This window comes from Falco biarmicus, chromosome 1 (assembly GCF_023638135.1).
Source record: "Falco biarmicus isolate bFalBia1 chromosome 1, bFalBia1.pri, whole genome shotgun sequence".
NCBI classification, from domain to species: Eukaryota; Metazoa; Chordata; class Aves; order Falconiformes; family Falconidae; genus Falco; species Falco biarmicus.
Window position 1 is genome coordinate 121,117,730 of NC_079288.1, and position 72,089 is coordinate 121,189,818.

A 72,089-nucleotide genomic window follows, 5' to 3' on the forward strand; every position below is an offset into this window, starting at 1 on the left:
CTATGAAGGTTTCCTAACTTCTCCCCTCTCAGTTTTCTAACTCTAAAGACCTTTGGTACATTAATAGCCTTGGTACAGTGCTTTTACACAGACATCCTTGTAGCACACCTGCTTGTCATTTAATGACCATAAAAAACACCTTCCCAGGTATTCCTGTGTTTGCCTTCTCTTTAACTCATCAAAATGCTTGTCTAGACCCCTAAGAGCACTCACAGCCTTTCTAGTCCCATGTTTCTTAAAGATGTCTTTGTTCCCGATGCTGCTGCACTTTGCCATACTACAACGCATATCTCCAGCATTTTCCACAGATGAACACATTGACCAGCATCGACTTAACAAAGGAGTATTGATGTTTACTCAGTGCTAGTCCATAAATGTTTCTCAAATTTGCAACCTGCTGTGGGTATGTTAAGGGGCACTCATTCTGAAGCAAAGATTTGCTGGTTAATCTTTTTTCTTTACCAAGTGCTTTGTAAAGTTTTCCAATTTGTATTGTAAATAGACCATGAAAGAACAAACTCGGTATCAAGTGAAGTTTTAAAGGACTCTAAATTTCAATGAAGATTCATAGTATTTTATGTATGAATATATTTATTGAGTACGAATCTGAATAGTTGCATATACCTAATACCAAAAAAAAAAAAATATTCAGCTCTAAGGATCAAATTTTTAATAGGTGTCTAAGTGACCCATGGTATCTTCACTATGGGTATCCTTTCAGAAATAACCTGGGTTCTCACAGGCAGACAGACACCTTTGTGTGGTAGATAAGCATGCACTCAATGCCTGCCTGCAGACAGCTTCCCCTGGCACAAATACACGTATATACTCACAATGCTAGATGTTACTCCACAGGCAAATATGCACAGAGTTATTTAGGGTACACAGCCAGATTCAAACCTTATGTGTGAACCTCATTGTTCAGCTTTAAAGACACTGGTAGTCTAATAGGACTGTGAGATGACCCATTCATGCAGTTAGACATGTGAGCAAGGATTAAAGCAGAAAGGCTACTGAAATGTGGCTCTATCTAAAATACAGAAGTGAAGTTTGAAAGTTATCTGAAGGTTACTTCAGGCTATCGCTGCCATCCTTCAAAATTAACTCCACAAAGAGGTCTTAAAAATGCCAATTTTAATGTGAAACCTTCATAAAAAATGGTGCTTACGGTATCTCTTTATACGTTTTCAGGCCACCACACTGAGCACAATTAGTGTAGCTTAATCCATTTTTTTATCCACTTTTATTTTTGTCTTCTGTACTTCAGTATGGGAGAAATACTGGGAGCTACATCATCCCCTCTGTGTCAGCTTCTACTCTAAATATACAATCTGTTTAATGCAGCAAAAAGGAAAAAAAAATGGATGTAAATACTGACAATTCTGAAACGCATTGGAAATGCTTCTTCCTTTCAAAGTATCCTGTAATTTCGAAAAACTAACTATAAAAAGTTATATTGTGTGGTTGACAATTTCAATTTTTCTCCCTCAACTTGCTAAAAGTTGGCTTCTCTATTTGCAATGAGCATAGCTCAATCTGAAAAAGATCTGATTAAAACAAAAGTCTTATTTCACTAATTTAAATGAAATATTTGAAGTACCAACTGCTTAAACAGAAGAAAGTAGATTTAAATTAGCATAGATGTTATAAATAATATAATATAATTGTGTAACTCATAATGAGAATCATGCTGACTTATTAACTCAGCAGGATTTAGTCCGATGCTGACAATATTGTTTGATGTGTATGTTCAATATATTGGCAACTTCAAGGTGTGATCATAACATTTACAAAAGAAAAGATGTATATAATGCTTTTTTTTTTTTTTAAGACTGACATGAAAGAACCTCCAGTGACTATGGCAGAATTTCTATATTCACGATGACTGTTTCTCAAAAATAATGGCTATTTGGTTTGGGTTTTTTTTCCCCTGGCTAAATAATGCAAAAGTACCTGGCAACTGTGAAGATATGACTGAGATCTCCGCTTCCCTGGGACTTTGCTTCTGTAGCTGCTGTAATTAATAATTATGCAGTTATTAGGATTAAATGAAAATGTCACATTGATGTTATTCTTAATGAAATATATTTTCATAAAGGTGACAATGTGCCTTGCTTACAAACCAGTGTGATGACAGCTTTTTTTAATTTTTTTTTATTTTTTTTTGTGGGGGCTGGTGTGGTCCAAATTTTTTTATGCTCCTAGGAACGGCAGCAACATGTGTCTGAGTCATCTGGCTATATAATGAGAACATGAATATAATTATATATCATATTGCCCTGACACCATACCTATGAGGGCTGCTGCTGCTGCTGCACTCTCCCCATGGCACCTCGGGCCACCTCCCCACTCCGGCTGCGTGCCGCTTCCAGGGCAGGCACTGCTTTTATACTGGGGTCTTGCCCTGTTGTGGAGCTGGAAAAAGTTCCAGTTCAGGCATAAGCTAAGGAAAATCTGTGTCTAAGTTCCTAAAATGTGTGTTGTATCGTCCTAACTGTACTTGTGTTCATTACCCCTTCTCCTTCTCAGATGATGTGTATAAAAACACGCATCGGCTTCAGCATATTTAGGAATCTGATTTCCTGAGTTGACTGCAATTCTAATATAGTTAATAATGTTCCTCAGAAAGCTGAAGTACCCAACTAATTATTATACATTTATAGTGAGGTAATATTGAAGTGTCAGTCAGCATCCAGTGAAGCTGTATTTATTAAAAATGTATACTGTTTTTGCACTCTTCTGCTTGGCTGAAAATGGTGATTGCTTTTGTTTTAACTGCACAGCTTCTACTGATTTATTTCTCATTAAAAGTACAAATGCAAATCCTTCCTTTCTGATTTGGCTGGCAGTTTCAGAAATGTCTGTACATACAGTGCAAGCAAATTTTGCCTTATTAATATCAACCGCCTACCTCCTGAGCATCTGATTAATCCATCTAATCTATGGCATTCAAAAAATACCTATTGCCATGGCATAATTAAATTCCCCGATTAAATATAATTTGATTTCATTTGCAGGGAATTACTCTTCATGGTGTGGGTGGATCTCAAGGACTGTTTAGAAAAATCAAGCTAGCTACTTAACAAGCTAGCAGAGGATTTAGCGGTTGTAACCTTCTGTTGAGAGGGTTGTCAAATGCAGTCAAAATGCTGAGGAACATAACCAGCCCATGCATGTGGATAAGGTGCACAGCTTGAATACAAGAAAATGTAAGTATGAAATGATTGAAAAAAATATTTCTACTAAACAAGAGCATAGAGACTTGCTGGATGGTAAAACTGCTGTGGTCACTCTGCACCTGTGTACTACTCACATCTGACTTTAGTTTGTGTCAATAGGATTATAAAGCAGTTGATACACATGAATGCTATTACCTCCACTAATAAGACTCCGAATTAGTAGTAAAAAACTTAATCCTCTTCCACTGATTTTAATGCTGTGAATATAGTGCAAGAAAAAAACAACAGATGAGTCTAAAACTCCTTGAAAAGCAGCCACTTAACTATTCACTTTCCTTAAAAAGCTGTTGCAAAGTAGAAAGTGTCTACCTGACTTTCAGTGACTCCTGAAATCTGGAATGCTTGTCAAAGGACTGAAACAACTATTTTTTTTGTTCTGTTATGGCAATGACACTAATTAGTGTCTTAACATGGGACTTAATATAGTGGCTTAATACAGGGATGTAATTTATCATTCTTAATTAGAAAGTCATTGAATTTATTTTCTATTTTTCTGCCAAACCTGACAGATCTCCTGATACACCTGGCTTTAATCTATTTATTTTGTTTTACTCTAAGGGCAGTGGTGATTACCCTTTTGATTAGCGGTCAAAGGGGAAGAAAATAAACACGTTAAAAACTGGCAAAACATGGCAGGTACGATAATGGAGTCACAGCCACCAAACAGATTCTTACCACTTGAGAAATACAGATCGATCTGAAAATAGTCGCAAAAGGATTTTAGAATGAAACTCTTGGCAATGTGATTGAAAACCTGTTGACGCCATGAATGTGCAATTGATTTCTAGCAACGTTTTCAGCATGTCTATCTGCTGTATAGGCAGCTTCCTTGGTTTTCTGCAGACTGCTTTCAATCCTCTCCATTTATACTAAGATTGTCTTTTCCACGGCAACTAATGACGTTTTCCTATATATGTCAAGGTTGATCTTTCTGCTGCCCTTCTGTTTCACTTCATTGAGTTTCTAGTGGGACGCTAAAAGTTCTTGCTCCTCTTGCGCTGAGAATTATTCCCCAGTCTTTAGATAATACATCTGCGGGTAGACACAGCTCCAAGCATTTCCACCACCGTGACAGTGTCAGCTGAAGGGGAACCTGCCTTACGCCAGCAGACAGAGAAATCCCTTCGCTCCCTGTGCCTTTCCAGTAATTCACACCTGCCTTCCTCCCAGATAATTTAATCTGTGGAGGCTTCAGGCTCCATTTATCACCTCTCCCTCTTCTCATTTACCAGACAGCTAAAGTTATCTCCACCTCCTTCTGCCTGAGTCTCATCACCCACTTAATCCATTTAAATCCTTCTATTATTTTTTTTTCCTGCTAAATCCTCAACTTCAAGGTCCTGTGTGCCAACTCTTAATGTTTCTCAGCACATCCAGCACCCAGGTACTGGAGTGTTCTTGTCAAGACTCAGTAGAGCCAGCAAAGACAACTTATCTTTTGCCCTTGTCTGCTGCTTATGACTGTGTAACACAGGGGACTTTGCACTTTTTCCCAGTTTTCCTGCACATTTAGGATCACAGGAATTCACCTATAAGGAGCTGAATGGGTCAGGCTGGTAACTTGTTTAGTTTAATATGCCACTTTCAGCACAGACTAGTGTTAATTTTTTCAGAGGAACCGTATTGTCAAATTCATGCTTTTTTTTTTCCCCCCCTCTTTTAACCTCAACTCCATTTGTACCTTTTTCAGACTTTTTTGGAGGCTTGCTTTCAAGAGAAAGCTAAAATTATGAGGCGAGCCTTGCTCTACATCTAAATATCCTTTAATCCTTTCGGGCAGTGTATTCCATAGCCATAAACCATTGCCATAAACCATCTGCTGCATAAGCCAGATCTTCACCTCTTCTCACAGGTTTCAATTTCATTGTCCGCCTAAGAGTGTTAACAGGATTTTATGAAGATGAGGCACTCATGGAAACAACCCGTACCCAAACCTTAGGAGCTTTAAAGATGTGGCCTGGATTTTTACTTCAGTTTGGATTTCTACAGCGTGCTAATGCAGTGCAGAAAAGGTAGGGTATTTGGCAACGCATGCTGAACAGCAGGAGATGGTTAATAGCGAAACAGTAAGATATCCAGTAATGTATCATCACACTCGGTGCTGCTGAAGAGCTGTTTCAAAGCCATCACGACGTTTGTTTTCCAGGTTCCCAGTACACTGGTCCAAAACAAACGCCACTGAAATCCAAACTACTTTGGAAAAATCTGTATCTGTCAATTTAAAAGAAGTTTTGGCCAGTTACTGTGAAAGAGGGTATTTCTGGAAGTTGTTGCTGTTATTTATATTACCTCTGCTGTTTAGGTTGCAGTGGATTACTGCATGCTTCACAGGCACAGAAAAGAACATTCTCCAGCTCTGACTGCTGTTCTGTGGAGGAAAGCTACCCACATTTTCTATTTCGTGCTGCAGTGTTTAATGCAGCTCTATATCCATCTTCACTGATGCTATCTACGTATCTGCAGGCACTGCCCTTTGGAGAACAGTGGGGTTTGTGAATTTCTACAAATACCTTTAATATCCAAAGTTAGTATCTGCCCTGAATCAACTTTATGTACTTTCTGAATCTCTCCTGAGTCACCTTCAGCTTGTAAAGTGTAAGTAAACCATGTGACTTCTGTGTTTGGTAGGTGCAGAAAAATCTTTTTTTTTTTACTATTATGACATGGCAAACTACATTTTAGCCCATAAAAAAATTCTTGATTTTTGTCACGTTGGAAAATAGCAAGTGGAAAAGCTAGTTGCTTTACGAGTCTTCTCTTCTAGTATGTGCCTACAATTTTGAATTATTTTAATGTGTTGTGTGAGGAAACATAATTTGATTATTTCCTTTTTATTCCCTTTATAAAAGGAATAATTTTGGATTTGTAAAATCCATTAGAATAGATAGTCTGGAAGATGGAAAATAGAGCAAGTTTCTTATTTAGAGGAAGTGAATGAAATTCTGCTTATCAAAGGACGTTAATGATCAAACTAAATTAATTCCCACACAAAATGCAAATACTGTTTTTCAATTGACATTAATTTGGTTTTTATTTTATTTTCAAAGTCTAATAGGACACTTCTAGGAATATTTTTTAGCTTCCTCTTCTAGATCAAGGTGATCTGCAATTAATCTAAGCAAATGTATCCAAAATACAGTCTAAAAATACATCATCTCGCTATGTATTTTCTCTGTTTAGAAAGGTGTTAGAAAAGGACTAAATCAAGTGATTTCATAGATGCAGTGAAACAGATTAAACAAAAAAAGTCTTGTATCTTTATCCCTGTTGATTCAATTTGTCATTAATAATTTCATTTTCTGAGTGTCTATAACACTCTAGTGGCCCCAGTCTGCCAAAAAAAAAAGTTAGTTTTGTTAGGATTAGGCTGATCATTTGTAGTTACTAACTTTGTAAGCACAAAAATAAATCTACAAGCAATGGGTATGACTTTTCAAATAGACCTCGGTGCAGTGAGGGAAGATGCTGAAGCAGTGTTTCACCCTCTTCTTCCCTGCCTTAGCCTGGGTAGGGCAAACGCCTGAGCTGCCCTGTGACCCGAGGAGCAATGCTGCTGGCCAAGGGCCACCAACAGCTTTGAGCTCTTCTGCTCCTTGCTCCTCCAGTGCTCTCGCTGAGCTGTTGTATATGCTTGGCATTACTTGAGTCTCCCCATAAGAAAGGATGATCTGTACTTGCTATTTTAAGCATGCCTTATGTTAAGGAATAAAGATGGGCATGATTGCATTCCATACTATTTTCAAAGATGCTGATAACGCTGGAAGCTTAGCTTATAGATAAAACGACATTTGCATTTGATAGATGTAGTAGTCTTGCAGCTAGTGCAATGACTAGTAGAACATCTACCCAGCTTCAGATGGAGCAGGCTGCTCCCTGTTGGGGTGAAATTTATTTAAAAGGATGGGGGAAATTAAATCCTGTTACTATCTCAGTCCTGAAATGATGAGTTACAGAGCACCCACAAATTCAGAAGAAACACAGAAGTGTAACAGCAAGTGCTTACTGACCTGGGGGTTTCTGGCAAATGAGCAGCCTGCCTGCACAAGGATTGCAGCAGAGTGTTTAAAATGCATGACTTCACAAATAACAAGAAACTGCCTTGAGACAGGGTAAACTCATGGAGAGAAAATGAGTTAAATTGACTCTTTATAGTATATCAGCATGCCTTGTCGCACAAAAGCTTATGAGCTGCTATAAGGTTAGGTAGAAGTTTGTAAGACCATACACAGGACCACCATATACATTTGGTTATTTATTACTTATGGTTTAGCCTCAATAGCTCACGCTGATTCGATGACACATCAGCCAAACTTAGCCAGCTAGAGCAAGTTTATGGCTACCTTCTGTTACTAAAGTGGTACAAAATATTTTGGCAAATCTTGCTATAGCTTGTCATTTGACCAGGCATAAGAAAGGAGATAGGAAAGATTTTCTATTTCTATTGTACTGACGGGGAAAAAGCAGCAGGTAAGGTGATGTGAGCTGCTCAAGATCACAGAGCAGGTTAAGGCAAGCATTCAGACACTGCTTGCAACGCAAACTGATGAAAACAGTGAGACTAAATGAGGAACATATAGGATGCTCTTAAACTATTTGTACACAAAATTTCCCGAAGTTTACAGCTGATTCATTTCTCACATTAAGTTTTTTGTTAGATTTCACTAAGCTTATAATAAGCAAAATCTTGCACCAGCATAAAGTCTTTTGTTATTGTAGCAATTCTGATTACTCATATATGTATTATATTCTTAGGCAACTGTTCATCTTTTTCATACCTGGTCTGAGAATGATGTTGAATATATTTCTGATCCCACTCATGTAACTAAATCAAAGTGACTTTTTCTCTTATGGCTTACTGCTGCAGATTTTTTTCCAGTGCATAGGCATTTTCATCCCATCATTTAACAACATTCAAATTCTTCCCAGTTCCTTATACATTTTCATCCAACAGAGCTAGTTATCAACTGCAGTACCTGTTTTCCAGAATAGTATACTTCACTATTAATTTTGACCAGACCTGTGCATTGTCAACTGTGATTAAACAGAATGGTAATGTTACACTGTAATTCATATTGCACAAATACTGGGTAACACGTTACTTCAAAGTAGGAGAAAGCTGAAGTATATTCATGTTCCTGTATACACAGCAGTATTCAAGGTTAGAATGACACAGGCTGGACAGACTATAGCACTCCAGAGCACTACATCAGCATCCATTTCTTCGACGCTAAAAGCAATCGTTTTGGATTTTTTTTTGGTTAGCTGCCTAAAAATTCCAATGTATTTTCCAGACACCCAGCTAAACCCATGCCCAATAATTGTCAGAAAATTAGTATCAGTTATTAAATAGATTTGTCTCTTCCTAGTTCTGTGCAGAAGCATATTAGTGTGTATATATATTTTTTATAAAAAGATATCCTAGAAAATCTTGAAAGCCAACACCTGGCCTTTTGCCCAAGAGGCATAAAAGTGTCTCCTAGACTGCTGGCTAGATTTAGTGTGCAATCCGGTGCCTACACTGCGAGGATGGTGCTCTCATGTCAAGAGAGAGGAAGAAAAAGGCTACTTCAGAAGCAATGCAGAGCATTTAAACTGGGCTCCTATTTTGACCAGCCATCTGGAGAAGCGTTTTTCTTGACAGCATAGCAGTGATGAGCAATTGTACTACTAGGATGATAGTATCACGTAGTAGTAGATATAAACACAGTTATAACTACACGTTGACAGAAAAGATATCTAAGCTATCAGGCGTTCACACAATTATGGTATCTGCAATACTGCTGCTGTGCTCTGCTCTGGTTTTGGCAGCCTGGCTTGGCTGCACTTCGATGCATTACTTCTTGCTGATACTCCAGCTCGGGTAGGCCTGCCCGCCCTGCCTCTTTGCTCCTGTGCTGCAGAGGAGGGTGAGCTGCCAGCCGATAAGTGCCTTAAGCCAGGCAGCGTGGGCTCCTCTCCCTACCTGCCCCCCTTCCCACCCACCATCTCTTCCAGGCATGGGCAGCAGGTCTTTTGAGTTTGTCTTAATTCCACTTGTAAGCTACAAAATGACCATCCACCACTGCTGGGGGATTCAATGCACGTACGTATTTGCACAAAGGATGAGGATACGTGGACGCAAACCTCTTCTTCCCTTTTCTGTGGCTACAGGAGAGATGCTGCTGTTTGAAAGAGGGCACGGATCCGGGCCCTTGTTTATCAAGGAGCAGATAATTGCTTTTTCAACCCAAAGCACAGCAACCATTTGCCACCAAAGTGCAACTAGAATATGTTGTGGTGGCACTTCTGTAATGACCTAGAAATTAATGCTGTCAGCCTGGAAATGGGAACAATTTCCTTTTCAGGGGCAAATGAGAATACAGCTCCCTCCTCTCCTGGCCAAATGTTCCTGCCACCACATTATCGCATCCAGGATCTTTTGTTTAATTTTGCTTCAGCTCAATCATTCTTGCATCCTTTGTTCACAGAGATCCAGTTTCAATAGATGGGATAGATAGTACTTTCACCCAAATTACTGGGTAATGAGGACTGCTTGAGGAAGGAGCTGAAAGGAACTATTATACTTCCTAGCTATATTCTTATGTAAAAGAACACTATTGCCTTCATCTACTGAAAATCACAACGGTGAGGGGAAGTCCCTGAAAACGAGAGGGAAAAAAAAAAAACCAACCAACACACCAACAAACCAACCCAGCATTATGTTCCTTTTTAAAAAAGGCAAGGAGAACGATGCAGGGAACTCCATGGTCAGCCTCACCTCAGTTTCTGAGGAGCTCCTGAAGCACATCTGCTTTGGAGCCCATTCCCAAGCATGTGACAAAGTCAGGCACACTGTGCTTTGCCAGCACAACTGACTGTGTGGGTGGACGGCAAATGATGAATATGACCTAACCAAACCCTGGCAAGGCTTTTGACACCCCCCGTAGCATTTTCATTTAGGAGCTGAGGAACTATGGCCTGGAGGAATGGATGATTGGGTGGGTCGGAAACTGCAGGGCTTGGTTCAGAAAATCCACAACATCCGTGTTGTGGATCAGCAGCACAACATCCATGTGGCAGCCAGTGACTTGTGGGGGCCTCCAAGGTCAATACTGGGGCCTGATGTTTTCCATTATATTCACCGCTAGCCTGGATGATGACACAGTGCAACTTGTGGAGGGCACTGCGCCTCACAAGAGAAGTTGCCGGCATGGCAAACAGCAAGCTTCAGTCCAGAGGGAGCCTGTTGAACTTCAAAACCAGACCAACAGCAACCTTCTGAAGTTCGGTAAGGAGAGGTGAAGAGCTCTGTATGGGGGACAGAGCAACCACAGGCATCTCCCTAGGCTCAAGAAGCAACCAGTGGAGTGGCAGTCCTGAGGAAAGGGACCCACAAACACTGCCATGGATACCAGCCTGGACACCAGCTGCTCACGTATAGGACTTCCAGATGGTTTTGTGGAAGCATCTTACATGATACTGAGAGGCCCAAGATGAAAGTGCATCTCACCCTAGATTTGGGACTGAGACCTGAAACATCAGTATCAGAGACATGCCTTTGTCTAAATATTTCTTGTGATAAGGCTTCCACAATTTGCTTGGGAAATTATAAAATTTTTATGTTAATGTTCTTACGTTATACTAAGTCTACACTATCTTTATTTACCATCAACTTCACTAATTTTACCTGTCAGAGAATGAAAGTATCTGAATTAATACAGAATTATGCATGAGAATTGGTAACTTAAAGTTAGAAAAGTAGTTAAAATGACTACTACATGTTTAAATAGATAATCACACCTCAGGCCCACCCTTGCAAAGCATTTAGTTTTGGATGTGAATCACTGCCTACCAAAAGCTTTACCAAAGGCGTTACAAGCTTGCAAGGATTTGCAGCTCTGCTCCCTTTGCGTGCAAAGCTGGCTCCGAACTGGTGGAAGGTGTGCACACCTGGACCGTGGGACCCGCAGCGGATCCCAGTCATGCACGAAATAGAAGAGACAAACTGGTAACAGTGCTCCAAACTACATACACAGCGAACAAAAGTTTACGTTTTCATATGGTGGCTCAGATTTTGATGACTTTACGTACCAGTCTCATGCTGTCTTTCTCCTTGTAATCAATTGAGTTCTCTTGCCCACCAGGACCGACTGCTTTCATATCCAAATCACATCATACTGAAACTGTTAAAAACAACTGAAAAACGCGTAATAGTCTTTTCTAATAATCTGAAAAAGATATGACAAATCATGCAGCATAACAGGTTTTTGTTTAACCCACCCCCTCAGGTTTTTCAGTATCAGCGTAGACTTCATAACGTTACAACTTTTTGTGTAAACTTTTTACTAAACGTTCCTTCCCATTTTCTTAGCTTTAACCAGTATTTAGCTATAAAACCATACCTAAACTCACGCATGATACAAACCTCCCATCATATTTTGAAACCAGGTACTTCAGCGTGGCTCAGGTTAAGCAGGAAGTTTGCTACAGCTTCAGACTACTGAAGGTGAAAGAAGAGAGAGGGTTTTGTGTTTTTTTTTCAGATAGGAAACTTTGAATGGTTTCATCATCTTTGTGTCTCTTAGGTCTTATCTGTCAGTCTTGTAGCCTGCAAGGTTGCATCCAATTATATCATCATTGGTTTGCTATCTGTGTCAAACTAAGTTATACAAAACCACAAAATAAGGTTTGGTTCTTATCCTGATATCTCATTAACTACAACATTGCACAATTATATCAGTAGTATCTGACCCTTAGCTATAATAATTCACAAGGATCATGTCATGTAGGCTGTCATGTTATATATAGGAGGTATTATGCAAATAAACTTGATAACAAAATGCCTTCCTCGCTTTTGAAGGCTGATTTCAGGGTCTTAAGTTTGTGTACAGATGAAAGACCCCAGCCTAAGCGGCTGTGCCTCTTAGTTCCTGACAATCTCATTTTTCTAACCCTTTGAAGTTTTTTTAGGTTTGTTGTTTTTTGTGGGTTTATTCTTTTGGTTTTAAATATAAATAAATATTTATCATCAAAAATGTCTATATGCTTTTGCTTCCCAATAGAATTTTCGGAGGTCAACACAAGGCCACTACCAACCTTCCCCTTTAGGTGGTACGTACATCCTTTTGGAAAGAATTGTGCAGATCATACTTTGGCTCTTGCAATATTTTACCTTCTTTTGAAAAAGACTAAAAATCCCACCAGTGACAAGAGTGTAATTATATTGTAGGCCTGCTGCATTTTTTTCCTACTTTTATTCCCCCCTCCCACCCCCTCTTCTCCTTCCCCATGCCATTCCCACACATACATAATACTGCTTACGTTAGCTGTAGAAGCGATAACCTAAAGGGAAGCTTTGCTCAGATACAGTACCCGCAAGTTAAGTTTCGTTGGGGTACTTATTTTGTGTCCTCTGTCTCATGTTAAAATCAAATTACTGTCATCTGTTCAGTTGTAGGTTTTACCTCATAGCATGGAAAGGTTAGTATTTTTACAATTATTATCTGGAACTCCATTGTGATTACATTTAAATCTCTCTGATTTTAGCAAACCATGCTATTATTCCTCCTGCTGTTGGGGTATATTCATATCAGATGTTGTGAAATCTGACAGCACCTTTTCATGTAAATTGGGGTTTCATTTCTGTCCTGGTCACCAGAAAAGCAGAAGCTGCACTTTCTCTTGGGTCTCACCATTGTCCAATTTCATTCTTTTGTTTGTCCTGATCACCTACCAGTCTAATGTTTGTGCCTAAGGTCTACTTCACGTGTTGAATATGCAATTATCTCTTGTGGTTTTTTTGACATTTTCTTTCCCTCTGTCAGCCTCTGCTTTGTCTCTAGCCAACTCAGCTGACCAGACCTGCAATTCCATCAATCCAAATTTTATCTCTCTCTATTCCTTCCTGTTAAAAGAAAAAAAAAAAAAAAAGAAAAGAAAAGAAAATATTTTTACAGTTTGAAGTCTTTTGGAACTTGTTATAGCTTTGGATATATAAATGTGGAAGTCTTCAGTTTCCACAATTTTTCAAAATGGAAGGGTGGTACAGCTGGGGGTTGGGGGTGCGGGTAAAAAAGGTCTAGAGAAGACTATCTGCCTAAAGTGTATGGTTAAAAAAACCCAACCAAGAAAGCTTAAACACTGCCCCCCGCCCCCCCCCCCCCCATCAAAATAACTGCATAACTTTTTCTTAGTACTCTGATTTCTGTTTCTCCCCCACTCCCAATTGCTTTGCAAATTTGTAATTCACTGCTTCCAAAGGTTCTTCAAACTTGTTCTACTGGTTTTCAAAAGCAGACAGACTTGTTTTTCTAAGCTCTTCAGTATACCAACTGAACTTATTTCATTTTTCATTTTGTTCCTACAAAGAATCTTGGGATGCTCCTTGAAGGGCCCTAAATCACAGTTGTATCATATGGATATATTCAGTGTGTACTCCACAATAATTACCTGGTATGCGAAACCACACAGAGCCGTGCTAAAATGAAGGGCTATTTAGTAATCATAAAGACCTTGATCCAACAGTTAATGGAAAAGCGCCTTATCATAAATAATGCAGCCAGCTCCAAGGGGAGCGACTTCTAATGAAGATCCTTCCCTCCCTTGATATCATGCAGCCGAAACAAAGGGAAAGCGCTCGCTTTCTTGTCGCGGGTGGAGGGGGCTTCACAGAGCCCCTCCGAAGCTCTCCACGGGGCAAGCGCTGCTTTCGCCCACACCAAGGGCCGCGCTTCCGACGGCTCGTCGGGCTCCACCGGCGGCACAGCCCGAGGGCCGCTCACGACGGCGGCGGTGCCAGGCGGGGAGCGCGATGCGCCCCGTCCCGCCGGCGGGGCCGGGCCGGGCCGCGGTGCCTGGGCAGCCGGGGGGCGCCACCGCCGGGGAACCCCGCTGAGGGCCGGCGTGCCCCGCCGGGGAGCCCCGCTGCCGGGGGCTCGGCCGCCCCGCCGCGCCTCCCGCCGCACTGCTCCGCCCGGCAACGGCACCCCGCCTGGAACGGGCCGGGGCCGGGCACTGCGAGAACGGGGGCAGCAGTGCGGCGGCAGGGAGCGGGGGGGGCGACGAGGCCCGCGCTGGCTCCCAGAGGGAGAGAAGGGGTCCAGCCCCAGCGGGCCGCCGCACCCCGCCGGGCCGCCCGCGCTGCCATCAGGCGCCCCGGGGCTGCGCTGCCGGCTGGGCCCTCTCCCTCCGGAACCTTCGTTTCTCAAGTTCTGCTGCTCTCTCCAGCGCGGCCGGGCCGGCCCCCGTGAGCCGCAGGCACCGCGCTCGGCTCCCCCCAGCCCGGCCCGCCGCCCCCCGGGGCGGTCTCGGCGGCCGTGCCCGCGGCCCCCGGCGGAGGGAGCCGCGCTGCCGCCCCCTGCAGGGCCGCGCCGGAAGGGTCCCGCCGCCGCGGGCGCTGAGGAGGGGCGGGCGGCCGGCGGAGGCCGGGACAAAGCCCGGGGCAGCGGGAAGGGCGGTGAAGGGGCCGGCGCGGCAGTAGCGGAGAGCGCGCGCCCGTCTCCCTCCGCCTAAGGACTACTTGTCCCCAGATGTCAGGCGGCATCTACCCCCGCCCCTGCCGCCGCACGCGCTGGAGAGGAAGGGGGCGGGGCGGGCGCCGGAGGGGGCGGGGCGGCGGGGCGGGGCCGGGCCGGGCGGAGGAGGGTCAAGGAGGCGCCGAGGAGAGTACCAAACGGGCTGAGGCAGCCGCGCACCGGGCTGGCCGCGGGCCTGGCACGGCGGCGGCCCGGGGGCGGGAGCCCGGAGGAAGAGGAGGGGTGCGGCGCCGCGGGGCGAGCCTGGAGCAGGAGCGGTGGCTGGGGCGACGGCTGGAGGTGAGGGAGCAGCGGTGGGGAGGCCCCTCGCCCGGCCGCGGGGGAGGCGGCGGCGGGTCGCCCCTGGCGGGGCGGCGGTTGGGACGGCGGTTGGGGCGGCGGGGCAGGCGGCGCTGCGCTGTACCTGCCGCCCGAGGCGGGCGGGGGACTGACACCGGTGCGCGGCGGCGGGGCGGGCGGGGGCGGCGTGCGGGGTGTCCGCCGGCCGGCTGGCAGCGGGGTGCGGCGGCGGGGGCCGGCCGGCTCGGCGGGGTGGGTGTGCGGTGCCCGGGAGCTTTGTGCGGAGCCGGGTGTGGGTGTGTGTGCGCTGGGGGAGGGGAGCGGAGCGGGGGACAGGGCGTGTGTGCTCCGCGCCGGGGCTGTGAGCAGCAGATGAAGGGCGGGCGGGGAGGGGGGAGCCTCCCAGCTGCTGGCTGGGCTCGGGCTTCGCTGGAGGGGAGGCGGGCGGGCTGCCGAAGTGACTTTTGAGCCGTGTGTGTGACTGTGCCTCGGCTGAGAGGAACCGGAGCGCGGGGTTCAAGCCGTTTTGGGGGTTGGTTTGGGGCCGGGGCCGGGGGGTGTCGCGGTGGGGCGGGAGCAGGGCCGAGGGGAGCGGAGCGGTGACAGGGGCGGCGGCGGGGGGGTGAAGCCGTGACCCCGGAGTCCGCCGGTCGCCCCGCTGCCGGCCAGGCGCGAACAAAGAAGTGTGCGGGGAGCCCTCGGCAGCTCGCCCCGTAAAATAAACTTCAACAAAATCCCGTAGCCGGCAGCAGGAAAATTGGGTGAAGAGAGAATGCGGTGGCGGAGCCTTGCTCGGCAGAACGTTTCTGAGGTGAAGGGGTATATTCAGTTCTCCTCCGGAGAAAACGAAAGACGTACTGCTCCTGTGGTTTTGAGGCCACTGTCAAATCTGTTTATTGTCTTTTGTCCTGTCTCTTTTTGTACGTGGCTAACTGTACCTTGTAATAACAAATCTATTTAAAATTTAAAGGCTTTCTAGACAAATCTGATTTAATAGGACAAACAGAAATAAAAAATAAGAGCCCTTGGTTTTACTCTTTGTTGTCTGCCTTTGCAATTTACTGAATTATGACTTGCATGCAGGGTTAAAAGTGCTGTCTTCTTTATTTCAGAGCTCTAGGGGAAGATGTTGTCTCTCCTGACATCTTGTGATTAAGATACCTGAGAACAGGTTCAGTAAGAATCCAAGTTCCTGAAGACGACACTTAATGAATTTATTGAAATAAGAAGCTGTAAATATGGGTTTTTTTCCTGTCATCTGTACTGCGTAAGAAACCATAATCTGAAGCACTTTTCAGACACTTGCCCAGTTGTATGAAGTCTGCAAAGCTCACTGTCCAAACTGACCGTTTCTTAGCAAGTGGTGCTTACCCACATTTGTGGTATGTATATAGTACTCTGAAGAAAAATCTCTTTCTCTATAAAATTCCCAGAAGGAACATTTTATTATGGACAGCTTTTTCTGGATGTATATCCAGATAGATTAATGCCTAGAGCTGAAAGGCATTTAGTGTACACTGAAAAGTTGGCTTTCCCTCAGTTTTTCCAGATGTATTGTCTCCCCTGTATACTGGGAACACACACAACTGCATAAACTGCAGATGCAGCCATGGAGCTGTGTGAACTTTTGAGCCATATGAGAAGTATTGTTGAGCGTTGGTATCAGACACCGCTTCATGATGTCAGCTGAACTGTGATTGTGTTATGCTAATCATAATAAAACATACAAATGGAGTGACACCCTTCCTGAGAAGAGGCTGTTAAGTTTTACAGGAAAGGTTAACTGATTGTCGTAACCTCTGTCAAGTTCTGTGCAGAAGACTTTTTTTTTTTTTTTTTTTTTCCTGTGCAAGATGAATGCCTGTCTCCCTCCTCTGAGATGTTGAACGTGTACTGCTTATGACAAATCCAAGAGAAGAAGCTTTATAAAATGGCTCAAACCAGCTTGCTGCAGGGAAAGCAGTTTTACTGTAGGGAGTGGGTTTTCCACAAGCTTCAGCATTGCCTCCAGGAGAAGGCTAACTGCAGCAGTATTGCTGCCAACAAACCATCTCTTGTAGCAAATTCTGGGAATAATACCAGTGTTGTCTCTGGGAAAGGAGCTGCCTGGGGTGTATTGTTGGTAGGAGGGCCTGGTAGTGGGAAGACGGCCCTCTGTACTGAGCTACTGTGGCCAAGCTCACCTGCAAACCTACAAAGAGGCTTACATCGTCAGGCTCTAGCCTTCCATTTCTGCAGGGCCCAGGACTCTGACACGCTGTGTGTTGGAGGGTTTATTAGAGGTTTAGTTACACAAATCTGCCACAGTGGACTGATCCAGGGATATGAGGACAAACTAAGAGATCCTGCTATTCAAAGTCTCTTGCAACCCGGGGAATGTGAGAGGAACCCTGCTGAAGCATTTAAAAGGTAAAAAAAAAATTTAAAAAACCCTATTGAAAATAAAACCCAAATTAAAAAAAAAAAATGCTGGCATCTGTTTAGGTCTTCCTTCCAGAGAGTCTACAATGCAGACAGTTTAAAACATGTTTGTTTCTGGCTTGTAATCTCTGTCCGAGCTTGCAGACCTACAATGGAAAAACCTAAGTTTGTCCTTATAGCTAACATAAATAAATACTTGCTTTGTAAACAAAATTTATTATTAATAGTGAATTTATTTATGTGTGTATTAATACCCTCAGTTGTAACTGGTGTTTTGGAAAGACTTTAAAGTAAATGACTTCAGAGTGGAAGATACCTAGTCAGTGGCCTTCATGTGCCAATAAAGGTAGGACAGTTGTCTTTCGTAAACCTGAAACTGACCTTGCAGGACCCTTGCAAAAGCTTCCAATACCATGCTGTGTCTAAGAGGAAACTTGACTAAATGGATCTCTGGGTCTGATCCATCACATCAGTTTTAGGTTTGTCTAAAAATATGTGGTAGGAAAGTGTCAATTAACTCCTTGTGTTGCTTTTCGCAATATGCACGGATTATGTCAAATCTTTATTGCTACTTGTGAATTAAGTACTCCCAAGCATTGAGGGGATCAGAAATGTATCAAGGGGGCTTACCTTCCAAGGGGCAGGGTATGTCAGCTGTCTAAGCTGAATGAAAATATTCTTTTTAGTGTTCCCTAACTGAACTTGCTTGAGTATGTCATTAAGAATATTGTTACTGTAATTGCATTAATATGCATGTAAGTGTTTATATCTGTAGATCGCTTAGAACAAGGTGCTGTCTTGAGCATAGCCTTCGCAAGCATGGGTCGATCAGTTTTTATTCCTTTGAGTCACAATGAAGGAAAGTTCAGAGAGGATAAGGCCTGTATGTAGCAACAGAGCTTTAATCGATTGTGTTGCCAGTATAAAACTTTCCTGGAATATTAGTTAAACTGAAGTTCTTTAGTATTGTGTAGTACCTTTTGCGGTACTTAAGAGTTTATTGGATAGTATTTGCAGTATATATATAAAAAAAAAAGCCTTTCTTTTCCTTTTTGTTTTTTTTTTTTCCCCGACTACTGTTTGAGTAAACAAGTACTGAGGTTAAACTATAGTTCTTGCTCATATTGTCGTGGTTGTGTAAAAGAGCCTTCTTGTTCTGATGGCTGTTACGTCCTTGCCCACTGAATAAACAGGATGCGTGCCTACATTGTTCTCAGTGTAGTGTCTTAAAACAAATAGTCTAAACCAAAAATAAGTCGTCTTTTTTTTTTTTTCTTGCTAAGTGAAGATGCAACTCCTAGCAGCTATTAATTTCAGAAGTATTAAGCCATCTCAATTTCTAATGACTAAAAACTGGGTGAAAGCGTCTATAAATGGAATAGCAGACTGGATGTCTAGCTTCAGGCAGTCTTTTAAAAATCATGGAAGTGGATTAATCTGAGGACTAAATAGCCTGTTTATGTTTAAAAGTCTATTACAAGGAAATCTTAGTAATTTAGTAGAGGCAAGTTCTCTGTAAGAGCTGGAAACTTTCCTCTGTTCAAGATGATTGTCTTGCGCCAAAGAACAAGAGTCAGAAAAATGTCTTTAGACTTAAATGTGATATAGAAATACAAAAGATACTTGTGAGTCAGACTCGGCTTTTCAGATAAGACTGCTTCTTATGAACGCAGGGTTTAATAATGATGGGTTGAGTATTGAGGTCAGTATACAGGGTTCTTGGGTTTTGTACTGGAAGAATAAAATACTACACAATGTCTTTGCTTTCTCAAATTTTGCAGCAGTGATTGTGAACTCTTATTATTATGCTAAAATTCTTGTGTTGTAGTACAGTTGTCTTTTTTTTTTTTTATATTCTTTTTTCCTGGCCCTTCGTGTATTCCCTTGCAGCCTATCTACCCTGATCTCCTGCTCGCAAAAGCAGCTGTGGTAGATAGTCTTCGTTCTCATGTTTCAGATTTAAGGGAGATGAGGTGTTAGGAGACAAGGTCCTGTACTGGGAATATAGGTTTTCAGCACTGTGGCAGGGGACCAGGAGACAGCTGTTGACAGCAGAACAGTGAGCTTGTTCTGCTGCCTGTGATACCATAACTGTCCACAAACAAGAGGAACCTGGAAACCCCCTTTCCACCATCAGATACCTCAATCATTTGTTGATTGAACTTCCGTTAATATATAAAGCATGCAATAAATGTTTAACAAAAATTTATTGTTTTTCATGGTTTTTTAGACTTAGCACTGAGCACTTACGTATTCTGGTCTGATGTGTTTATGTATGCCCTCTGTTAAGTGAAGGTTGTTGTAATGTGAAATGAGTTCTAGGAGGACTTATCAGTCAGCTGATTGCCTTTTTCATTGTCTAAAGGCATTGAAACAGCATAAAGCTCTTGGCTCAATGCTGCTTGGATTTTACCTTATTTTAATTTGTTCAGTAGGAGAGGGGGAGAATCTTTAAAGACACTGGTGAATTTTTGCTCTGTGTGGCTGCTCCAGACTTGGCAATGTATTCATGGCCTAAAATGGAAAGAATTCTCTTCAAAAGTGCTAAACAAGATTACACCATTCTATTTTTGTGCTAATTGTCCTACAAATAGTAAGAAAGAAAATCTTTCTAATGCCTTGTAACGTGGCAGTTAACTAACAGACTTTATATTGTGAATCTTTTTCTGAAGAACGTGTTTTTTGGTTTTTTTTAAGTAAGTTTTCAGAAACTCTGATGGTCATAGTGCACGTGATGACCTGGAGAGTTAAGAGAAGACATTCAAGCAGGAGAAAAGTCTTAAGATTTCCTCATGTATTTATAATCTCAACACGCCCTAAAAATTTGTTCGGGGGTGAATCTTGCAGATTTAGAGAGCTGGAAGGGCTGATTTATACAGGTGTATTTAACAAGCATTTGTTGCTGCATTGACAGCTGAGAGGAAGAACTGCTACTTACAGGACCCCTCCTCAGGCCTTTTCTCATGCGTGCAGTACTGGAGCAGAAAGCAGCCTTAAACGTAAGGGAAAATGCTGAAGCCTCACAGGCAAATTTTATGTGAAAGTGAAGCAGAAAGTATGAAGGAAATGGCAAAGCATGTTACAGACTCCAAAAGTAAGAAGAAATGATTTGTTAAACTGAAAGAACTGAAAAGGTCTATTAGGCTATTCTTCCCTATTTAAATAGAAAAGTCAAAATCAGAATAACCCAAATTTTGCAATACTAGGATTGTGAATGGGGGTTGATTTTTGGGTTTGCTTCAGCAAATTTATACTTCCAGCAATTGGTAGGAATGCAGGCAGCTTTCAGTTATCCAAGGCCATGCAGATATATAGAGGAGCTCTGATATAAATGATGGGTAACACTGAAATTTATGCAGGCAAGGCTGTAAAAAGACATCTACCCTTGTGATCCTGGCTTATGTTTTCCAGACAAAGGAGATAATGTGAAACATCTTCAGGCAGTAGGGGAAGGCACATAATTCTCATGTCTTGTGCTACAGTTAGGATCAGTATTGGTGGTGGAAGGCAGAGCTTGGTTAATTCACAGCCGAGAAAGTGGATGTTACTAGAAATATAGACCTATTTTACCCTTCAGAGTTGATTTCTTCTGCAGCTATTGCTCTGAGGTTAAAAGCCATCTGTGACCAGAGCTCCCGAGTCACTTTCAGCAGAACTCAGAGATAGAACGTGCCTGTTAAGTAACCTAATGGTTTTAAGCTTGTACTAAACTCACCTTTAGTGCGCCTTGGTCATACAAACTTAAAGCAAAATTTGATTTCGTTTCAGTGAATTACTGGAATTAATAAATTGCGGACATTAATAAATTCCCCCAAAACTCTGATCTCCCGGTATGTTGGTGCAGATGGTGCTGCTTTCCTGTTACTTACAGAATAAGTTTCTTGTCTTCCTTGTGTCTTTTCAAGACACTTCCAATCTTGTAAGACTGTTTTCACATACTTATTTCTCACATACTGCATTTTGGTCACGGATGTTCAAATGTCTTTTATTTGTGAAGTGTCCTGAAACTCTACTACTAAGGTATTTCTAATACAGTTACTTTAAGAAAAATGGTCTGATCAAAGAGGTTTTTACTGGGGGGCAGAATGAAGCTATGAAATAGATTTCCACTGATTTGCATTACTGAAATTGCATTCCCATGCAAACAGCCATCCCTGATCAGTAGGGACTCAAGAAAAGAAAATTTGGTTGGGGGTGGGGTTGGGTGAAGGACAGGACAAAACAACCCTAGAAGAAGCTGCTGAACAAACTTATGATTGTATAAGAAATTTATAGCGTGGTGAAACATTGGAACAGGTTCCCCAGAGCAGCTGTGGGTGCCCCATCCCTGGCAGTGTTCAGGGCCAGGCTGGATGGGGCTGGAGGCAGCCTGGTCTGGTGGGAGGTGTCCCTGCCCTTGGCAGGGGGGTTGGAACTAGGTGCTTTTTAAGATCCCTTCCAACACAAACTGTTCTATGATTCTATGGGGTTTTTCTCCAGCTAATGTATTAGATTATGTAAAGGAGATGTAACAATGGGAACTATGCCCCAGAACTTAAGTATCCTTTTCTCATTAAGGACACCAGTTTTCTTTCTTTTTCTGTGCACACTGGTGCTAAATTCAGTGTCATGGTTCCTTTCGCAGGTTCCCAGACAATCACAGCTTTTCTTCTACTTCTAACTCCTGATCTCTGCTACTCATACTTGAAAGCCCAGAGAGTTAACTAAGCCGGAGAGGTGGCAAGAGGCATACACACCAGAACTTTAAAATAACAGCAATAAAGAATTGTTGGATGTTGCAGTTTCTCCACACCCTAGCGCTCTGTGAAGCTGTACTAAGTATCTATGGTATAGTTCCTTTGTGTCTGCGTGCACAACAGATTTGCATTGTAATGGAATGTGACCAGTAATGCTAAGTGATATAAAAACTAAAGCAGTTTTATAGTTCTCTAGAATATGCAAATATCTGTAGACTTGATAGTAAAAAGTATGAGAGGTCATGTAAGGTTTCATGCTGACTGCAAGTTTGAAGCAGGGGTTTATTTTGATTAAAACTGAAAGCTGCCTTGTATGAGTCATTTGCGTGGACAGCATTAATGTACAACAGATTTTGTGCCAATAGCTGTTATCTATGCAAAGTTACTTTTACCCGTTTGGAGGAGGACTCCAAAGGATCAAGCTTCTGGTATTTCATGTTTGGTGATATGATGGAAATCTCACAAACAGCAGAATTCGGAGTAAAACCTAGGATTGTCAGCCAATGCCAACAGGCATTTCCCCAGCACCACCACCACCTGTACTGGCTGCCATGCTACTGTTTTTTTGTTTTTTCCTTCCCTGTGTTTCCCTTGAGAGTGGTATATCATCAGAAGGTTGCAAATTGTAGGTGTTTGAGAGAGCTTTTACCCTTATGTAAATGATAAGGGAAAACAAGTTTTATTTCAAGTTCTGGATAGTTTGTTGGACAATGTAGAAAAACACAGGTTTGTTCAGCAAATGTTCTGTGACTGTTGTCAGGGGACTTTCAATCTGCAGTACTGAAATGCCATTTTTCTTGCCATTTATTTAGCATAGATGAAGGAACAGGTTTAGAAATTGAGCTGTATGCGATAACAGATGAAGTGTGAAGAAGCTGTTCTCTTTAGAACTTCTTGTATGATCTTTGAAGCCAGAAATATAATTCAAATTATCATGGATTGTATAGGCTGTATTGAGCAATTAATTAGTGAGCTTTTCACTTTTTTGGAGTAGCTTGTCTTGCTAATTGCGATAACTTAAGTGTTTCTTGGAGTAAATCTGAGAAGTTGAAGGCCAGCCCTCTTTAGTTCTCTCTCTCTCTCTCTTTTTTTTTTTTCCTCTTTTAACTGGTTTACTTTCTGTTGTCCAAAGACAATGTGGAAGTTTCAAATCTACTTTAAACCTGAGGCCAGAGATTAATTAGAGTATCCTGACTTTCATGGGATTAGTCTTAGATACTTTACCCTACAAAATTTGAATTTCTCTTGCTGTTGAATTAACCAATACATGGTTCTGCTGCTGTTCGTAGCACTCAGTGACTGCTGTGAAAATAAACAGTGTTAATGTTGCTCTGGAGGGGGTGAGGTGTTAGGTAGCAGGTGATATTCGGACTACTCTCAGCTTTATTTCTTCATGAACTGCATTTAGTAAAAGTGTGGGTTTACCATGAGCTTAGGAGGGATTGAAATCAAAGATACGCTGAGAGGCAGTATATTGGAGGCAGTTATAGATGCTTGAGCTTGGGCTACTGGGAACTTGAAAGCTGCTGGGATTTCTATCAGTTTATTGTATAAGACATTAGTAATTCAATATTAACCTTCTTATAGCAAAGAAGTGCCTTGAATATCTCCAAGTCTCAAAGACTCTCTGGAAGTGATCTACATCTTTTTCTCTAGTCTTCTGCTGTCTTCTGGAAAGGGCTGCTACACAGCCTTTCCCTCTGTTTCTGCAGCTCCGGTACAATCTCGGTAGCTGCAGCTCTGCAGCAGTGACAAGGAGGGTGTTAACATAGATCTTGTCAGACTCTCTAATTTTGCAGAGCTATAAGTGGTAGAAACAAAGCCAAGGACTAACTATATCCTGTTCCATGTGAAGAAAGATCTGAATGCGTAATGAATTAATTTATCAACTGTCTTCTTTGAAGGGTCTTGTAAACTTCCAGTATGTTTATTCATTTACCACTTGTAAAGTTGAAATGTGCAAGTGACCGATTTCAACCACTAGAGAGAAGGCTGGAAGGGGACCTCAGAAAATCAAGCCTGCTATCTCCTTCCCCAGACAGAAGAAACCATGTTTGTTTCTAAGAGATGCTTGCTTCATCTGCTCTTACACTTCACAATTCCTACCAGAAAAAAATTTCCATATGTCTAACCTGAGGTTTTTTTCTTGCTGTAGTCTAAGTTTGTTACTACCTACGGTATTCTTGAGAGACATGGAGAATAGATGCCATCTTTCCTTTTTGGGACAGCCCTTTACGTATTTGAATACTGCTTTATTTGCTTGCATCTTTAAATTAAAAAATTCCAACTTGTTAGTCTTCCTTCAGAGGTCACACCTTAAGAGTGTGACATTTAAAAAATCCTTAGCTAAGTAAAGTTTTCTGTATGTAAAGGGAATTTTTCTTAGCAACGTTTTAAATGTGTAAATATGCAACATGTTACTTCTGTGCTTTCCCAGAATTTTGTCCGTTCCTACATCTTTCACTTCTGCTTGACTAGAATCCTGAAGCTAAGCTGGATCCTAGCCCAGAGGAACTTGATCTGGTACAAGATTGAATTCTCATTTTAGTAGGAGCCGTAATAATTTTCAGTTAAAAGCAAGCTCATTTCAGTTAAAAGTGAGCTGTTTTGTGCTAGGTACCTTTGTTGCAGACTTCCTGTGGTGCATCGATGGGTTGTTCAAGGTCTCGGCACCTACGGCATGTCAAGGAAGTGCAAGCAGTGCTCTAGCAAGCGAGGTTCTTGGTGGTCTTTCCCATGTAGTCTTCTGCCTGTTTCTAGTCTCAGTTTGAGATTCTGCAGAAGATGGGTGTTGGAATGACAAGCTCTCAATTCTGTGCAATTTAAGGCTAGATTTGTGAAAGGATTTAAGTCTCTCTGCTTTTTGAAGAACTTAAGGCTGGCGAATGTAGTCATGCCAAAACATAAGGAAAACATGCCTCTATCACTGACAGTACTGTGTACTCAATTTTAATGGAATAATTAGGATTTGATCTGGTGAAGAAAGGTTGTGTCAAAAATGCGTACCTTCAGCACCAAGTGGCAGAGGTACTTTTTAAAAATAAGTTGTTAACTCCTGTGGAATTTCATCAGAAGGACTGGATGGTTTTGCAGTCTTTAGCTCCCTAGTAGATTGATCTTCATGCTGTGGAGGCTTACACTTAAAATGATTGTGTAGTGAGAGATATAAAATATTAAAAATAGCAGACAGACTTCAGCATAAAGCCTTTTACAACTCTTTGTAGGAAGCAGCTACATGTAAGCTGATACCTGCAAGTTCAAAAGAAGTTTTGAGATCTAATGAAGAAAAATGGTGAGCAAGACGGTCTATATGAAGGAAGTCAGGAACAGTACCAAAAAAAAAAAAAAAAGTATTGCACTGAACCTTGGTACTGTCTTCCGTGTAGTGGTGTCGTGTAAAGATGTGAACTGCAGTGTATTAATGCTAAATCTGTGGTCAAATTGTCTTCAGTGTAGCTTACTAGTTACAACAGTTCAAGGAATTGAGTACAGTTTCTGTGCTGACTTTCACTTTTGTGTGGTATGAGTCTGTTAATTTATAAATTATCTACATATTTGTCATGTATATTAGAGGCTTCTAGTAAATACAACATTTGTCTATGTTTTAATTATTCAGTTACATGATTTATTTTATAGTTAAAGATGACAGAGGCAGGTCACCAACGGAAAATCACACCCATTTGTGAGTGAAATGAAACTATTTTGGTAAGAGCATGCACAGAAGGTTAAAAAGAATCTGCCAACTCAGCTTGTATTTCCAGCTCAGTGGAAGTGAAGTTGCAGAAGGTAAATTGGTATTTCATAAACTTGCTCTTGTGAGAACATCTTGACTCTGGGGCTTCTGATTCCTAGTATGTACCTGTAATATGTAACTGATGCCTTAGACTTTTAACGGACACTAGGTTTCATAGAAAACGCTGTGTTCTGGTGCTCTTTAGACTACTAGAAAGTTGAGCGTTTCCTGAAGCTTAAGTACTTTGTGGCATGTTTCTCTTTAGGCTTTTCCCTTAAATCTGTGGAGTTAACGGGTCACATAGCAACAGTTAGTGTTTCTGCAAGAGCAAGTTGTATGTTCTTCTCTCATTGTATGGAGCACTGCATACAGACTGAACATAATACCATTTAAGGTTTTAACCTTTTCAGTTTAAATTACCATAAGAAAGTTTCCCTAAGGCATTTTAATAATGACAACTTACATAGACCTTTTTGTCTTCTACTTCTATAGGCATTAACATTTTGCCTTTAATCTATGTGGCTCAGTCTTAAATCTTACATGTTTTCCTATAAGCTGTTTAGTTAGGTGGACCTTCATAGCAATTCTCACTTGTTAATTATTTCCCTTCCCTCCAGTTTTCTATGCACATGTTCATAGCGAGTGGAAGGGTTTAAGTTTCTCTTCTTTCTTTCCTTTTTAATGAAAAAAATGAAAAGGATTTGGTGGATTGTGAAGTAGAAAGGACTTAGTGTGTCTAATATACTGGGAAAACATAGTACTGAGATACTGCCTTCTGAAAGTGTTAGTGAAGCAATACATTGAAGAGGTTTCAGTTTCTTCCATGTGCTGATGTATACAATACACTGGGAATGGTGAGAAATCTTCTATCTTTGTCTAGAAGCAAGAATGTTTTGAGTAGTTAATGCAGAGACACTTCATGTTTGAAGAATTACTGCTCAAGAAGTAATTAGGAAAAAAAGGCAAGTGTGATTGAAAAAAGTGTTAGAAGGTAATTATGTTGAAATAGGCATTGAGTTTTATATAGGTGTTCAAAGGTATTAAAGAGGAGGTGCCACAGAGAATGTGAGTGGGTAGGTTCCTGGTACACTTGATGACATCAGAATGTGATGGGGTGGCATGAAAGAAGAACTGAAAATGAGATCAAGAAAAGAAGGCAAATGGGGAAAATTACTTTCTCTCATGTCAATAAATACAATCACATAAATGATGGAGAGGGGCAAAACAATTGCGATTGAAGTCCTCTGTGTAGCGTGTTTGCAGATACCTTCTCACAAAACAAAGACTAAAAAGTCTTTGTGTTGATGGTAGGCAATAAAAGTTCTTGGCTCAGTTTTGGATGCTGTCGTTTAAATTGACAGGACTGGGAGTAAAGGGTCATATGTGAGTGGACTTTCGATCCGCGGCCCATGAACAGTGCCTTTTCCTTGTGTTTTTTTCCTTTGTCACGTACTAATAAGAGTTGGTAATACTGCTGTTTGTGTGAAGAAGGGGAGATGAGCATCTGGGTGCACAGATGCAGGCTTGTATGCTAAAGATCCGGGATATCTTTGCAGTCAAAAGAGATTAAGAGGAAGGGGGCGTGGCAGCATCTTATTTAAGGTTACTTGACGAATTGGGGAGCTGTCCTAGAAGAAAGAGAAAACTGTTAGGGAGCTCCAGGTTGGTTAGGGAAAATACCAGCAGCATAGAGACTGCATTAATGGGCAGGTATGAATGAACCATGTGAGGAAGAACTGTTAAGAATGGGATTACAGCATGATTTCCATCTTAAAGCAGTTAATTAACAAATCTTGGCTTAACTACGTTAGCTGTCCTGCAGTGATGGTGAGCATGATACAATCACTAAGCTGTCTATCCTTCTGCACTTTGATGAAGTAGAGTTCAACAGGATGTTGGAAAAAAAACCTCTGTAGGTAAAGTGCAGCTGATACACGATAAAAGAAATTGTCCTATATGGTTTTTAATTACCCTAAATTAGCAAGAGAGTATCCGTTCTGCCTTCACTAAAGATGGAGACTGAAGTAGTCAACAACACAAATAAGAAAGAGGAATGTTAGGAACTCTACTTTTCCTTGCTGTTGCACTGGTATGTATGATGGCAGTGGTACCAACATGCATTAGTTTTGACTAGTCTAGAAATACTTTGGTAAACTTCCCAAACTTTTACTGCATTCCATTGACAAGTCTATTTATCGGTTTGGTTTCAGTTGCTTTACTGTGTATTGGAGAGTGTTGCCTCTTTCTTTGCTTCAGCTGTGTTCCACTTACTTCCTCTTAAAAGTTGAAGACAAAAATATTTTTTCACCAGATTTGTAACAGGTACTGCACATTCACATTAGATTTGATTTTTATGATTTCAGATGTACTTTTTTCCTTAGTACCTGCTTCTATTTTAAATTATTACAATGTTGCCATCCACAGTAAACATTTTGTGTATAATTTGTTGTGGGGCAGGGGGAGAGGAGGAGCATGTAGCTTCTGTCACTTGTATTGTAGTTAAAGCTAAAAATAGATTTTACTAAATATAAAGCTATACAGTCAGTTCCAAAGCTAAATGTATCACAGCTGTAAGATAATGGAATCAGCTTCACATGGTGCTAACCTAACAATGTTTTTTGAAGTCAATTACAAAGAAGGTACAAAAAGGATCTATAGGAGATTTACATTAAAACTGAGGAAACCATATCTGCTTGGGGATGGGGGAGGAAAAAAGAAGGACAAACAGACCATAAGGTAACTAATACAGACTCAGAGTGATGCATTAGGAACATGTTCCCCAAAGTAGAATGCACAGCAATGGGAGAATAATTTTGAATGGGACACGTGAAAGTTGCTTTATCTGTTCTTTCTTCAACTAAGTGCAATTAAAGGTTAGGGTAGTCCCTTTTACTTGAGAAAATAACATGGAAAAAGATACGTGATAATGCAAACACAGAAGGAAAGCTATCTGAAGTACTTGACTACTAAGGTAAAATCTTAACAGCTTTTCATTTGGTATCTGTGCAGAGGATTTTCTGAAAATGAGGTTGGACAGTACAATCCTGCAGTCACTTCAACAGTTGCATGTGGGGTGCTTTGTGATGGTGTGCGATACAAGACGAAGGCAGGTATAGAGCAACTTGATTAGGGAATGATCAAGATTTCCACATGTCTGTTGTTGCAATTCAAGAACCCCTGTTCTGAAAAAACATCTTACTGCTGAAATAGCTGCTGCAACACCTCTTCTTTGTGCTTCCCAATCAGTGATACATATTTTTCTTTTGGAATCAAATGCATAGGAAAAATCTAATTAATTTGGCAATTGTCAGACTGAACTATGGTAATAATAGTGACTGGTTTTGTATTGTGTGCATTATGCTATTGTGTTCTGCTACATGGTCATGGAATAATAAAACATAGGGTTGGCTGGGCAGTAAACTAGAATATAGCCTGACAAAAGCCACACAATTGAATGTATTCAGTATGGATTTCTACTTCTCTTATCTGGGTTTTTTTTTTTGTTTCTTTTTTTGTGGCTAGCATTTCTCTCATGTCAAAAAATACAATCGTGTACAAGGAAAGCAATATCTATTTCTTTAGTTGTGTTTATGCTCTGCAGAAATCGAGACAGAAGAAATGGATTTTGCTATCTCCAAAATGTAGAATACCACCAACAAATTCAAATGCCTGTAAAGCTACAAAAATTTCGTTTGTCGTATCCTAATGTATTCAGATAAACAAATATATCTAATACAAGCAGTGTTAACAAATACTAATTTTTATATGGCTAAGGAACCAGGTAGTTAATATGAAAAGCTGAAAAGACTGTATATTTCACGGTGCTGTACCTTTTGGTTACATAAATGATTTTAAACTAACTTCATAATTTCAATACATTCTGTTGCATATATAAGCTTGTTAAGTTTTCTTATTGTGGTACCCCACTTCTACATGTTGTGTTTTAACCACAGAATTATGAATATTTACAAAGTAAGTTACTGTCTTAACTTTACAGGTATGGAAAGTAGGTAATTCTTTCACTTAATAGTAGTTTTCAGTGAATCTGACTTGATGGTTTTATCTCAGGCATTTAACGTAAAGCGTACTTGATTTGACACCCCTTACCTTTTTTCTTTTTTTTTTTTTTTTAAAGAAAGAGATTGAATTGTGGAAACAAACAATGAGAATTTAGTTGATGCTTAATACGAAGAAAAGCAGTGATTTCTGACCCTAATAAAAGAGAGCTTCTAAACAACACCTGGTGGATTACAAATCCCAGGGGTAAATATAGATAACAGCAACTTAGACAACAGCTCAAAAACTGGGGGTGGAGGAGGAGAGGAAATAAGGTTATTCATATAGGGTCACAGGACAGACAAAGAGGAAGATAAGTAAGGTAGTAATCAATGCCTTAGGTGTCTTTATGCTAACAGAAAAACAGATATGGGGTAAACAAGCAGAACTGGAAATATTAGTACACAGTCCAGATTGGTTTAAATGCTCTTAAAAGATTTGTCAGGATAAGATATATAACTGGTATGTATAAAAAAAAAAAAACAACAATAAATAACTGGTTTAGGAGTTGCCTTGTATATCGTATGCTTTCTTGTAGTTCTAGAATAAACTAGTTAAAGCCACTGAAAAATCTGTGAAGATACACACTACACATGGTAATAGTTTTACATATGTGATATCTACCTAAAGGTTTGTTGGTAAAAGTGTTTCCTTTTATGGACTGTAAATAAAACTACTTACCAACTACCCACGAGAACATCTTGTGTATCTAAAAACTTGCCTGCTTTGTCCAAGTGGAGTAGTTCTCTATAACTAAGAGAGAATCCCACACCAGCAAGATCAAGTAAGCAAAGGGTTTTTTTAAGATACCAAAATGGACTTATCCAAGGTGCAGAATTTGGGTGATAATGTCTACATGGTTGAAAATTTTGAATAAGAAAACGTAAGAGATGAACATTGGCTTGGAAAGGACGATATAAGCAGGAGACTCATATTTCTAATGTCAGAGAGGAGAAAATAGCTAGCGTGAAGACATAAATCTGCTTCAATCAGATTGGAAAGAACCAGCTGAGAAAATGAAAGACAACTCCTGGAGGTAGTGACTATGAAATTATCTTAAATATGTGATGTTTAGAAGAGGAGGAGAAAGAAGGATGAACTAAAAGCAGTGGACTTGGAGATACTGGTGACCTCAGATAATTTGTGGGAAAGCTCTCATGAAGACAAGTATAATGATAGAAAGGAATTAGCTGTAAAGAACACTGAGGTCTCCAAGCAGTACATTAAATGTCCAATTTGGTGAAACTGAGCTCCTCATCATTCATGTGTTAACCACTAGGAGGAAGACGGCAGAAAAAACGTTGATCCACTACTGAATATGAAAGTGAAAGAGTAGTGTGAAAATGAGGGTAAACTGGAAGTTCAAGGTGCATTGTTCATATTCCTGTGATTTGTGTTTTATTTGGTAATACATAATTCCATACATACATTAGCAAAAGGAAGACCACGTCCACCAGGTGTTGGTCTGCTATACATTGGGGAGGACAACCTGATAGCACTGGGAAAGCTAAAATATTCAATGCTTGTGTGTATGACCCTTTCTTGAAACCAGTCTTTTTGCAGTCAGCTAACGTAATTAAAAACTGGCAACAAAGAAGTAAGATTACAGAGAAACATAGTCTGGACAAAACCCCCACCACAGAATAGGTGAGATGTTTTCAAACTGTTCAGCGGATGAAAAGGACAGGTTATCTTTATCAGGATGGCTGAACATTCAGAATTGAAAGAAAAAAGATGTATGTTTAGTGCCTTGCTTTAAAAAGGGACAAAGTAGTGTGGGGAATTAGAAGTGTGTCAATTGAAATAATGCTGGAACAAGTAATCAAATTATTTGCAAGCAGCTGGAAGATAAGAGTTGAAAAACAGCTACTGTGGTATGATATGGTTTGGTTTTGACTAACCTCTTTTTGTAGGAGACGGTAATACTGCTTGTGGGTAAGGGATAACCATAAATGTCGTTTTGACTCAGGAAGGCTTTGATGCTTACTCGAGACTTGTGCAAACAGGCTGTGTGCAAGATAGAACTATATTTGGCTATGTGTAAAAAGAGCTGAGTAACTGTACTTAGAGAGTAATTACCAGTAGTTAATTTTCAAACTGACACAGCACATCATGTAATGTTTCATAGAGGTCTGTCCTACATCCGTCTCTTCTGGGTGTTACTTAATGGTCTGGCTGGCTGAGTAGAGGGAAATGATTATAAATTTTGGATGCAGCTGGCTTCCTTGTAATGACCCTAGTGTTATCCCTGGGACACAAGTAATAGGGCAGAAAGTACAAGGTTTAAATTGCAGGAAAACAGGTTAAGGTTAGATACGTGGAGGGGAAGGGGGAAACTTCCCAATTACGAGAATATTGAAGCACTGGAATAGATTGCCTGGAGAGACAGAGTATTGATCAGTGGAAGTCTTTAGGAATGCCTAGAATAGTATCTCTCAGGGGCGACAGATGTAGAGCTGATTTGGCTGTAGGAAGGGGACTGGATGACCTTTCCACCACTAAAGAACATAACTGGGAGAGTTCATGTAGAATAAATTACAATTTTATATTATGTGTTCAGGGAAACGTTTGCATTCTCTCTCCTTTGTTGGTCTTCTCTCTGCCTTTGGTGTGGACACAGATTTTTTGTATGTCAGACTGAGTACAGAACATATTGTATATGTTAGCACATATGGCAAATATATTTCATTTAAAAATAGAGAGTGTTAACCTGCTCGTGGTAGCAGGTGTGTGAATGGTTTTCAGCTACAGTTGTCTGTCCTTTATAATAGCTGAGTTGTTTGCGAACTGTTCTAGGCAGTCCAGCTATTATGCCAAAATATTTGACCTTAAGGTTTCTCTTTTTCTAAGATTTCAAGTAAATCCACCAGTAGATCGGCTGGTAATGCTTTACAGACAAAAATCACCACAATATATTTGTATGAGACAGCAGGAGTTCTCTAATCAATACGCTGTGGCTGGCATGCTCTGTTTACCTGTGAGGGATGGCGCTGGTTCTGCGATAAGCTTTGCTTTGTCTGGCCCGATGGCCTACAGCTAGCTTTGCGCTCTTTGTGGGACTGCAAGTCTGCTTTACGATTACAGATAAAATTCAGGTTGCTACAAGACATTGCAAAATCAGGTACTGAATTGCACAAGACTTGCCTGCTGCTTCTAATTCACTGCTTCAGAAAAGACCAGACCCTAGCTTTATGTCCGTGTACTGTACCTAGAGCTTTCCCAATAGGTGATTCTCAGGTGTTAGGGGTTTTTTTTCTCTTTTCTGCATTCTGCCTCTTCCTTTAACTAACTAGAGCCAGTTTGTCTTTCTGTGCAGCCTGTAAATAAATAATTTACTAGAAACCATAATTATATTATACTGTAGTCCATGAGTGTCTGTAATTCCAGTATTGCACTTTGTCAGAAAATCATAATCAGTTACAGTATACTTTATCATGTTGAAAAATTACAGAATGAGTACCTCAGCAACCTGATAAAATCTGTTGGTATGTACACAGGTGTGCACATGTCAAACTGGGTCGTTTCACTTTTAACATTCTTAGCCATATGTTTTATTTTGCAGCTTTTTAAGTGTGGAAGTGGCCTATGCTTCACAGCCCTTGTATTTCTCAAACATTTCCACTGTTAGTTAAGGGTCCTGTGCGTGTATATATATATTTTTTAAAGGGTGTTTTTACCAGTATGAGCAGCTGGGCGATTAGTAAGCAGCAAAGACCTGTATTGCACAGGCATACATTGCGGGAATTGGGGTGCTATTATACAGAAAGAAGCTGTTGGGCTTGACCATTAGAATTTTCCTTTTAATCATTAGCCAGAATGCATTACGAGGGAGGTAAACAAACTGTTTACTGTCAGTCATCCACAGGACATAAATGCCTTGTCATAGGACAAAGTAAAACTGACTAATGTACAAACAGTACTGCAAGTAACTTGTAAAGATGCTCTAGTTTTGCTTTCGGTGTGAACACAGCTGCTGAAAGTCTTCTTGGAAAGAGGGTAATATTTCTTCAGCTGAGCAGCAGGAACTGTCAGTTTTATTAGAAGTGAAATTTACCTTTTTTTCTTCTATTGTCACCTGTACCCCATATGCAGTTTGGAAAACAAAAGAAAAAAAAAATCTGCTGTTGGTATATGTCTGCCTTTGCTGAAGCTTCTAACAGTCTTTAACCGCTTTTTCTGTACCGGCTTCGTTCTTTTAAATGCAAATTGGAAACTGGGGGGGGGGGATGGACACAGATTTAAGGGATTATATTCTGCTAACCACCCCCAGGTTTATTGTAATACACAAATGAACATGTGTCTGTAAACTCACAAGGCAGTGGGGAGCAGGGTGGGGTATTTGCTGTCACTTGTGAGAATGCTTTAAGTACAGAGGATTAAAAAAAAAAATCCAGTTTTGCATTTTTTTTCTATTCTTATACATTTATTTGTATTCCATGAGCAGCGGAAGTAGTGAAAACCCTATTGTGTATAGATTTGTGCCCTTAGGCACCTGCATCCTTAGGTATCTTGCGATGAGCTGGGTTCCCCTCCGTAATGTCTGTGTAACACAATTTCTTCCCCTTTTCCTGATATGCAGCACCTCCAGCTCTTAACTACCCTAGAGAGACTTCTTCCCTGCGTGTCCCCCAGCAGTGGACTGGGGAAGGTGGAGCTTCTGCTACACCTGATGTAGAGCTGGCAGAGGCAGCGTCAGCCTTCCACTTACTCATTAGGATTTTTGCTTAGGTCTCTGTGTGTGATTTTTAGGCAAAAATCCCACTACTACTTATGTTGCTGGCAAAAATTACTACAACATTATGTAAATATAGCTGGCTTATTTACAGTTTCACTATGTACTTCATTTTCTGTATTTTCTGATACAACATAAATGGAAATGAGTGTCTTAAAAATTAGATGGTGAATTGCTGCAATACATCACGCTGTAAACCACCCATAAGAAAGAAGATGCTTGTCAGCTTTTCTGAAGATTGAGACTAGTGTTTGAAGAATTGTCTGTTTTATTATGTACTAGGTATTGTTAAACCCTTTATAGATAAATATATATATATACACAAAGATATCCATCCAATATATATGTAGGCATGTTCCACCTTTACTTTGATCTTCAATAATTCTTTAGATCAAATACGCAAACAAGCAATTCCCTTGTAAACTCTGAGGCATTCAGGTCTCATACAGAGGACAGCACTGTGTTGTCACTCATATGAAAGGTGAATGTTTTATGAATTTCTGTTGGCAAATTGTTGCCAGTAGAATAATGAATTCAGGGAAAAATCAGTGTGACCTTGATTGCTGATAGCAGTTGGTCAGCTCCACCATGTTGCCGGTTATCACCAAACCTATTCATCCAAGGTATTATGAATACATTTTTTCAGCATATATTTACAGTCCTCAAGGAATTGCTTAAATGCCAAGAAATTACAATCCTCACAGAGTTTGCAGCTATTTTCTGTTACTCTGTGTGATCGTCTACTATTTTTTGTGACAGAATCGTGGCCTTAATATTAACTTAATTGTAAATATCGCATATGAACTGTCTCACTGGCAAGGAATATAACTCTCTTAAAGACTCTGCGTTTCAGAATGGAAAGATGGATTTTTTGGTTTTGGTGGTTTTTTTAAGATGTTCTGTGGGGTTCTCAGCAGGGAGGTGATGGTGAACTCAAGCAGAATGCTAGCTTCCTAACATTTCAGAACTCCCAAAACCAGAGGGTGACAGGTGAGCTGAAGTAGAGCATAAGGGTAACCTTACCTGACAGCAATAAGCATCACTCAGAGCATTTAGCATCATTTTTAAAAATCAGTTTGGGATGTTTGCCTTACTTTTGTTGTACTAGGGTCCTGCAGTGGTGTGTGTTAACTTGCAGCACTGCCAATGACAGATTGTTCTTTCCAGCCTGACAAAATGCAACTTAGGCAGCAGATCCAGCCATGTTCAGCGTGATGATGTTGCACATGGTCCAAAGCAGGACAAGCACACAGCATAGTACTATTAAGAAAAACTTAAGCAGAGCGGGAGAGGACAACATATGCAAAGTCTGAGCGTAAGCTAGCTGCTAGTTGAAAAGTAATTGCTGCTTGCGTGCTTGGGGTAATACGGCTCCTGTCTTGCTAGCCAGCCCAAAACAACTTGTGTGGGCAAAAGTGTATCCCTGACCTATCTGACAGCATTGGCCCGGTGTGGAAAATAATGTAGTCCCCTGGGCTGGGGGTCTGCTGGGGGAACGTGCTCCATCAGCTGTAGGTCTGCTGGGCTGCGGGCAGGACCTGCTTCCATGGGCAGTTTGGAGCACTGCACCTCTCCGATTGCATTTACACCAATTCAGAGGCTCACTGCAGGCTTGGCCAAAGAAGCAGCAAAGCTTGGAAGGGGACAGTAGGCTTCTCTCTGTAACACTGGTGAAAATGTTACGGTTTTGATCTGTGGATGCAAAATTGATTTCACATTCCACCTTTGCAAGAGTGCAGGTTATATGCCCACATTCAGAATTAATCCTGAAGCTGACTCCCTAGCTCGAGTTTAGAGAGATTGCCTCCAAACAATCTTATTCAGAGGAAACATCTAATAGATTAAAATGAGGAGGAAAAGTTAACCTCTCAATAATTCAGGAAGGAAGGAAGGGGTGGGGGGAAGAGGTTAATTTAATATGCAGGGATTAGGAATATGTAAAATAGCTGGTGAATTTGCTCAAGGAATCTGGTGTAGAAGCATTTGCAAAAAAGCAAGAGGAGAAAACAAAGCTATGTGTGGGATAATGATACTGTCTGCTTTTTTACAAACTTTCTTTGAAAAGAGCAGAGTTTGTAAATTCCCGATGCAGATCTCTGGCATGGTTCTTGGCATCAGCGACTGTATCTGAAATACAAGTGCTAAACTATAACCAATTGGCAAGAAGGTGACTCAAAAGAGAGTTTGTTAAAGAATTGTCATACTGATGTAAAAAAAAAAAAAGGTAAGAGCCGTAGTAGTAGTTAAGCAGATTTCCAAATCGGTCATTTCTACCATGAAATGTGAAGTATTTCATGTCTTGCTAAAGGTAGCAGCACTTGGAGTCTGACAAATGGAGGGGGAATTTTTTCTTCTTTTCTTTTTTTCTTCTGTTGTTTTTTTTTTTTTTTTTCCTCCTTGCTTCTTCTGGATTATTTAGTAGATGAGTTTCATACATCTTTTCCATGTGTTTGTCAGCAGTGAATGCCAGCAGCTGCATAGGGAAGAGGGACCCGTTTTAGGGATAAGCTACGTTCATGCTGTAACAGGCTTTGTAGAATTTAAGTGGGGACACAACTGAATTTCCTATGCACCAAAGATAATCAAATAGGAGGAATGCATTCATAAGTAGCCAGGATTTATAACTTCTTTTGCTCCTAGAACTATTCATTAATTGTTGTTTGGCATTTTTGTTTGCTTTTTTTCTTTTAGCAAGTATGTGCATTCCACTGTGACTGTCTTTTCAGCCTTTGTGGACAATGCTGCTATCTTTCTGCTTTGTTCTGTTGTGCCTTGGTATTTTTGTGGATTCAGTCTAAAAATGTCAAGGATAATCATAAGCAGAACTTCAGCATAGCCTATATATATTCCTTCCATATGTGGAAAATCATGTTTGCATGGGTACAGTCAACTCGGTAGCAATCCTGAAGAATTCTGTGGGATGGTTCGTTGTTCTGAGGACTCCTTATTTGCTAGAGAACATGTAAAACATCTTAGCTCTGCATAAAGAAGTAGTTACATTACATTGCCATTAAAATTAATTTCGTCATTTAAAATGCCTAATTGTGCTGGTTTCTCTAGAGACTTTGTGTTTTTACTAATTAATTTTGTTGTTTTAAATGACAAAATTTTAATTTCAGAAACTTTCTGTAATGATAACCACTTTTATACCTCTATTGAATATAGAAGTTATAAAGATAAAGCTGTTACCCTTTCAGAAGGTAAAGAAAATCAACTTCTAATCTTTTGAGAGGCACTCTGCAAATTAGGCAATCTGTTACAACAGCCTGTGGATGAATCACCGTTTACGGAAGCACTTTAAGACATTGATAATTCTGTGTTGATTTATGCAATTCTATGCAAGCAAGAAACTGTAGCATGTAGAGTTATGAAGTCACATTATGGAGGTAAACATAGAATCATTTAGGTTGGAAAAGGCCTTTAAGTTTGATTACAACTGTTAACCCAGCACTGCCAAGTTAGCCACTAAACCATGTCCCTAAGTGCCACATGTACACGTCTTTAAATACTTCCAAGGATGGTGGTTCCACCACCTTCCTGGGAAGCCTGTTCCAAGAATTTTTTCCTAATGTCCAACCTAAACCTCCCCTCTTGTCCTGTCACTTGTTATCTGGGGGAAGAGACCGACCCCCCCCTGCCCACAGCCCCTGTCAGGCAGCTGCAGGGAGCGATCAGGCCCCCCCCGAGCCCCCTCCTCTCCAGGCTGAGCCCCCCCAGGTCCCTCAGCCGCCCCTCACCAGCCCCGTGCCCCAGCCCCTGCCCCAGCCCCTGCCCGGCTCTGGCCACGCTCCAGCCCCTCCATGTCCCTCCTGCAGTGAGGGGCCCAAACCCCAACACAGGGTTCCAGGGGCGGCCTCGCCGGCGCCGGGCACAGGGGGACGGGCGCTGCCCTGCTCCTGCTGGCCATGCCATTTCAGATGCAAGCCGGGATGCTGCCGGCCGCCTTGGCCACCTGGGCACACCGCTGGCTCATGTCCAGCCGGCTGTTGACCGGCACCCCCAGGTCCTTTCCCACCCGGCAGCTTTCCAGCCGCTCTGCCCCAAGCCCGTAGTGTTGTGCGGGGGTGTTGTGACCCAAGGGCAGGACCCAGCACTTCTCCTTGCTGGAGCTCATGCAGTCGGCCTTGGCCCATGGGTCCAGCCTGTCCGGACCCCTCTGCAGAGCCTTCCTGCCCTCCAGCAGATCCCCAGCTTGGTGGTGTCTGCAAGCTGACTGAGAGTACACTCAATCCCTTCATCCAGATTGTCGATAATGATGTTAAACAGGACTGGCACCAGTGCTGAGCCCTGGGGAACACCCCTTGTGACCAGCTGCCAACTGGATGTAACTCTGTTTACCACCAGTCCTTGAGCTTGGCCATCCAGCCAGTTTTTTATGCAGCAAAGAGGCGTAGACCCATCCAAGTCATGAGCAGCTGGTTTCTCCAGGAGAATGCTGTGGGAAACTGTGTCAAAGGCTTTGCTAAAGTCTGTTTCCCTCATCCACTAGATGGGTCATCTTGTTGTAAAAAGCCATCAGGTTAGTCAAGCAGGACCTGCCTTTCACGAACCCATGCTGGCTGGGCCCGGTCCCCCAGTTGTCACATAACATGACTTCTGGCAAATTAACACAGCACTTACTGCCTCTACAAAGTTTCACTATTATGTTTCTTGGCATCTACTCTGAACTCAAGAGATATAAAATTTCTAGGAAGAACAGAAGTTATCGGACAGTTTCTACGGGCACTTTAAGAGAAAGTCTTAACAAAGTCTTGTCAATGTCACCCTTGTAATAATACTGCTGTAAGTTGGGAGAAATCATTGTGCCTCCTTTCTTATATCCATATGTATACATGCCTGTGTTTTTCCTAGTGGAATTTAAGCTATGTTAAGGTTCAGAAATCCAAGTATTATGAAGTGGAAGGAAGCAAAGCACAGGGAGACGAAGGGTCTGCAGGACAGCTTTCTATGAAGAACTGTCAGTATGCTAGGACTTCTGCCTGGAAAGAAGTGGCTCAGAGAGGCTGTGGTACAAGTCAGATTACAAATGGCATGGAGAGGGTGAATATGACATAATCGCTCACCATCCCTTCCAGTCCAGAAGCTGAAAGGTATCATGTTAAACAGGGAGGTTTTGGATTTTAAACCACAAAAGGAAGATCTTTGTTCATGCAGTGTGTAGCTAAGCTGCGGAAGGCCTTGCCGTGGGATGTTGTATGTGCCGAAGGCTTAGATCGGTTCATAGATTTAGGCAAACCTGGTCGGTTAAGGGACATTAAATGCGAAGGCTGAATCCCTGGTTCAGAAAGTCCCTGGAAGCACTGCTGGCTGCAGTCCCTGAGGGTTCTGGGAAGATGTGGCTTACTGCTTGCCTGCTGCTTACATTATTCCTTAGATGTCTGTTTTCAACCCTGTTTGGAGGCAGGGTGAACCTTTTGATTTAACCTACTACAGCCAGCTGCTACTTACTGCAGGAATTAAGCAGAATCATTTGAGACCCTTTTCCGAGACCTGTCAGTTAGCTTTTCTTGGTGGCATTCCCAACAGGTAAATCCTGACACAAGAACATTGTTGGATGCTCCTAAGGTATTTTGGTAGGCACTTCATTAGGGTCACACAGATTTTAAGTGAGATTTTAATTTGAGATACCATTACCATTTCTTCATATTCCTAGTAACATTCATACTCAAAAAGTGATTTCTTATAGAGGGCTATGTGAAAAAAAAATTGGTTTTGATAGAAAAAATAATGTTGCAGGGAAAATGCCTTGACATAAATAGCTGAGGGGGCAAGGCAGCATTCTGGTGGGGGAAGGGGTGGAAAATGTGGTCATTTCCAACTGCCTCCTTTCATTGTGGGATTGGCATCACTTAGGAAAGTAATTTTAACCTTATGGCTACTTTAATTTCCTGTTCTGTAAATGGGTAGCTGCTTAACTTCCCAGCTTAGTGAACAGTGATTTTAGTTGTACTTCAGGCACCTTCTGGAAGAGTAGCTAGCTATGGAAGTACCGAAGAATTCTCGGTAGTCTTGTGCATAAAAGGGGGTGCTTTCAGAACACAAGTATTTTGTACTTCCTTTTTATACCTTTATACCTTTGGGAAAATTTTTCCAAGTGTAAGAGATCACCTAGTCTGCTCTGCTAGATTCTGCTGTTACTGTTGGGCATGCACCATTCTGTTTCCATTTCTTCTCAGTCAGAAAACCAGAAAATAACAAACCTTCCACTAACAGGGCTTACGAATTATGTCTGAAGTGGGTTGTGTTCTTCCAGGCAACATCTGCCTATATTCCTCTTTGAATGCTTGGTAGGTCAGAATGTGTTGATCAAAGTCTTCTGAAGAAAAATTGGTTCGGTAAAACAGATGAAGAAAGATTATTACTGGCTTGAGTAAAACAAAAAATACTTCTGATGTGCATGCTTCCTGGACATGTGTAAATAATAAATCTACAAAAGAGAGTAAACTGTTAGGTACAATTTTTTTTCCACCTTGTTTCATTTTCTGAATCTTTCTACTATGAAGTCAAAGTTTTACTTGCCAATGTGTTTAAAGATAATTTACTCAGTGAAACTTAGGAGCCTAAAGCATTATGAAGTTTCACAAAAAATAGTAGTCTAGTGTGGAAATACTGGATAGATGCGTGACAGTTACGTAGTAGCTATTTAAAAATACTTTTAAGTGCTGAGTTAGATATATTTTAAAGGAGTACCATTAAGGGTGGCAACAATACGTGCAAATTTTAGTGTTTTGGTTGCACAATCAGATGCATTGGTATAGATGCTATGCATCCTCAGCATGCTATAATCCTCTTCCAGTAATATGAACTTGGTAACTTCAATATAAATAAAAACTAATACATCAAAGTCACTACCAAATGCTTCAGTTTGCTACTAAATTAATTTGCATTTCATTTGTGAAGGTATGGCAGAAATTCTGTTCTTTGTAAAATGTTAGGTGTTCAGACTTGAACTCTAAGCTTTGATATTTTGTGTGTCTTTTAGACTTCTGTTTCATGACCAGCTATTGTTTACTATTGGTTTCTGATAAGCAATAGCAGCTTTGGCAGAGGCAACAGTAATGAAGTTCTTAAACTTTAGGCCAGGTAGCTTCTTTCGTAGTGAAGTAACATTTTTCTAAATCTTCTAAGGAGTCTTGAACAACATTACATTGTTTTAAAGAATTGTTATAAATTACAAGTTCATTAAAAAGTAATACTGCCTAAGCAGGAATTACGTCACTGACTGTTCAAACTGTTAGTTCAGTCTACCTCAGTATTTTCTGTGTTATTGAAAAAACTTCTTTAGACTGTTTAAAAAATAGCTTTGCATCTTAACTTGATCATAGCTTCAACTTGAATGACTACATAGTACTCAATATATTGTTAAGTGCATTTAAAAGACTGATTGTGTTTCATGTTCCTTACAGGTGCATTCTGCTCCCTCTCTTGGGAATGAAGCCCCCTCAGCAGAGCCTCTTCCTGCTCATAGATTCAGTCGATGAGGGCTGTAATGTTTCCGAAGGTGAACAAACTTCTACGAGTTTATCTGGAACAATAGCGGAGCTTTTAGCTGGCCACTTTGAGTTCTTCCCTCCCTGGCTGCTCCTTCTGTGTTCTGCCCGCAAGCAGAGTAAAGCTGTTACAAAAATGTTTACAGGTGAGTACAGAGCATAGGAGGTGTTTGTCACCTGTGCCTGTAACTAAGTACGTAGTACTTACATGACCCTTGGTGATGCTTGAAAGCGCTGATGCATGCTTAGTTCTAAAAATGACAGTCACAAAAATGACAGTTCTAAATAACACACATTCCAGTTTACTGAAGATTGTAGAAAGCTTGAATCAGCCAAGTATTTTAGAGGTAAATTCTGTCTTTGCAATACATCTGCAAGGAATATGGCTGCTTTGAGTTTTCTCTTGCTTTGCTAGCTTTAAAAAGCTTTGAAACAGTGTAGGTGATGTCTAAGTATGTCAGCTGCATACACCCATTACTTACAACCTCAAAAGATATTTTTTTTTCATCTCCTATTAAAATCGTTCCCCTTATTTTCAGAAAGCAGGGAGTAATCTTGGAAGGTGCAACTTGAGAGGGGAGCAGTGTAGATGTAGATTCTTGGAGAATATTTTTGGCCAAGGTTGCACAGTAAAAAAATTCTTTACAGCTTCTTCATCTAAGCTTTACTGTGTCATGAGAGCATTTCTTCACTATAATGACATTGTTACTGGAAGTTCTCTGAAACTTAATAAAGGGTGATATCTAGACTGGATTCCAGACCTATGTATAAAGCCTGTGTGTATTAAGGGTACAATTAGGACAAAAATGTGATTATTAGAACATAGACCCATAGGCTTGCCTGCTTCCACGGTGGCTAAAGGTCAATGGGATAATTGCATTTTGGAATGAGGTACTGTATTAATCAGTGGCAGACGTGAAGATTGGTATTTGAAAGTATGTGAGAACTAAAGGAAACTTTGGGGTAGCTTCACAGGGATCCTTTGGACATTCATATGGGAATAGTTTTGTCAAGGCTTGGCTGATTAGATACGTTGTCATTGCCAAAAAAACAGACAAAACTTTTTTCAGAGCAGTTTTATTTCCTTTCCATTGAATCATATAATGTTTCAAACTAGTCCTAAAAAATTGCTGTTGTCTTCTAAGTATGTTTCCAGATGGAATTCCTGATGGGAAAAATCAGCAGAACTAATGGATATGCCTTTAAAGTAAATTTAATTTGAATAAGTTAACTTCTCATTTCCACGGAGAATGACTTGATGAATAGCATAAAGGAAGTTGGCTTCTGATATTATAATCCCACCTTCGCTGTGGAAGAGGAACAGCAAAGAAAGAATGAATCCTGAAATAATTGGGTGCAAACTGAGAAGAAATGTTAGGGTCTGTTTGGAGGAAGTGGCGTTTCCACTTTTTTCACAGAAAACTGTGACGTTACAGCCAATGCGGCGGTTGCCTGCTTTATACACGGTTGGCTGATTTTCCTGTTTAGAGCTAATATTCAAGTTCATTAACGGTATAGTGAGGATGTGAGGAGCATGGCTGAAGCTTCTATGAACTTCAGATACATTGCAACTTTGTGTTGTAAAACTTGAGATAATGTTGATTTCTTTTCTGGTTGTAACCTGAAAAGGCTAGACTGTCATTAACACTTCTAATGGGGCAAACTCTTTTCCTCCTTTGTGGTATTTGAATATTTACTCTTCGCCAAGCCAATTTATAAAGCCATTTCATTGGTGGGCAGGCAGAATTCAAGATCAACAATAAGTATTTTTTGGACTCGTGACTGAAGAAATAAAACGTGTATAATGTGCACTGCACTCTGGGACACTATCATACTGAATTTCTAATACTTCCGACCTCCCAGCAAATCAATGTTTCCAACCATAATGATAATATAATCACTGTACATTTTCTTCAAATGTGTTTCTTTAATTTGGAACCAAAAAAAAAATCAGTTACAGTGAAACTCAGTAAGATAGATTGGAATCCCTTTGGGATTATTTTGGGAAAATGTGTCCCATCTGTATTTTTTTTCTGTTAAAAATTTTAGAATACAATATAAAATGCATATGAACCAATATTGTTTACTATCAGTTTGTATCATTTTTCACTTAAAATTTTCATGCAGTGAAAACTTCTTCCAAGTATCTGCTGAAATGAGAGCTAAACCTATTTGTCAGAAAGTCTTATAATGACTGGGAGCAGGATTGCTGCAGTGGCCTGGTCCCGAGTGCTCTTTTTTGGGTGTCCAGTACAGATGACAGTTGTGCAAGCATATCTCCCTAGCCAAAAATAGTGAAGATGATGTGGAAGAAAGAGTGCAGTATTTCTCATCCACTGTCACCTTGCCACTGCCAGTGGTGAATATATCATCCCTACCACTGTAAGAATGAGAAAAGGAGGAGGGGTGTTTATTCTGATGCTCTTTGTTCCTTCACTTTTGTTGGTGACTTCTGAAAATTGAGTATTTGTGCCTGCATCTTGTGTAGCTTGTGTTCTGGGACCTTCTGTATTCCCAGATTCTGTAGTAGCACAATGTGCTTCAGATTTTTTTCCCGTTATTGAGATTCTCAGCTTTCATTAATTTAAAAAAAAAAAAAAAAAAGAAAAGAAAAGAAAAAAAAAAGGTTTTGCCTCTTGTGGCTGCAGAGACAACCTCAAAAATATGAACCAAATGTAAAATGATGCCTGCATGAGTCTGCGGTCACCCTCCACAGTGAGCAAAAGCCAGCCAATTGAGTAAAAAAGGAGGGGAACAGATAATGTGTGTCCTCCTGCCTTCTCTTGCGTGTGCGCTTTTACCAACTGCCACATCATGCCTGTTTGTTTTTATTGTGGACCTTTGCCCTAAATTTAATAATTCTCTGTGTTATGCCCATAATTATCCACATTATCTCCCATGCCATTGTTTGCTATCATTTGGCTACCAGTATGGACAGTCAAGCAGCTACATTAAACATAGTCATTCTAATCTTTGTATTAACATGTCAGAAAAATTTTCTTTCTGTACCTCAATAACTAAAGTCCTCTAATGTGAAAGTGGTGCAGAACATACAATTTTATTTTTTTTATGCATGAGCTAATCAGCTAATAAAAATGCTTCTTTGAAAATGAGGCTAAATCTTGAAAGCATAGCTGTTGTTCTTACAAAACTAAATTCCTTTTTTAAAGATCTATCATATTAGTTTAAAAAACTTTAGGCATTTTAAAATAAGGTATTTTATGTAGATATACCTTTGAGTGAAAAGCAGGTAATTTCTCATTAACAGCATAAAGTTAAATAGACAAAAGTGCATATGTACAAATGCTCTATTCATTGGTTCAAATAGACTTTTTTAAATAGGCATTTACTTAATTTCTTCTTCTTTGCTACACGTGTAAATCAAGTATCTGTGGCATCTGGCTTGATTATAGCCCTCAATTGAACACTGACATTCTTCATCCAAAGAATTCCATGTCAAGTGTGGGGCATGAGTGCACCAGTGTGGTAAAGCCCATGCAGATGTCACATCTCAGGGAGCCAGTTTCCATAAAGTTAATGTTAGATACGAGAAAGATACTGGAAAATACAGTAAGAAGAATCAAAAACGGGATGTGAAAGGGTTCAGTTTAGTCTCAGAGGGAGCTTCATTTCCATTCTTAAAATCCCTAGGCAAAAGCAAGCAATCTGTCATTCATTTTTCACTCTTCCTTTTCTCTATCATGCAATTCCAGACGGCTAGATATTATTAAGAGCTGATATTTATCCAAATTTATGCCGGATTAGAAATCTTGGGAGCATAGGTCTTTTCCATATTGCTGCTGTTTGCTGGTTCTGGTCTGAAAAGATGTGGAGCGTTAGGTTGTGGGTTTTTTTCTTGTAGCCTTTCTGAAAATTAAGAAGTGAAAATATGAAAACTTCAGAGAAATGTAGTAAAAATCACAACCCAGAAAACTCATCCTGCTTGGTAATTGAAGCTACTGAGGTAGTCATATTGCTGAATCCCGAAATTAAATCAGTTGCCTGAACCTTTTCTCATTAGCTGCCATTCCAGAAAATACACGGCATGAGCCCACACCCAAGAGAGATTGCTTTAAAAAAGAAATTCTAAGTTGTCCTCTGAGTTTTCATAGTAGGTTGGAATTTAGTTGGGTGATATCATTGTGCTTTAAAGTCTTTGTGGGGATTGAATTTTTACTGTAAAACGTAATTTTTATATATTTATGTACTTGTAAAATTTACTTCTATGATCTTAAAGCTTCGGAAAAGTTTATTTGTTGTTTTGGTTTGGGTTTTGGAAAAAAATATTTGGAAGGCTTGGGAAATAAACTGGGAGTTTTTAATTACTGTTTTCTTTCCTCTCATGACTGCTTTCTTCTGATTACCGCTTTGGAAACATGATCCCAGGGAAATTCATATTTCCTAGTAAAAGGTTGTATGGGAATTTTTAACTTAATCTGCTTTGTAATTAAAGAGGAAAGACTAAATTGTTTTAAATCGACTGTTACCTGTAAATCTTAACTAAATAAATGTCTGTGCAATGACACGGACAAGTGAGAGCAGCAGATTTCAGCCTCAGTGGCTCTTAGCTTCTGGGGTAGACGCAGTGAAATGTGTAACGCGTAGTATGCTGCAAATGCACTAAGAGCTGTGTGCTGCTTGCATTTTCAGGTGCATTTTACTCTGCTGGATACGTTACTCTTTTTGAGCAATAAACGGCCATAGAAATACCTAATTAAATATATGCTTAGATCAGCAGTGTAAATTATTAATGCCAGAACATTGCCATGTGTGTAATCATTTAAATTACTTTGAAGTTAACAATTCAATTAAATGAAATATATTAAAATGTATTAAATTTTTTTGTAATATACTTATGTGAATGTATTTAAAGGTATGAAAGTAGAAGGATATTTTTAAGTATTTACGGGAACCTGCTAGTTAATAGCTTATTTGTTATTATTAAAGTTTGAAAAGGTTGACATACTGTGGAAGTCTTTATGTAGCCAAGATACTTTTTTTTCCCTTTGAATGACCTTATATCTTGCCAAGAAATACATTTGGAACTGATTTGTTTACAGAACTGCCAGGAATTTAATAAATCAGGAAAATCCATATTGGAGCTCCCATTGGGTTGAAAGTGATGTGTTATAAGAAAAATTTTAACAATGCAAAAAGCAGGGTCGTGGGACTGCAACTTCTGTCTGCTGCACTCCTGTTTTGCTGAGCTTAAGTAGTTCATGGGAATGCATCTGAAACAAAATGAGCTTTCTCTTAATGTTTTGGTGCTGCTTGTCCATGAAAGTGACTTATTGTATCTGGTAGGGTTGAAAAGCAAGTTTGCAGGATCTTTGTTTGGAAATGTAAAATGACCTCATTTAGATAGAGGTTTGGGAAAAAAAACCATGGCTTTGTTTTCCTGCTTCAAGCTAGCAATGAGAATTTGAGATTTAAAAAAATATAAATAATTCTATCTTATGTGGCCTTTTTTTGAATTATTTGCTTATTATAGCGTGCAGTGGTTAAAATTAACAACCTGTTTCTGTTCAAAAGTCTGTTACAATGGCCATTTGTTAATCTCAGCACTTAAAGAGCATATCATCCCTGGGATGTGCAAAGATCTGTATGAGTGTAGTATGCTTCTTGCTATACAAACTTGTCTTCAAATATAATATATAGGATCTCATTATCAAGGGCTATTTGGAAATTTGCAAAAGAAAAGAAACAGTTTTTAGCTTCTGTGAATATACAGCTTCTGAACATACAACCAATCAATTTGTTTGAGTTACTGACTTCTGGAATGTTTACTGCTCTGAAGTCTTCTGAAATGTATTTGCTTGGCTGAGGTGTTTTGATATTTGGTATGTCTCAGGTAAGTACAGAGCAGGCTGTATTTTTAACCCTAACATGGAACAAAGTAATGATACAGCCTCATTTAAAGGGGAGAAACCTAACAACAAACACACAAACACTTCCCTTTTTACTTTTTTTTGGAGGGCTTGGGTTTGTTTTTTTTTTTTTATCACATCTGAAATGGTTTTGTTCACTTTCCCACCCATCTTGGGAAGCAAAATGAAAAATAGCATTTGAAGAACACTGCAAGATAAGCAAGATTTTGCTTTTGAAAAACACAGACAGGGACTGAGACAAACAGTTATCACTCCGCAGGTTTTCATGTGAAGGCCGGGAGTCAAGGGAGGTGTAGTCATTAGGCAGCACTGAACACCAGCTGAAATCTCAGACTTGCTGTCATGCGAGTCAGGGGTTTTCTTGTGTGGGGGGGGAATCAACTACTGAAAAAACACTTGAGTGATGTAAAAATAACGTATTAGAAGGAAGGATGTGGGCATGCAGTTAGTGTGAGATTGGAGGTGGTGTGAGCAGAGTCACTTAGTACTAAACACATTGAGAAGGCGTTTGCAGAGCTCTCTACCTGTCCAGCCAAGTGAGAGATACAAATCTTTACTGGGAGAAGCAGAGAGGTTCAAAGAACTGGAAGGTGAGCGAATGTAGTGGTTGCATTTGCTCTGAATCGAGCAAAACAGAGCTGTTGCCTGCACATGAGACAACCAAAGGGACACTTGTCTCTATTTACAGCTCTGTGTATGCATGCGACTGGGAATGCACGCACCAAGCGATGCCCTGGGTTTTACTCCTCTGTTTTCACTTCTGGATCTTCTGAAGGATCATAACCTGGAAACAGTCTTTCTCTTGAAGTGGAAGCTTGGGATCTGCAGAATCGCAGGGCACTGTCTGTTCTTACTCAAAAGAGTTTCTTATTTGGCTTATTTGTGAAAATTAAGGGCTCTACAAAGTTACATACACAATATTTTAATCAAATGCATAGTTAATCAATTAATTATGCCATTCTGCAGGTCAGGTTAGGACAATACTTGAAGTTGTGATAAATTATGGTGATTCTCTTGAGAGAAAAAAAATGCCTCTGCAGAATGAAGAAAGATCCCCCTCAAATAATTAATTTCTGCCTCCTGGCCTTCTCATTCAAAAATCTTCAATTAGACAATCTTATTAGTGTAGTCTTAGCCTGAGAAGTTGCTGCGCGAAAGTGTCCTGTTCAGTGATTTTATTCTGGGGAGAAGTATGATTTTGTTTTAAATATTCTATTGATTTAATCTTGTTAGATTTGTAATGCTACCATAATGAATAAGGGAAGCAGAAATACTGTAGTAACACTGCCATAGTTTGCCTCTCAGTCCTAATCTATTGTGTTTGTACAGTGCTCATGTAGACTACACAGTTAACAGAGTGACCATAATGTGACATTCAGAACCTCTGCTGAAGATACCCGGGAACAAAAAATTTAGTGTTCTTATCAGGCTGAATTGTCAGTCGGAACGAGTTCACAGACTGAGCAGCTCGATCCACAGAATGTTTAAAGACAATAAAAAACTAGATCTGAAAGTAACATTCTTCAGGGTCTCAATTCAAATTGTTTCGTGGAGATGGGACCAAAATTGCATTGAATGCACTGCTCTGTGGTTGCTTTTCCTTCAGTACAATTTGGAGGCTAGGAACTGCATTGGTTTGAAAAGCAAAGTTGGGGTTTTTATGACTAGCTGAGCTGACTGTAAGGAAATGTGTGCGGTCTGCTACACTGGAGGAAGAGATTACAGCCTGTCCCTGGAGAAGGGAGGTACAGCTCTGGCCTAAAACACGGTAGTTTAAGCTGCTGTGCCTGTGACCTCTGCGGTTTTCCCATAGCTTCCAGAAAAGTAGTGTTCCAACAATGTAACACGTAATATGTCATTAATCAAAAAGGGTAGGTCTTCGTCACATGCTTAACTTGGCACTACCAAAGCAAATGTCTTTAATGACAGAGATAGCCCTGTAGTCCATACAACTAAATCTTCGTTCCACCTCATTCTTCAGAGCCTTATGGCCACCAAGGTTGCCCTAGGGACTTCTTAGCACATGTGAAGAACAGTTTTCTTTGGTTTGGGCAGAAGGCCGCATACGTGTGCATGTGTAGGGAGATGTACATGGTATGCATGTATGAAATAATTTCCTTTTTTCCTCTAAAGAGTAAACGGATTGCAAAAACAATGAGATCATATGACTGTGAGAAAACCTGTTTCCTTATACAATGAGTCACCTACCAAAGAACCAGCGTATTTATCTGAAACTCAGTCCTTATTTGAAAAAATTAGGTAATTTTCAGTGCACAGAGTGTAAAGAAATTTAAAACTATTTTTGAGTGTCTTTCTTTCCTGTATCATAAAACTTTTTTAAAGAAACTAACATGGTCAAGTTAGAGATTTATGTACATTTCATCATGCATGTGCACCAGGTGCGAATAACATCTTCTATAATTATATTAATATAATAGTCATCGTAAACTAAATAGCTGAAAATTATTTGGAATTCCATTGTTAACCACATTGGAGAAGGGATTATTCCTTTAATAATTTAATAATACTTAATAATCCTATTTTGGTTGCAGTTTTAGTGGTTTTGCTTCAGTATTTGGTATTATTCAAAGTAGACACACAATGCCTGATTCAAAGTGATCTTGGAAATTTTCTTCATTAGTAGCATTTATTCTTATATAGTAGATGATGATAAAAATGTGTCTATAATCAAAGTTCTCTGCTATTATTATTCATTTACATTCACTATGTGTACACACAAAATGTATTATTATGGATGTTCCCTACCCAGAAATGTCTGTCTTTTTTTTTTTTTTTTAACACTGAGTTCAGCAAAACTAGGTCAGAAATAATAATAACTTTCTTCCCTTTTAATAGGTTTTCGAAAAATAAGTCTGGATGATCTGCGAAAGGCTTATATTGTGAAAGATGTGCAACAATATATTCTGCATCGTTTAGATCAGGAAGAAGCACTGAGACAACATCTCACAAAAGAAACTGCAGAAATGCTGAATCAGCTCCACATCAAAAGCAGTGGTTGCTTTTTGTATCTGGAACGTGTCCTAGATGGAGTTGTGGAGAATTTTATTATGTTACGAGAGATCCGTGATATTCCAGGAACGTTAAACGGCTTATACCTTTGGCTCTGTCAGAGACTTTTTGTGAGAAAACAGTTTGCAAAGGTCCAGCCTATTCTTAACGTAATTCTTGCAGCCTGTAGGCCATTAACCACAACGGAATTGTATCATGCAGTGTGGACCAAAAATATGACATTGACGATGGAAGACTTTCAACGCAAATTGGATGTCCTGTCAAAAGTCCTTATTGATGGACTTGGAAATACCAAAATCTTGTTTCATTACAGTTTTGCAGAATGGTTGCTAGATGTAAAGCACTGTACGCAGAAATACTTATGTAACGCAGCAGAGGGACACAGAATGCTGGCAATGAGCTACACTTGCCGAGCAAAGGATTTAACGCCGTTAGAAGCTCAAGAGTTTGCATTGCATCTAATTAATTCAAATTTACAGTTAGAGACTTCAGAGCTGGCTTTATGGATGATATGGAATGGCACACCTGTCAAAGACTCTCTGTCAACCCTAATTCCTAAAGAACAAGAAGTCTTGCAGCTGCTGGTAAAAGCTGGTGCTCACGTCAACAGTGAAGATGACCGCACATCTTGCATTGTTCGGCAGGCTCTGGAGAGAGAAGATTCCATTCGCACCTTGCTAGACAACGGAGCATCGGTAAACCAGTGCGATTCCAATGGGAGAACGCTCTTGGCCAATGCAGCGTACAGTGGCAATCTTGATGTCGTTAACTTACTGGTTTCAAGGGGAGCAGATTTAGAGATAGAAGATACTCATGGGCAAACAGCACTTACCTTAGCTGCTCGGCAGGGCCATACCAAGGTTGTCAATTGTTTGATCGGATGTGGGGCTAACGTTAATCACACCGATCATGACGGTTGGACGGCATTGCGATCTGCAGCATGGGGTGGGCACACGGAGGTGGTTTCTGCGCTCCTTTACGCTGGAGTCAAAGTGGACTGTGCAGACGCTGATAGTCGAACGGCACTGAGAGCAGCAGCCTGGGGAGGACATGAAGATATTGTGTTGAATCTGCTTCAACATGGTGCTGAAGTTAATAAAGCTGATAATGAGGGCAGAACAGCTTTGATTGCAGCTGCATACATGGGGCATAAAGAGATCGTGGAGCACCTGCTGGATCATGGTGCAGAGGTGAACCATGAGGATGTGGATGGAAGGACTGCGCTGTCTGTCGCTGCCCTTTGTGTACCAGCCAGTAAGGGACATGCCTCAGTGGTTAGTCTTCTTATTGACCGTGGTGCTGAAGTTGACCATTGTGATAAAGATGGCATGACTCCACTGCTGGTAGCTGCATATGAAGGACATGTAGATGTTGTTGATCTGCTTCTAGAAGGAGGAGCTGACGTTGATCACACAGACAACAATGGTCGTACACCGCTTCTGGCAGCAGCCTCCATGGGCCACGCTTCGGTTGTGAATACGCTCCTATTTTGGGGTGCAGCTGTTGATAGCATTGATAGTGAGGGGAGAACGGTTCTGAGCATAGCATCTGCACAAGGCAATGTTGAAGTAGTACGGACTCTGCTGGACAGGGGGCTAGATGAAAATCATAGAGATGATGCGGGCTGGACACCTTTGCATATGGCAGCTTTTGAAGGTCACAGGTTGATATGTGAAGCTCTGATAGAACAAGGTGCTAGGACAAATGAAATTGATAATGATGGGCGTATACCTTTCATATTAGCTGCACAAGAAGGTCACTATGATTGTGTGCAGATATTACTGGAAAATAAATCCAACATTGATCAGAGAGGCTATGATGGGAGAAACGCTCTCCGGGTTGCTGCTTTAGAAGGTCACAGAGATATAGTTGAACTACTGCTCAGCCACGGGGCAGATGTAAACTACAAAGATGCTGATGGTCGGCCAACACTTTATATCTTAGCATTAGAAAACCAGCTTACGATGGCTGAGTATTTTTTAGAAAATGGTGCAAACGTAGAAGCAAGTGATGCTGAGGGACGAACAGCGCTCCATGTTTCCTGCTGGCAGGGCCATTTGGAGATGGTACAGGTGCTGATAACATACCATGCTGATGTGAATGCTGCAGATAATGAGAAGAGATCTGCTTTGCAGTCTGCTGCATGGCAAGGTCATGTGAAGGTAGTGCAGCTTCTCATTGAGCATGGAGCTCTGGTTGACCATACGTGTAATCAAGGTGCTACTGGACTCTGCATTGCAGCCCAAGAAGGGCACATTGACGTTGTCCAGATATTACTGGAGCATGGTGCCGATCCAAATCATGCTGACCAGTTTGGGCGCACTGCTATGCGTGTTGCAGCTAAAAATGGACACTCTCAGATTATTAAATTACTGGAAAAATATGGTGCATCTACTCTGAATGGTTGCACTCCATCTCCAGTCCACACAATGGAGCAAAAACCCTTACAGTCAGTCTCCTCTAAAATGCAGTCATTAACGATGAAGTCCAATAGTTCAGGGAGTACTGGTGGAGATATGCAGCCTAGTATGCGTGGCTTATCTAACGGGCCTGCTCATGCCTTCAGTTCTCCTTCTGAGTCGCCTGATTCTACGGTTGACCGTCAGAAGTCATCTTTATCAAACAACTCCCTGAAGAGTTCCAAGAATTCTTCTCTCCGCACCACATCATCGACTGCAACGGCTCAAACGGTGCCTATTGATAGTTTCCACAGCCTGTCATTCACAGAGCAAATACAGCAGCATTCCCTGCCACGCAGCAGGAGTAGGCAGTCTATTGTTTCTCCTTCTTCCACGACTCATTCCCTAGGTCAAAATCATAATTCACCAAGTAGTGAATTTGAATGGAGCCAAGTAAAACCTAGTTTGAAATCGACTAAAGCTAACAAAGGGGGGAAAACGGACAACGCCAGCAAATCTGGGTCGGCTGGAAAAAAAATAAAACAAAATAGTTCCTCCCAGCCAAAAGTGTTAGAGTATGAAATGACTCAGTTTGATAAACGAGTACCTATTGCCAAATCTGGGACAAGTGTGCCACTTAAATCAATGCCGGCAGAGCCACAGTGCAAAATTTTGGTCCCGCCAGCTCAGCAAGAAGTTGGTCGATCTCAGCAACAGTTCCTGATTCACCAACAGAGTGGAGAACAGAAGAAGAGAAATGGAATTATGACGAATCCAAATTACCATCTTCAGAGCAATCAGGTTTTTCTCGGTAGGGTTTCTGTCCCACGAACAGTGCAGGATAGAGGGCATCAGGAAGTACTGGAAGGCTATCCTCCTGCAGAGACAGAACTCAGCCTTAAGCAAGCCTTAAAACTTCAGATTGAAGGTAGCGACCCAAGTTTCAACTACAAGAAGGAAACACCATTATAGAAGGTAACCTATCCAGGCACAAAGGAAGCAAACGCATGTATTTCATAACGTGCATTTTAAATACACTAAAATTACCTTTCGTTGCCATTTAGCATCATAATTGCTTTCATGGTGAAGACCATGAATATTAAGAACCTAACCTGGCGAGTATTTGTTTTACTGTCATTTCAAAGCACCAGCTGTAAAGGAATTGGATCACCGTCATATTTTCTGTTGAATTCTGATTGCTCAAATCATACCCCCTGTCTATCATATGTGACCAACTAAAACAGCAGGTTTCATGCAGATTTGATTTGGAACTCTCTTTTCAAGCATAAGGACAGCCGGGAATTTTAATATGTGATATTTTCATATACAGTAATTATTTCATTATTTACAAAATTGCTTTTGGGGAAGCTTCTGAACATTGTTTTAAGTTGCAGGCAACCACTTTTGCGAGTTTGGATTTTAAGTGTGAAATCTTAGTAGCGTAATTGTCTATAAATTAAAAAGTTAAAATACTGCACTAAAGCTTTGATTTTATATTTTTGTTACTGAGAGGGTAACCCTCCTATAAAAGAGATGGCATTCCTTAGAGCAAAACTAGAATCTATGTTATCGTACCAATTTTCTGACCATTCTGTAGTTCCTAATCAGTGGAGCTCATTTAGTTTGGTCATTTTCTCTCCCATACTGAATTTTAAGCTGTAAAAGGAGTTTTATGTAGTTTTTTTCCAGACCTGAGTTCTCAGTGAGTCAGCTAAAATAGAACTATTTTTCTCCCTCTTTCTGATGAGGTTTATCTTTTTTAGGGTATTGGGAATGTGTTAATAATTAATATGTTTTCTATTTGAATTTCAGAGAAGCAGCATCTTAAGGAAATGTATGCATATCCCTTATTGCTTATTTTTGAAAACATTTTTTGTTTATGTAAATGCTGCTTTTTTGACAGATCAGTGTGCTGCTCCTTAGAACAAGAATGTTCTTGCTAGCTGACTCAGTTCTGCTGCAAGACGTTAAAGACTGCAGGTGCCGTTTCTAGGACAATTGCATGTGGTGTAGAACCCACAGACGGGAGGTTTTCAGCTGTCAGAAACACATAAATGGTTTTTTTCCCAAAATGTCCTGGAAGTTAATTTCACTATAATGGGATGCATCTCTCTAGATGTAGCTGAGAGATCTCTCGTGAATTGCAGAGCATTAGAGTACTATGCAGGACTCTTAAGATGTTTCCTTCAGGTTCATATTTTGGTTAAATTAAAATATTTGAAACAATGCAGCGTTTCAAAAAGCTATATTCTGGAGCCTGCACATTTGTAAAATGTGAATATTAGCAAAGGGTCATATGAGCTGGGGGGCAGGCAAAAGTGAAGAGGAAGGACAACGGGAGCAGACAGTAGAGGGGAATAAGCAGATGAGAGAGAATGGACCCTAAATATTCATTGAAGTCAAAAGGGCTTCAGATTCCCACAGTTCTGCATCATGTCCAAACAGGATTTAAATTTGTTTGTGATTTCTTTTCCTGCCTCCATAAAACATATTAAAATGTGTAATTAAGAACTGTATTACCTAACTTTCATGTGCCTGTGCCTGATGTTCATTACTTGCTTTCGTGTTATACTTTATTGTAAATAAATTGTGTGGTTCTGACCTAGGACATAATGATTTGACCTGACTTGCCGTTAAAAGGCCAGGTCTGATGAATTTTCCATCTTTGTTGATTTTAAAATATTAAAAAAGCGTGTAAAAAAATGTGAACGTTCTACACATAACTTTAAAACTCAAATTGGCCTTTGCTTTATCTGGAACAAATAGTGCTTTCTTGAAAATTCAGGGGGTTTCTGTGAAGTATTTGGTTATGCAAGTGGCTAAGCATATGAGGTGATGGATAACTGAATGGTTCCTTTTGTTTTTTCTCTTAACAATTTTTACATACCTTCATTTTAGGTTTAAAACAGTTTTGTGTGGACTGTGAATTGCTTGGTGCAGGCTATAATTTACCTCCTCTTTTGCCAAGTCTCGAGCACAAAAACTGTAGTTTCCCTGACCAGTGAGTAAGTTAGTCACCTGTGGAGAACCTCATCGGAAGTACTCTACCAGAGCACCTGAGGAACGGCTTTCCTTCCCTGGCTGCTGCTCCTGAGCTCTGTTCAAGAAGCTCTCCTGTGGTGGGGACCTCGTAGCTGCTTTGGATGGTAGAGAGCACAGGGAATCAGTCATGGGATTTGAGTTAGGAAGGAAATACTTGGTTTTGGTATGTTGTTGTGCGCTTTTAACTTCAATTAGAAAATTATACAGCTTTCTTTCTGACAACGCTGTTCGTATTATGGAGTGTTTCAAAAACTTAATGTTTTCATTTTGTACTTCTAGGCCAATTCCATGATGCTATGAACAGAAGCGCTTCTGCTCCGAATGATTTATCAGCTGGCTGGGATGAAAGCATACAATGCTTGTTTAGTCCACCTCGAAATTCAAGAATGTGATTACCCCAGTACAGTTACCTTAATTACTGTAACGTGCCTACATTTTCAGGCTGCCTTCTCAGTATAACCCTCTGTGCTTCAAAAATTTATTTTGTGTACTTTGTATTTAATACACAGAATGAGCACTTTTTTTAATTGCAGAAAGTTATGTGCTGTATTTCCTGGGCAACAGCTGAAAATGGTAAGAACGAGGAATTCTGACTTCCTATTCCAGAATGCTTGGTAGAGGTGCATGTGCCACAGTGAATTACGTATGGAAAAGCGGTGCTTTTTGTATTTATTTTCCTGTGGCTAAAGAAAATAAGCAAACAGTTTGTCACATTTGCATTGTTGTAATGTATGGTCAGTTCCCTGTGTACTTCAAGAAGTTCTCTCCAGAAATACAAGTCTTGTAACAGTATTTTATAAATACTGTACTTGTGTGTTCTGTCTGTGTTATGGCTGTTCAGTGGTAGCGAAGGAGTCAGACTGCAAGCATCTGCAGTGTCTTTGGGATTTTAAAGAGGCAAAATCCACTATCTGGTACTAACTACGGCACCAAATCTGGATGGCAGACTGTGACCGCTGAAAGCAAGAGGACACTTGATCTTACATAGCCTCTGTTACTGTTATGGCAATGAGGTAACTGAATATGGGTATGTTTTAGGTGCTAAAGTAAAACGTCTGATCCTGCTTTCATGTATATCTTTATACATTAGAAACAGCTCTTTCTTTTTTCCAAGGTAAAGGACTGTATTAAGAATGTCAGTAAAACGAACCGCGGAAAATACAGACAACTCTGTTAATGAGGCCGAGAGAATATACAGTGACAATACAGTGGAAAAGCAAACGGTTCCTAATACCGTTGTGTGGGGAGTACAGAGATCACTGAGAGAGCTCTGTTCTGAGACAATAACTCTTTAAAGCACAAACTTGTATGAATGTGGTTACTGCTTCAGATTGATTAGGTAGAGCCAGCGTGAGTATCTCTGTACCTGGAGCGTGGTTGATCGGCAGTCAGGGTAGTCCATGTGCAGATAATGGAAAGCTGGTTCCCCACTCTTACAGCAGAAGAATTTCACTTATCTGAAAGAGGGCAAAATCAAGGCCATTGTTGTGAAAGTGAACAGTATGAATTTTTCCTTTGAATGTGCACATCTTACTTGCACAGCTCTGTGTGTGATAAAATGAAACAAGTGGGTTATTTTCTCCTACAAATGCAAGCTATATTCTACTATTCACCATTACACAGCCTTGCTCTTTAGAAAATAAGCCTATTTTTGTATGTGAGTATTTCTTCTAAAGGCTTGGGTTTCGCCTTTTTCATACTCTAATTCTGATCATTCCAGAAATAAGATGATAGAAAGCTGAGGTTATTTTTCATAGAGGATTAATTAGATGTATGGCTATCCTTAAACTTCGATAGATGGCCCCTGGATGTATATGTAGTGCATATTCTGAAGCACTAAAGGGCTCCGTGTCTTGTTACTATGATCAACAATCATCAGAACATTTTTTTTAATATCTTGCACCTCCATTCTTATTTGCTTGTTACTAAATGTAAAAATAATTTTTTATAGTCAGGCGTTCAGCATATAGTAAAATTAGATGTTAAAAGTTGACACACGGCAATATTGATTATTCTGAATGTTTCATGTATTGAATTTCTTGTCCCCGTGGGACAATTATAAAATAAACATAACAGGAGTCTGGCAGAATGGCCTTAAGAGGGTTAGTGGCTTGGTAAAGAGAAAAGTACCAAAATGTTCTCAGCAAACTTGTTTTGAACCTCAAGTATAGTACATTTGCAATACTGTGCAAGAATACAACTCTTCTTAGTTATTAGATGTATGTTTTGTTTTGTAGAAAGGGATCCCTGAATGCTGACATTTTTCTACTGAACTTGACTGTCATTGGGATTGTATTTATTTAATTTTATTGTGTTGTTATTAATTGCACCTTGTGGACAGAGGACGTAAAAATATGGCCAGTTTCACAAGGGGCCACAACTTATAGATAGCCTGATGGTTTTCGTGTGAATAATATTTACATTCAAAACAGTTGCTGGGGAAACCTTGTATACAAATCAGCAGAAAGTAGACCTGTTGAAAATGTTTTCAGAATGAAAATTCTTACAGATTTTGAATATCATTTCGGAACAGAGCATGAATTGCTTTAAAACGTCTACTTCCGCAGGTCTGTGTAACTCTGCATTGCTGTTGCGTGTGATTTTTAGTGTCATCATTTGTGAGGGGTTTGCGTGCAAAGAAAAGGTGCTGTTCCCCTGGTGTTCGCTCTGTTCTGCTCTGCTCTTTCCCATCCGTACAAGTAAGTGAGGTGAACAGAGTTGCATAGCTGTGACTCAGCACGGTTTCTTCTGGTAATGTAACAGTTCTCGCCACCTAAAAATCCTGAATAAAACATGGATCCTGTTTCTTTTCATCCCATTTCACTGGTCCTTCCAAGGTTACCTCCGCAAGACGTCTAAAATTCTTGATGGGAAAGGTAGGGAAAAAGACTGTTTTGTGGACACACAGATATCGATACTGTATGCATGTGGAAAAACCGTACGGAAGCAAAATGCATTAAGAGATACAGAGGCACAATTGATGAATTTTTGTCTTCTCTGTGATAAGTATTGAAAACATTACCATTTATTTAAAAATAAAAAGGTATTTTCCCTCATCAGTTACTCTGCTATGCAAATGTCTGTTATGCTTAATATTCCCCATCTGAACTCCTCAGTTAACTTGGTTTGCAGATAGACTGTTTTTCCTGGAGTGGGTTGTAAATAGCTTTTAATGTACATTGAATGAATTTCACATTGTAAAATTTTTATTTTATTCCTTGTATTATATTAAGCGAAAATCCCTGTGTATATGAAAGTGCATAATAAATATATTTGCTTTTCAGCAGACATCTAACTGTTTTAATTTTACTACCTCATTTCCTGGGACATCTCAGGAAAAGGTTATTAAACTTGATTAACATTTGTGTAGTACTTAATGAAACATGACGTGTGTGTCCAGTAGGTAGTATAGGCTATCAAAACTCAGATCCCAGTGTTAATTCTTATGACCCTGCTTATCACTCAGCTGACCTTTTTCGCATTAATCTGAGTCAATACTGAGCATTTGCAGGAGAAAATGTGCTGCATGTTTTGTTTAAAATTACCATTATATACTGTATATACCAAGGGGGGCAATAAATTCAATATTTCAGTCACTCTGAGTTCTTTACCACTTCAAATGGCATTTGGTAATGATCTCTGATCAGTGTTTCTCTAGTATTTTCAGTTTAAGCAAAATCTCACTTAGTGATAATGGCTACTCATTTTTCTTTAACTTGTTATTAAAAAAAAAAAAGGGGGGGGGGGGGGGGGAGAGAAGTTAAAGTCCGTTTGGTATAATCTTTTTGACAATTATACGCCCATCATGATTTCTCCGCAGAGGGTTGTTGAGTGTAAAGGAAGAGTTTGGCTTCGCCTTCTGCAGATGATGGTTCAGGTTTAGCTCCATGTGTTCTGGTTCACACTGCTTCCAGCTGTTGGTGCTCATGGGTCAACTGATTTCCAAGATTAGGAGAATGACAAACAGAATTGTTGGTAACTGTTAACTTGTTTTCTGTATATTTCTGTGGTTTGTCACAATAATTATTTACCCTCTTTTGTGCAGTTCTTTATGTCTGAAATAACAAAGTATGAGATACATTAGTTCAGTGGCTATTTTTCATTGAGGCAAAAAATCATTTTCACTGAATTAATCTTTGAGTAAGTAGCATTACATTCCAGAGACAAATTAATTTTCTTCAGATAATCACTGTAATAATATTCAAATAAAATTATTCACCACCTGTTTTTAATCTCTTATTCTATGGACTATAAAGAATCATGTTGAATAATGCTTCACATCTTCTGTGAGATCTTTACAATTTGACTTGTGTATTACATATATTTTCTGAAAGAAAGCTGGGACTGGTTGGCACGGTGACCTAAAGCTTTTCAGTTGGAGGCCCTTTGAGAGACAGCAATGAGAATTTGGCATTGATCTAAATCCTAATCATTTTATGCTACAAAGGGTCACAGAAACAGGGTATGAGACTAAGAAATCTACTTGGCAAATCATTTTATTAAAGAAATCTCCAAATTTATATGTAGGTACTATAAATAAATTGACCTTCAGAACGAAAATCTAATTTGCTGGTGTCCCAGAAAGACCTACTGTTCTCACTTCTATTCTTGTAAGTTTGTATTAGACCAACCAAATCAAAGAACTACAATTGCAGTTAGATTTTAAGCTGAACAACTTCTAATGGACTCCTGTGATAAAATCATGCACCTTCAGGAATTTAGTTTGCATCCTGTAACCGTTTCTGATGGATTAAAAACACAGTAAAGGACTCTGTGGTTTGGTTTGGGATCTTTTTTCGTCTCTGTGCCTCACTAATTCATCTTGGACTGCCCTGTCTGTTCTGTAGTTGCTTTCTGGGCTTGCTGCAGTGTTTGCGTAGGGGAATGCCAGAGGTGCAGTATTTTTGGCCGTTGCTCTTGTGTATCCTTGAAAAACGGGGAGATGAGGATGATGCAGGGAACACCTATGCCAGATAGGGCTAATCAGAAAAATACTTGCCGCTTCTTGGAATATGGAAGGTTTAAAGCAGTTATCTCTGGTTTAGCGGTTTCTTTCAGTTGAAGCACTGATTCAGGCTTTCTCTAAAGTACTAAGAGCCCACCAGCGGGAGGGCATCGCGGCTCTAGGCGGAGGGCAGGCGACCCTGTGCTGCTGGGTGTATCGGGTAGATGGCCATTTCAAGTAAAAGTCGATCTTTGCTGAATAACTGTATTTATTCAGAAACAATCTGCTGGTTTTTGGGAGAAAAATAAATTCTGCCTGAGAAACTTCTTGGAGGAAACGGTTTTACAAAGAAGCAGTATGCAGCTCGGTTGACTAGCCTGTTTGAGGAGACTGAAATCTTTAGCTTCCAAGTCTACGAATGTGTTGTTCAGAATTGTTCTTAATTGCATGTTAGTCTGCTACAGAGTTCTTCTATTTCACTTGCTGTTGGCCTGTGTTAAATAGGCCAGGTTCCAGAAATCCTCATCGCAGTCTGTTTACTATTCTTAAATTTTATTTTTTTTTTAAATGATGATAGGTCACAGAGTGAAGATGAGAAGTCTGACTCACATAATGTGGGCAAGCTGCTGCCCCTTAAACAGTGGTTTTCCAGCTGTGGTCTGCAAAACCCTCATGATTCATGAATGAATTTTAAGAGCTTCATAAAAAGGTAACAAAAAAAAAAAGAAAACCTGTTATCAGACTACTTTAATTCATAAGGGGGCCTTAGGCATTTTCAAATCAAAAAGCCTGAAAACCACAACTAAAGTTTCAAAGAAATAAGTTAGTGGGTTTAAGGATAGTAGTTTTTGATTCACAAGTTGGTTGGGGAGCACGTAAAAAAAAAAATGCAAAAAGTTTGAAAGCTCTCAGGCACTTATTGCAGTGTCTCCAGTCAAAGCCTGGCAGTTGGATTATGATTTGATTTAAAGATATGGTTATATTGCTACTTGAGTTCTGTTCATTACAGATCTAGGACAAATAATAAACACTGCCTTCTGGGGGAACAGCACCTGTACATAAGCTGATACGTTTTTTTTCTGCATGCAAAGCTAATATTCCCAAAAGAGAAGAGAGTATACAGAAAAGCGGTGGTCCAGTTAGCTGGTGAGGGGTGTAACGGAAGGGCCAAACCATGGTAAGTTAAAGTAGGTATTCATAATATTTCACTTCACCATGTTAAAGACTTTCCTTTTTTGTTTGTTTGTGGGGGTTAGGGTTTTTTTTTTACTGCTGGAGTGGTGGTGATAACATACATTGCCAGATGTGTATTGAGAAAGGCAGACTCATCTGGAACTGCCAGAGAAGGCAGGAAGTTGTTAAAGAATCTGTTGCAAGATGCTTGGTGCCTTTATTAAATGAGCTTGCCAGCAAAGCAACCTCCCAGTTCCTGATGACATTACCGATTTCTTGATGAAGTTGATCCTCTGAAAATACCAAGATTCCAGAGAGGGGAGTTTTGTGGAAAAAAACCAGAATAAACTGTTGGGGGTTTGGATTGGGGTTTTTTTCCCTTTAACTTCTTTGATATAGTTTGTTTTCAGTCTGCATCTCCTAGGGGTAAAGAGATTTAAAAAAAAAAAGAAAAAAACAAAAAACCACACAACAAAACAAAACAAAAAACCCCATGTAAATAAAATTCTCTTCATTACTAGTTAAGGCTGTGAGCACAGCTGTTGTGTACTTGCTATGTCTTGGCGAATATTAAGCAACATCATAGGGAGACTGTTTAAAATTCAAAGCTTTATCCATAGATGACAGAGTGGACCTTTATTACAATTTGTTCTGTCATCTTCCATTATACTGGCTATTCAGTTTACCATTGTGTTTTCCCCAAGTACAAAACAGTCCAGGCATATTCAGCTGTATATCTGGACAAAATGCAATGCTACGGTGCTCGAGATTGCTTTGATATTAATAATAATGGATTACATTGCTGAATTTTCGTATCTCTTTTCTAGAAGCTGGTACTGTTTACCAATAAATCCCGAAACACTTCACAGAAAAGACAGGAGGGGTACTGAGATAAAGATATGTTTGCCCTCTCAGTCACTTAACAGGCCAAAAACACTATCAGGAAAAGCACTAGGCAATCCTGCCGCCCTGAATAACCTGTTGTTGGCATTAATTCGTCTGCTTTTTTTAGTTGCTTTTTCCGTATTTGCAGTATAACTCGCTGGAGGCTATGCGCGCGGCAGGGTGCTGCCAGCTCCAGCTTTGGCTAGTTCGGGCTGCGCTGGGACGAGTCGGCTCCGATTTGGAGGCCTCTCGGGGCGCGGGGCGTTGGGCCGGGCAGAGGGCCACCTCGCTGCGCCGGCTGCCTGCCCCAGTGGGCTGGCGCCTGGGAGGGCGAGCCGAGCTCCACGTGTAGGTGTGCTCGTTGTTGTTACTGCAATCAGATCTCTCAAAAGCCCCTCTTGGGAAGAAAAAAAAAAAAAAAAAAAAAAAAGGCATATCTGGGAACCCGATTGACAAATATGGAAAGACCCCAGAGTTTTTCAGGCTTTGTGAGGAGCAATAATTGAGCATACCTCCCTGCCTTCCTGCTCTGGTGCCAGTTTTCTCCTAATGCAATACTCTGTATTGAATGGAGTACAAAGCAACGTGCATGTTTCTGCCTCTGGTAACATTTAATCTCTCCTTTGTGCCTTGATTAGCTGTCGGTCTTTTGACAAATTAATGGGGCTGTCTTGTTTCTGAAGGCTGTCATTTGCTGGTATTCATGGTATTGAGAGACAAGATCTTTTTACAGGCAAAATATTCAAAGCATAGAAATTTTTCATAAGCTAGATAGGACCAAGCTGTCTACGTATCTTTCCAGTTAGACTTCTCTGAAAGGCAAGAGCAAAAACCACCAGAACCAAATTCGGTTGTGTGAGAGAAAACATGACGAGGGCTGGGGAGAAGGTTCACATCATTTCAGAAGTCTTCAAAACACAGTTCACTAATTGCCACATCTAAAACACTTCAGTACTAGACGAAACCTTGAGATTATTAGTGGGCAAGTAATTAAGAGCAGGAGTCATTTGTCCACAGGAGATGTTCGTTGTAGACCAGGGATGAGGCAGAAGTACCTTTGCTCTGGCTCTGTTGCAGTGCTTGCCCTGGTAACACCATAGTTAATTCAGTCTACTTGTCTTCCATTGAGATTTCCCACCAGAGGACTGGATGAAGTTGGTTTTGAAATGATTTTGCCAACTACTTTTTTAACATACAAAAGTAATAAAATTATGCAGGGATATTCTTATTTACATGGGGTGGAGACTCCTTCCTTGAGGTAGTTAACACGGCTTTCCATAACAGTACCTCAAGAGTGCAGTTCCCTTCTCTTGAAGGAAATGTAGCAGAATCTGCACCTAAATTGATATTACAGATCTTTTTGGCTCACTCCACCAGCTCATTTGCATGAAGTCTGTTCATACAAAAGGTAAGTCTTTCCCCTTTGCCAAGATGGGATGATGAATTTAAGAACAGCCATTTCAGGACACATCAGAAATTCATCCAGTCCAGGAATCTGTCATTAGCAATGACCAATATCAGACGTAAATAGAAGAGTATTAGAACAGGGTAAACTTTTAGTGATTTTTCCTTTGAATGCTCTCTGGCAGTTTGTGTTTCAAGGATTTCTGAACCCAGAGACAATGCCGTTGTCTTTAATAATGTTGGTCAGTATTAACTAAATCAGCCAGGAATAAGTGGCTGAGTTGGAGAAAGCACGTTGTAATTTAAAAAAAAAAAAAAATATTTGTTCTGTAAGTGTAAGACCAATGACCAATCAGCTACTGAACACAAGTTTTAATCTCTAAATTGATTTATACCAGAGTTCTGTATGTCAAAAAAATCTTGTTTGGTATGAAATAAATGCGGAGTGCTTAATGCTAACATTATACAGTGCAGAAAGTAAAGATACGACTTGAGACAAAAGAACTTCCTCACATCTGCAAAAAAACCTGTTTTGCAGCAAGGAAGAAAACCCACTGTGCTACCCCATAACCTTGTAGGGAAGCTGGTAGGTCTTTTTGCATAGAGACAAGACAAACCCAAGAGTGAAAACATCAGAGTTAGTTTCCTTATTGCCAGTTAACAACGTGGACAAACTTGGATATTGATTCACTGTCGCATCAACTACTAGTCATAGCCATCAGATGTCACTAATAAGGAATGCATGCTCTCAGAAATCAGTGTTTTTAAAATTCAGTGTGCACAAAGGGGAGCAGAGGTGCGAGAGAGTATTAGCTTTGCACTTCTCATCGATGCCACTGTGCAGCATGACAGTAACTGGGTGAAAAGGAAAATGAATCTAGCAGATGTACTCCCTCCTGTGTTTTCTAAGCTCCCAGTTTGCCAAGTCATATTCCCAGGATCAAGCTCTTACCCTGCAGAAATGATAACTGTCTTTTCAATCTGTTTTCATTTTACTCTGTGATTTTTATAGATCACATGGACAGTGACTACAAGTTGCCAAGTAGCATCAAGCTGGTTTAAACTTCATGTTCTCCATGCTCCTAATTACTCCTTTAGAAGTGAAACTAGTTTCCACAACTTAGATAACGCTGTGGTCAAAGCATTCCTTGGCTGCTCCAGCTTTCCCACTCCAGCAGGACTACGAAGTTGTGGGCACTGTTCCTCACATGGCAAAACAACAGTCTCAATTAAACCTGCTCTGTTCTTCACTTAATCATCCCCTAACTGGGGGGTGAAGTGCTGCTGAGTGTGGAACCAGGCAAACAGAACAACCTGCTGTCTCTTGCCACAGTGCTACATATCAACCTCAGGCAACATGTAGGCAGCTCCTAGACAAGGAAACAGCAAGGCACCAGGATGGATAACTCCTTTTTTTTTCTTTTCTTTTTTTCCCAGCAGCTAAAGTTTTATTGAATTTTGAATGCTTCAAGATACAAAATGTAATTTTACGAATGGATGTGGAAGACAGAGGCTTGACCTTTATGTGGATGCTTATTACTGTCCCGAGTAATCCAGGAGGAAGTGCAGAATGCCTTGATTGGGTATCCAGCTCGGTGGCGGGCAGCAGTGGTGGGCAGCACAGGCTGGCCAGAGTGAGAGCTGACCTTTTAATAATAAATGAGAGATGACAGTGGAAATCAAAGTCTTCAAAAACAAACACAAGCAGCTCTCTTTTAATGTGATAGAGGAGGGGATGACAATTCAGAGAAAGGTGACATAGCAAGAGCCATACTAGAAAAATTGTCCTTAAACATTCACTCCTGATGGATATAGCACAAGATGTGAGACACAGGAGTTTTACCTTGTGAGAAGAGAGAAGTGCTCCTCTGTCCAAGAGATTGTTGAAACTGACAAAAGAAGCCCTGAAAAGAAAGGTCTTATTTGAAGACCGAGTTGGTCACAGAATGAGTGTACACGTTGCTGCTAATGTAGTCTGGGCTATCCCCTGTTTGAGAACAGCTGGTCTGAGGATGTTGGTTGGCTATCAGGATGCTGCTCTAGCATTAAGGTAGAAAGTAGGCTAGCACATTTTAACCACTCCCTTAGGGTGTGGACTTTAATCCATGCATTCATTAATGTGAAATTACATAAGGCTATTTAAGTGGGTTTCTTCTATTTTGGGGGTGTTTGCCTAAGTCTGTTGTGCAATTAGGACCAGCAATATCTTGTCACGTGTGGCATGGCTGGGACTGCAACATGGCAACTGCATCCAGTGCCAGCAGCCACCAGAGCAAAGCATCCTTCCAGATAGGCAGGCCGTCTGCCAGTAACTCCCAGCACCTCCTGTGCTGTGGGGGGGGATGGCTGGCTGGGGACAAGTTCTGTCATTCAGGGCTATTCAAAGAGCTTGAGTCTCTTTCTAAGTAGGAAATGCAGCCGGCTTATGACAACAGTTCAATCTGCTACTTAAGATTCATAAAAGACTGGGATTCTCCAGGTATGCTCCCTCAAACATCGGTACAGCAGGATGTGGGTGGGAATGCAGTCTGCAAACATCCACCTATATATCGGCCAGCAAGTTTATTAGCTCCCAGGCCACGCTGGCTTTTCCTGACCTGTGCTGGCTCCTGCAGGGCTAATTAACGCAGACACTGAGCAGGGACGAGGAGGCAGCTGAGGCCAGGGCTGCTCCTGAACTCACACAACATCCTCAGAGAGGGGACCGAGCGGAGATACCCCACGTGTCTCAGCCCATCCCCAGGGCCTCTCCGCTCCAGCTCAGCATTGCCGCCGGGCAAAGGCGTTGGGGTGTTTGTGGGTCCCTGTGCCAGAGCCAAGACATTTCCACAAGTGCTGCGGAGCAGGCAGGGAGGCAGCAGTGTGGTGCCAGCACCGCACCAGGGCTAGTGACCTCAAGTGTTTCTCTATACGTTACTGCCTTGCACTCCCTCTCCAGAACACAGAGAAACAGCCCCCCTGCCATTAGATGGGGGCACTGCCAGGCGATGCTGCCGAGCTGGCCTTTGAAGCAGTGGAGACCTGTTGGTGCAGCTCCTTGGCTAGGCCAGCAAGCCCTGTCACGTCTGTGCCAGCCTCCTGCCTGCCGGCTTGGTTTGTGTGACCAAGGTTAAGCAGTAAGACCTGGCTCCATCCATCTTGGAGTGGTGGAGCAGCACAGGGGGCCTGGAGTGGCCCGTCACTGGTGAGCCCTTCTCAGACCCTGATGGCAGCTCTGCGGGGAAGGGCCGGGCAGTGCCGGGGCACAGCAGCTGCCCCTGGGCCGGCAGCCAGCCCTGGTGGCCCAGGAGGCCGGTGGCGCCCTGGGGGGCGTGAGGAGGAGCGTGGCCAGCAGGCGCAGGGAGGGGATCCTGCCCCTCGGCTCGGCCCTGGGGAGGCCGCCCCGGGAGTGCTGTGCCCAGCGCTGGGCTCCCCAGTTCCAGAGACAGGGAGCTGCTGGGGAGGGCCCAGCGGAGGTTTACGAAGAAGATAAGTGGCCTGGAGCATGTCCCTGATGAGGAAAGGCTGAGAGAGCTGGGCCTGTTTAGCCTGGAGAAGACTGACAGGGATCTTACCAATGGCTACGAATATCTGAAGGGCCAGTGTCAGGAGGACGGGGCCAGGCTCTTTTCTGTGGTGCCCAGTGACAAGACAAGGGGAACGGGCACAAACCATGACACAAGAAGTTCCTTCTGGACGTGAGGAAGGTCTTCTTTACCTTGAAGGTGACAGAGCACTGGGGCAGGCTGCCCAGAGAGGCTGTGGGGTCTCCTTCTCTGGAGACATTCAAAACCTGCCTGGACACAACTCTGTGCAACCTGCTCTGGGTGACCTGCTCAGGGGTTGGACTAGATGCTCTCCAGAGGTCCCACCCAACCCCGGCCGTTCTGTGATACTGATTCTGTAGAGTGAAAACCCACTGCCTCCATCTCATGTAGGCTTGGCACCAGCTTTTTGTCTCAGTTTCACCCATGTTTTTGTGGTTTAGAAGTAAAATTAGTTTCCAGCAGGAGGTGTGTACTATCATTAGCATAGAGCCTGTCTCCACTGTCTTTTTGAGGTAGGTGGTTACCAGCTTCTTGGCAGAAATTCCCCTCTATCATTAGGTTGTTTAGGAGAAACCAGAACAACGTATCTGCTCATTTTACACACTACTTTAATCCCCAAATATCTCTTCGAACTCAAGTTTACTGTAAAGTGAGAATCGGTTTACTTTAAAGCAATCCAAATGGAGCAGGATTGAATACGGCTTAGCTGACTGTTACTGCATCAACCAGCCATCAGCTGGCAGGGACTGGAGGATCTTTATGAATGCAGAGCAGGCTGACTAAAAAGGAAAGCTATTTCACAGAGCAAGAATCTCCATACTGGTTAAAAAAAAAAAAAAAAAAAAGGAACAAATCCCAAGTCCCTTTCCTCCCACCAGCCTGCATGCATATCAGAAAGAACTATGCAATATCATTTGTAAACACACAGGTGTAACTCCTGGATATTTCCCCTAGCTCAGCTGCAATAGCAGTTTATGAAACCTTAGCATAAGGAGACTCAAAACATGAGTCTGAAAAGACACATAAAACAATAAACTTGAGCCCACGTGAACGTCTCTGGCACTGTGCTTCAGGATTCTGGTGTTCAGTGTAAAGGGGCAGAAATAATGACAATCATTTATCATTTATTGATGAAATTGCTTTATTGCTAATCATTATTAGTATAGGAGCTCTGTAACTGAAATTCCACTGAAACAACAGTATTTTACTGCCAAGTTCAAAACTGATGAAAAAATACTCCAAGCAACATTTATGATCGCATTTTAGTCTGTGACAAATTACAATGGAATACTGTTTGGACAGTCCTTGGTATTAACCAGATGCAGTGGGATTCAGGCTTCTCCATTGTACAAGAAAATGACTCACATATTCCTCTTTCATCCTAAGGGACAGATGAAAAACTGATTGCAGGCTCTCTCACTGCTATCCTTTCATGCTGTTTGGCCCATCCTGTACTCAGGCTGGGTTTAAGGAGAAGAAAAGATGCTTGTGTCTAAGACATTAACCATGTTCAGACTGTAACCGTTAGTCCCGGCTGTGGCACTGTGCGCGATTTGTGGTGTGTCCCAGCCCCGAGGCATGAGCACAGAGCGAGCCCCCGGGTCTTCAATCCAGCCTGTTTTCACACTGGCTTTGCTCCACTGGCTCTTCAGGCTTTCTTAACCACATGGCATCAGAGACTCCTCTGGCAAATTGCTACTGCTTTAATCTAGATTCTGTTTCGAAGATAAATACACTTTCTTTTCATGGGCCTTAAATCTAATGGAAGTTTAGCCCAATGAAATAATGTTTATATTACAGTATTTTGAGAACTATAAATGCTAATGAGACTCAAAGCCAACTATAACTGCAGTCAATTCAGACCCAGAGAAATTGTTTTCAGACTCATGCCAACAAATCATGATTAATTTCTTTGTTGTGGTGCAAGCTCGTTTCTGAACATGTTCCCCATTAGCTCTGCGAGCATCCAGTGCAGTCACTGGCACGCTCTGCAGTAAATATCCATCCTCGCTTCTGCAGTGCTGACTGCAAAATGTGGTACCAATCTCACAGCAAGGATCTGCAAAGCTTTCTTCACTCTATCTTTACCTCCAAACTAGAAAACACTTCTTTTTTAACTGCTCTGAGGAGGCATTTGGGACCAGAAAAGATAAGTGTCATTTGTCCTCCTGGTCTATTACTGTAAGTAATATCACTAGCAACAGACTGTGTTCAGGTAACAGAGTGTTACACTGACAATTAAAAAGATGCCTCTGGGTACAACTGATTAGATTCTCAAATTCTACCTTGATTCAAGTACAGTCAGAAAGTCTGCATGTCTCAGACAGGTTTTGTTGCTGAAAACATGGGGGTTCCTGGAAAACCCAGGGAAGATCTGGTTTGTTTACAGGGTTCTCTTGGAAGTGGCAATTCATCTAGATTGAAACAGTTCAGCAGAAATCACAGATTCAGAGAAAACTCCTATTTTAATTTTCTGTAAGGTTTGAAATCATCAAAGCATTTTATTTTCTAATTCTGTTACTTCAGCTTTTTAAAGTAAAACTTCCTCTAAAAACAGAAGTAAAGGACAGGCATGAAAATCTTAAGAGTATAAGATGAGTGGTCAGAAATTTTTAGCTGATTTGATGCGATTTCCTCCTCTTTAGATTTCTGGGTCAGGGTAGCTTTTGGATGTTGATCCCGAAGTCCTCAAAGACCAAAAATTTAATCTGCACCCAACTTTAGTTTTTGTGTCTTTTTGCCACATGGACCTCTTAAATCTACGGAAAACCTGTACCAGGTTTTCCACAATGTAGGCTTCTGCCTGCTTCAGCTTGCTTTATTCTCCACATCACTCAGAACTATGAACAAGCACATTTCATTTTCTCATTGCTCTGCTCTCTGGCTTTCTTGTGGCTGGTGTCCACTGCAGAGAAGAGGCACAAGGTACAGTTTGTCTTTATGGGAAGAGGTGGTGAGTTTTCAGAAGGAAGTGAGACAGGGCCAGAAAGCATGGGGGAGGAAACTAATTTCCTCCACTTGCATATTCTCCTCTTGATTTAATCATTCCAAGGACCCTACAGATATAAAATCTGAGCATGGGTGTCTTATTTGCTCAGGTAGAAAGTTTCAGAGCTTCTGCTCAGTATAAACTAACTGAAGCATGTGTGCTTTCCCAGAATATATTAGTTCAGATTTTTTTGAGCATTTCCTATCCTCCTTGGTCAAACTGAGGGGAGTCAGACCCATGGCCATAGAAATATGTAAGCCTGGAATCTGGCATGGCCAATGGAATCTGGATGCCTTGTCCAGGGATAAAGGTACATGGGGATATCATCTCAGACTGCCAGGAACACTCATCAGTGTTATGTTCCTCAAGTATTACCAAATTTCCTTTACACTAATGTACATCTAGACTAGGTTCAGTAAGTTAACTTTAGATTGATGCATGATTAGAATCATCATTTAAAATTGGTGGTGAGGAAAAGAAAGGTAACCTCTATTTCTAGGAACATGTTACAGGGAACCCTGTTGACTTGGTTTATAATAATGGAAAATAATGTCGTTGTTCCTCTCAGATAAACATAATTATCCATTCTTATAATCACAGAAATCTGT

The 72,089-nt window shown here is 40.8% G+C and overlaps 1 protein-coding gene across 1 annotated transcript; it reads left to right on the forward strand.

Annotated features, from left to right (window-relative positions):
- Window positions 1-14,855: 14,855 nt before the first annotated feature.
- Window positions 14,856-59,846, forward strand: ANKRD50 (ankyrin repeat domain containing 50). The gene is made up of 5 exons (XM_056325338.1): window positions 14,856-15,031; window positions 16,144-17,440; window positions 42,116-42,345; window positions 50,944-54,491; window positions 56,838-59,846. Exons 2-4 carry the CDS (start codon window positions 16,962-16,964, stop codon window positions 54,486-54,488), a joined length of 4,254 nt encoding a protein of 1,417 aa, XP_056181313.1. The 5' UTR covers window positions 14,856-15,031; window positions 16,144-16,961; the 3' UTR covers window positions 54,489-54,491; window positions 56,838-59,846.
- The last annotated feature ends 12,243 nt before the right edge of the window (window positions 59,847-72,089 follow it).

Excerpts from the sequence above, each read along its gene's own strand:
- ANKRD50 (XM_056325338.1), top strand. The coding sequence starts at position 16,962 with ATGGCTCAAACCAGCTTGCTGCAGGGAAAGCAGTTTTACTGTAGGGAG. Across the intron at positions 17,441-42,115 it reads CCTGCTGAAGCATTTAAAAG|GTGCATTCTGCTCCCTCTCT; the intron begins GTAAAAAAAAAA and ends TGTTCCTTACAG. Across the intron at positions 42,346-50,943 it reads TGTTACAAAAATGTTTACAG|GTTTTCGAAAAATAAGTCTG; the intron begins GTGAGTACAGAG and ends CCCTTTTAATAG.